The following is a 63069-nucleotide window of genomic DNA, read 5'->3' on the forward strand; positions in this document are numbered from 1 at the left end:
TTAATAGTGCTTCAGCACTGACTTATATGATGCTTCACGATGTGCACTCTCTTTGTCGGTCAACCCAACTCACTCACGTCACAATTTGCAAAGGAATACTGTATTTACCTTGATAGGGTCTAGTGGACCATTGTCCATCTTGCTAGTTTGAACATCCTGCGTGATTCAGGGCCATCTGCCCGACATCGGCCATATTTCAACATAAGTTGTCTGCTTCAGGGACTTAGGAGAGCACTGTAAAAAACAAGCCAATGAACAAATAGGCTACCTCTTCCAAGAACACATTAGTAAATGCTCATTCTACTCAAATTCGAGATTCTTTCAGTACGATGCCCTTGGTAATGTCAAATGGCGTCTGTGTCTCCCATATTGATTATTAAACGCCAGCGGGCCAATCCCCATTTCTGCTCCAAAACGAGGCTGTGACGTGATCGCACCATTATACGAGAGAGGACCTGGCTAGGACTGCAAGTTCTCAACCACGTCCACTCTAGAGACGACTTGTGTAGCAAAAATGTGCAGGCTTCATAATAGCATCGCCTCTAGAGTGGACGTGGATTGGCCACTGTTGGAAACGGGATACTGGGCTTGATGGTCCTTTAATCTGATCTAGAATGGCAAATCTTATGCTCTTATATTTCGTCTCCATATTTTGTTTTCTACAGAGGTCACTATTCAGTAGACCAGAGTGGGAACATTACCCAGGAAAACTACCTGGATATTCAGTAGAACATAGTGGATAAGTGTTCCGCTGAAGATACCTAGTTAAAGCTACCCGAATAACTTTAAGGCAAGTATTTTTCTGATCAGGCTTTTTAGATAAATTTAGCTAGGAAGCACTGAATAATATCAGTACTTCCCAGCTGGAATTTAACCATGCCCCTGCAACACCCCTATCACGGTCTCTTTTTCTCTGGCTAAATCTGGTGTGGATGAGCTACCTGGAAAACTTTAGCTGGCCAGGTGGTGGGGAGGGATATTAAAATCTCTGGTTTTGTCTGGGTAACTCAAAATGTTATCTGGACAAACCCTTTCAATATTGACCTGATAATGGGTTTTCTCCTTATTTATGAATAAGAAAAATATCCTTTGGGCTCAAGATTAGACAGGTTGCACTCTGTGCATTTAAAATTTAAAATCCAATTTAGTTGCCCAATATGGGGCTGATGAAGATCTCGAAAAGTCCAATGTTTCTTTCTGGGTTGGTATCTAGTGAGCTGGGCCCTGTGTGAGAAATGGACAAACTAAAGTCCCAAAAAATCCAAATATGCTTACATGTGTAAGCTTGAAGGGAGGAAAGAGATAGAGATCAAGTTTCCACCACAGTTCTTTAGAGAAGAGCTTTGTGAAGAAAGGATGTGGAAAATGAGCAACTAACAGATAGTACTCTATATAAGGAAAGTTGGGAAACTGATGCCAGGAAAGACTTTGACTAGACTGTAAGCTCCATAGAGCAGAGACTATCTCTTGTGTGTATCTGTACAGCACTCCCTATGTCTAGTGGCACTTCAGAAAGGATTTAGAAGGTGCTGCATTTCATTATTAAGCTAAAACTACGAGATGGATTTACAATTACCACAAAAAACTTGCTGGGCAGACTGGAGGGACCATGCGGTCTTTTTCTGCCAGCATTACTATATTACTGTTACTATGTTACTGGCTATTTCATCTTATAAAAATAAAAATGTATAAGATACTTGAACTTTTAAAACCAAGAGATAATCGGTAGAGTTTCAGAATCAAATAACTATTTAAGGCATCTATGAATTCCTTGAGATAGTGATACCTTTTTATTGGGCCAATGTAAAGATCCTTAAAGATATTTTTGTACATGAGCTTTCAAGACTGTAAAGGTCCCGCCATTAAGACATGGACAGTAAGGTCCTACGTACTCTGGAAAGCTCTTTCAGTAGGTCTGGTGTCAGTCCAATAAAAGATACTATAACCTGCAAAGAATCCAATTTCCTCTAACTATGTACTTAAAGCATCTTAAGGCCTATTGTACAGAAGTGTGCCATATCTACAGTATGTCTTCCCAATCAATAATTCTTTTAGAATGACATGGTTAGCAACTATAAGTAATTTGATATCTAATGGAAATATAGGGTAGCTAACTGGATGTGGATAGGAAGATTACATAAAAACCAACATGAAACTGAGCTTAGCAATGTCTTTTCATTGTTTTTAGATTTTATGAATGTGGAATTGTGAGCTACCTTGTTTTTTTTGTGAAAGCATAGACTAGAAAGGATTTTAAATAACTGAATAAATATCCTTGCTAATATAAAAAAGTGCGAAAAGCAGAATATAAAAATTTAAATAAATAAAATTAAAATGACCACATTAAATTGATACATTCAAGTAGTAGAAGAATGAAAAGCAAATTCAACTTTCTACCACAGGATGGAGCTCAATTCACACCAATTAGTTCCCCAAGTTCTCACTAAGACAGTTTTCACAATAGTGCGATTCGGTAACTACTATATAGAATCACAAAAGCAAATTTCTCTTGAATCTTTAGACAGGTGTTTTAATTTCCTGCCTTATGTAGAAACCTGATAAGATCTTGAAAGATCCTCTCTTCTTTGATAACTTTTTGCATGAGGTTTCTTTGCTAGGCTACTATAACCAGGGGTCGCTGAGAAACAACTGAAAAACTAAACTTTTCCTTATAAGTTGCAGGGGACATTGTATCTAACCCATGGACCCCACAGCCAGTCAGGTTTTCAGGACATCCACAATGAAAATGCATGAGATAAATTTGCATACCATGGAGACTCAGTATACGCAAATTTATCTCATGCATGTTCTTTGTAGATATCCTGAAAACCCAAATGGCTTTGGAGTTCCCAGGACAAGTTTGGAAAGCCTTGATCTAACCACAATTTGGGTCAAAGCTCCAGAACTCCTTTGCTTTAGAGTCATCCTACCCTTTGACACCTCACAACTGAAGGGTCTTATGATTTCCTAAATCAGGAGGACAACTGCCTAGAACCTTATTCAATCGACAGTTTAAATCTTCTGTTTTTGGCCTAGTAAACAATTTATACTTTTCATTTCTGGAAGTTAATAAGAAAAATAATGTATTCTAAATGTGAAAGTGTTTGTGTATTCTTGGGAGTAAAAAATGTATCCTATTTATAAAAAAAAAAAAGGAATAACTTTTCAAAGTTGTTTATCTCCATCTTTTTATTTTTCTTTAAAGGGAGACTAAGAAGACATTTTCATCTCCTGCTCTACCACCCATCCCATCATCTGCAGGTTGGCACCCAGGTTAGGATTATCAAATGGCCCCATGTCATTTAGAAAGCTGAGTCAGTACTGGTTTTGAAGGTCCTTACAGGTAGATTTTAAAAGGGCCACGTGTGCGCCCATAAACGTGTGTATCTCACTGCCCGCAAAGATACATGCTATTTTATAAAGGATATGCGTAGGTTATAAAATAACCTTCGCGTGGAGCCTCTTTATAAGGCTCCATCTGATACTCTATATATGGACCTTTGCAAGGGGGCTTTTTGATTTGGAGTGAGTTTTCAGGAGGTGAGTTGGGGTTAGACACATTCAGAGGTATCCATTGTAAAATGGACATCATTAAAGAATTATAGATCTTATAAGTGATGCAGTGTACAAATCAACTCCTCGTTAGAATTGTCATCACTTATAAGGTCCATATATAAGAGTATCAGACTTAGCCTTATCAAGTCTCTCTCTCTCTTCACCCCACCTCCCCCCCGCCCAATTTTCACCAGACACCTAATGAGGAGCTGTAGCAAAGTGGCACTGGCTGCCCCTTTTCCACCTATTTTTCCTAGTCGCACACCCTTCCCAGCTATTTAAAATTCATAGCTCCCGCGCAGCCCACTTATGCGCGCATGTGACCGTTTTTGTGTGCAAGGCTTTTAAAATCTACCTCTTAATTTGCATAGAAAAGTCTTCTTTATAAATTAAACAACTGTGTAGTCAAATGCTTTCTAAATGTACTAAGTCTGTTAGTAATTTATATCAGTAACCACAAGTTGAAAATGCCAGTTGATTACTAGTAAATCCCAGTAGCTATGAATATTCATGTACAACGAAGTTCATAAAAATTTAATTACAGATATCATAGGTCTGCTGGCTGGATTACTTATAGTCACAGAAAAAAAAAAGAAACATGATGGCAAAAATAGACCAGAAAAATAGATGGCCTTTTTAATCTGCCCATCCACACCAACCTCTTGCTTTTTAACGTGTACCACTCTCTCAGAGATCCTCTGTGCTTATCTCATGCTTTCTCGAATTCTGATACTGTCTGTGTCTCAACCACCTCTATGGGGAGGTTGTTCCATGCATCCACCACCCTCTCTGTAAAGAAATATTTCCTTAAATTACTCCTTTCACCCTCATCCCATGATGCCTCTTTCTTGAGCCTCCTTTCCATTGAAAAAGGCCTGCCTCCTACGCATGGAAACCTTGGAGGTACTGCTACTGCTCAGGTTCAATCTTCCAGTTTCAACTCTTTTGTATGTATGTTACAATGTGTTCAAGACACATGTATGTATTTTTCTACAGAATTAATTTCAGGTAAGCAGTATATCATTGGCTAGACTAAGTGGCATAAATGTTGCATGTTTTACTTCATCTTTATTAATAAAGCCAGAGTGTTTATTTCAATGTTTAGACTGTCCATCCATAGCCACCTAACAACTTGACAACAAAAGACATGATTTGCATTATATTCAGCACCGTGAAAGTTCAGTAAATGTTGTCAGTCCATTCAGATATTATCAATTGCTCTGTTTTTCAGCTGTTTATTAGACTCAGAATCAGCTAAAACCATGGCCTGTTATCTTAGGAATACATTATCCTACTTGTTCAATAATATTGACATGTTCCTTAGTAGAGTTTTTTAAATTTAATATAACATTTATATCTATTGATCTGGGCATACTGTTCCCTATTCAGAATAAGGAATATTAGTACCTCATTAATCTTTTTAATGTCAAACCATTTATTAAAACTCCTTTACAGACTGCCATTCTGAACCGAGTGGGATAACTAGTCCTGATTTTCTCCCACTGCATGCATGGAGGTGCAGTTTTGATTCCCCAAAGAAAAGCGGATGGAATGAGCTATCCTAGACAAATATGGAGTCATCTAATAACCCTAAGTAAGACTCCAATTATATTTTCTAGATACAATCAAATGTCACAAAATCCTTTCCCTAAAAATTTCAGGGCAGATGTTCAAAAAAAGCTGAGCTCTTAAATTTAGGCCTCAATTAGATACCTAAATTAGGAACCTATTTTCAGCCATATTGAGGTCCCTAAGTTTTAGCTCTTAAATTTAGGATTGTTATTTCTCTACCTAGATTTAGACACCTAAATTAGGTGCCAAGTTCTGAAAATCAGGCCTAAGCTCCTAACTTTGTTTCCTTGTCCTAACTCTGCTTCCATAGCCAGTTAGCCACCCACCTTTTAGACTTCAAAATGTAAGAGCCTAATGAAACTAGTAGCCTAAATTTAGGAACTCAGCCCTAGTAGATTTTCAAAAGGGCTAATTTAGGGGCCTAACTCCAAAAGTTAGGATCCTAAACTCTTTGGGCCTGATTTTAAAAGGCATTTGCATGCTAAAAATTGGATTTTACATGTGTAAATTCACTTTACTCGAGTAAATGGCTTTTGAAAATTGCTACAACACTGTTACATTTATGTACTTAAGCACCTTTGAAAATTACCTATAAATTCTGGCCCCACCACTTGTTTTCCTTCTGGTTTGCAGAAAAAAACTGTGCGCTTTAAATTGTGCTTTGGGCATATTTCAAAGTGATAATATGTGGTAGATTCTTTTGTTCAGGCCCATTTTCGTGATATCACTTTATTGCCTTTACTGATAATCAGAATTCTCTGTTGTCATTGTGGCAGGGTTCTCCTGCAGCTTACTGATCTGTTCCTATCTTTTGGGGGTTGTTCACTGATGGCATTTTTCTTGACCTGAGTGCCTCCCTTGGATTGCTTCAGCCATACAGCAGAGTTTAGTTGCCTTTGAAAACTATCAGGTCCTTTCAGGTGAGTAATTGCCTTTAATTAATTTCCTGAGATTGCTAATCCTGCTGCAGCCTGTATCTGCATGCATGTGCACACATGTAGTGTGTGCTTGGGGTATTTTTTTTTAACAGGTTTAATCCACCCACTTTGGCCAGGGTCCACATGATTTTGTATCCCCAAGTGAGGGTCAAATAGCAGGGCATTCCCCACTCCTATACTGGCCAGGTTCTCAATCTGTAAAAGGCCAAGAATGCAACGTCCTCATGAGCTCAAACCCTGTACTTGATCTGGACCAAAAAGCCAAGAAGCAGGCAGAGTCGGGCAGTCAGGTCGTGCACACAGATGCAGATTCGTGAAGTCATGTGCATGTGCATCAGCACAAACCCTGGAACGGGCAATTCTAACCACTGAGCCAGGGCACTTCCTCGTCTTTCACGGGCCCAGGGAGGACTTTTGGGGGAACTGGGAGCTAACCAGCAGCATTTTAGGGAGCCCGCCCTCTGGGGACTGAGAAATACTTGCTTCTGCTGCTTGTGGAACACCTTAGCCCTCCTGGATGGGAGCCATGAAGTAGTTGCTCTGGGACGTCTCCCAGGTCTTCAAGTGGCCCGCCTCACTGGCCTTTGGCTCAGTTCTGGGTGCTGAGAGGATCAGGTGTCATGGTGGGCGCCTGCCACAGGACCAGCTCTCTGCCATGCCAGCAGGGACGAACCTCTGCCGCTCGCCCTACACTGCCACCTCCCTCCCTTTTGGGGCTGGTTAATACACATTTTGCTTTTCGAGTTGCTTCTTTCTCACAGGCCGAAGCCACCCGCTCTCTCCCTCGCTTGCTCCAAACAAAAGGCAGTCTCTTACAGCCCGGAGGATGCTGACATTCCCCGCCTCCCAAGTCCCGCCCCCGTCCCTGCCAGCCATTGGTGAGCCCAGGCGGGATGCCGGGCGCCGATTGGTCTCCTGGCGGCGTCCGTCTGCGGGCCGCCCCGGCTTCCCGCCGGGATTGGCTGGCAGGGAGGAGAGCGAACGAGAGGAGCGATGGGATGAGGAGACTCTGAGTGTGTGTGAGAGGGACGCGAGCAGCGTTTGGCTGAGCCGCAGGGAAAAAGGTAACAAAATAACAAAGCTCCCAACCGTCAAACTTTAAACAGCAGGAGGGCGGCCGGGGAGGGGGAAGACAGTGCGCGAGAGTGGAAAGGGGAGAGAGAGCGCGCACAGTAAGAGGGGGAGGGGAGGACTTAGTGTGTGGGGGTGGAGGGATTCAATAGGGAGGGGGGTGGAAGACTTGATGGGGAGAAAGGGCTCAGTGTGTGGAGAGGAAGGAGGGCGTAGTGTAAGTGGGAAGGGGGCGGTGAAAATAGGGAGAACTCAGTATGTGAAGAGAGGGGTTTGGGAGCATTAAATGAGAAAGGGCTCAGTGCGTGAGAGAGACGGAGGAGGAGAGGAGGACTTGTGAGGGGGGTAGGGACAGGTGGACTCAAAAGGCGAGAGGAGGCAGGGAAGAGTGAAGGCTCCGTGGGGGCAAGCAGGCAGGACTTAGTGTGAGGGAGGAGGAAGGGCTCAGTGCAAGATGGGGGAAGGGGCAGGGAGGAAGGGCTCAGTGGAAGGGAGGGGGGGACAGAAGGGCTCAGTGGAAGAGATGGGGAGGGGGGGACAGAAGGGCTCAGTGGAAGAGATGGGGAGGGGGGACAGAAGGGCTCAGTGGAGGGGGACAAGGGCTCAGTGGAAGGGATGGGGAGGGGGACAGAAGGGCTCAGAGGGGGAAAGGAGGCAGGAAGGATACAATGTAAGAAGCAAGGAAGAAGGATTCATGTGAGGAGGAAGGGCTCAGTGAGTATGAGAGAAGATGAGGGCTCAGTGAGTATGAGAGAGGGGAGAGAAGGATGAGGGCTCAGTGTAAGAGGGGGATAGGAGCAGGGCTCAGTGTGTGAGAGAAGGGGTGAAAGGCAGAGCTCAGCATGAATGAGCAAGGGGAGAAGAGGCAGGAAGAAAGATCTCCATGGGGACGGGGAGTATGAGAGGGTACAGGAGGAAGGGGGAAAGGTTGAGTATTTGTGCAAGAAGAGATTATGCAGTGTTTAACTGATTTACTATTTTTAAATCTTGTATATGAAATGCTACAAAAGATTCCTTTTAAGTAATTAAATGGTAATATTTGGCGCACTACTATATTGTTATTTGTTAGAAAATGTATGTAACTGCTTTTCAGTCTCCTTGGGCAATGTGCAGAAAACTAAACTAGTGGTATACTTAAAACGCTTCAGCTGAATTCTTATCTTCTGTTTTGTTGCCACATTCATTAAGAAAATAATCATCTGCAGTTGCGCATACAGTAAGAATGCAGGAGTCACTAAGATGGTCATAAGATGGACAACCTGTCTGCTGTGTTTGCCTAATCATAACTGCAGAGCAACTTGGGGTTCCCCAGTTCTTGAGCTGGTGGAGAGTGCACAGTGGGCCACATTTTCTCTATGTAAGGCTGAATAGGGGCAGTATATCTAGTTGGCACCTCTTAAAAGCGGATTCACTGAGTGGTAGCATTAACTATGGATCACAGGGCACATTGTGAATTTTAACAGTGGGCCATTGAACATCCAGAACCAAAGCAACAAGAAGTAGGCACAGATGGGGACTTGCAGTCAAAGCTACATTGCTCTTTAAAAAAAAAAAAAAAGTATAATTCAGATTAACACGCTTAAGCCTGTTGTTTTGGATGTGCTCATAATAGTTTTGTGTCCTCCATAGGCTTGGGTGACAGAACATAAAGCTCTTCCTCCACCCCTTCTCTCCATAATTGGACAGGTTCTCAGTCTGGTCAAGAAGTGACCATTCTCTGCTTGTAGCTAAGATCCTTTAGTCAAATTTAGCCAAAAGCCTGAGAAGTGATCATGAGATGTCTGAATCATTTTTTTTTTTTTTTTTTTTTGCATTAGTTGCCTTCCCTAATCTCAATTACACTGGTTTTTTCTACTAGTACTGTCCTGCAGCTTCCTCCTATTGTGAAAGTAAGACAGGAAACTCATTTTTTGGAAGACTTGATTCATGACAGAATGAAGAGGTAACAGGCATTAGTAGAAAATAGAGCAGCAAGCCCAATTGGTTGGAAGGCCGGGAACGTGCTTTTTCTATATCGGCCCCAGAGTTGTGGAACTCTCTTCCACAACTACCACCTCTCGCCACCTGCACTAAGGCATTAAAAAAAATGAGTGAATGGTGCTGTTTGACAGCACTTTTTGCAGACCCCGATCTGATCGTTGCAGAAGGCTGCAGAGTGAAATTCACTTGTGGTCTTACAGATGTTTGATGAGCTCACATATACTTTTGAGGCGTTAACATTACAGATAATAGCCCTGATTCAATTGATTGCCCCTGAGGCAGCTCTGTGAGAGAGAGCGAAACTCGGCCAGAGTCGGGCATCATCTAATAAAGGGCATTTTCAACTACCGATTCTCTTTGTTTCTATTGCTACACAAAAATAGATTGTATATGTTTGTTATATAAATTGCTCCGGGTCATGGTGGGAAGTGATATATAAATAATGATAAAGTGAGCAAAAAAAGGATTTAAAAATCTTTCAAAGTGATTGGCCAAGAGGAGCCAGAAATGTGGATTCTCCTCACCTCCCCAATAATTTTGTTTAGTATCCTATCCAGACCAAATTTTCAGTACGTGACCGGGGTGGGGGGCTTGGAGTCAGAGAGATACGGCAGGTGCTATTATTTTTTGTTTTTTTTTTTAAACGGGGGGGACATGTATGTGTGGACATGTCCTGGAAAGGAATCTCCATTAGTTCTGCCTGTCCCTTGTTATTTATCCAATTCTTCATCCATCATTTTCTTCAGGGTAGCTAACCAGAGTGATGTTTGAATATATTTTACAGCAGTGTTAGTCTACTAATACAGAACAGGAGCTGTAATATAGAGTGACCATATATTTACTGTATTTATTGACATTTGATATTCCGTTTTTTACCAAAAAATGGTCACAAAGCAAATTACAAAGTTGATTGCTTTTGGATTTTAGTTTACAATAATCAAAGAATTCATAATTTTAAGGGCAGAGTCAGAAGGAGTTGAAAGAGGTAGAGTTTTTGTGATGGATTTGTTTGCTAGAAGTGATGAATGGTAAGGGTGGTACAGGAATGGGTATAGAGAGACCAATGCAGCATCAGTAGGTTAAGGATAAGAGAATATAAAATTCCTTGGTGGTTGATGGGTGCCTCTAGATGGGAATTGAGTGAAGGCCTGGGTAAATAACCTCAAACACTTCCAACTCCTACAGAGCATGGCTGCCAGAATCTTGGTCAGGGCCAAAGCAAGAGACCCCCATCAGGCCAGTCCTGAAGAAGCTGCATTGGCTTCTGGTTGAATTCTAAACTCTCTGCCTAGTCTTCAAATGTGTGAACAAACTGGTCCCTGAGTATCTCTCTCAGCTGCTATTCCCCTACATGCCCACAAGGGGCCTTTGTTACTACCAAATTGCCCACCTCTCTTCCCGTCCTTTCACAGCTGCTAAACCCATTTGTACAAGACTGCAGCCATTCAGCTGCCATGCCCCAAAATTATGGAATAAATTACCACTACCCCTTCACCTTGAAACAAGTTAAGGCATGGTTGTGTTGCGAAAGACTGATGAAAAGAGAGTAGTAGTCCACGCGACTGGTGATTAATTGGCTTTTTGCAAGTATCTGATTTCAGAAGACCAGATGGGAATATTTGTCTGTATTGTAACGCAATGGGCACCAGTGTGATGCTGCATTATGTTTGGCACTGTGGTAACTGCAGGGTAAAAAAAAAAGTTAATGACAAGTGAAAGTAATTAGCAACTGCCTACTTGGTTAATGACTGCAGACTACTAGTGAAGGGTCTCTGTCTAGGGCAAGAAACTGGAAGTACAAGTGCATGCATGCAGTGGGAGTAAACCCAGACTGGCTTAACCTGTCCCATTTGATATGAAACCGCCTTCATGTACCTGTGCCAGATTTGCCAACTGTATAACTTCTTTGAGAAACACAAACTTGCTACCATTATACATGCATTATTTGTGACTCTCAATACTGCAGAATTCTAAGGATGAAACTGTTCCAGTGTATATCTGAATACCATACATGCTCTCCTTTTAATCATATTTACGTTTCTGGTGTGCTTCAATAAACTCCAGGGATAATGTATGAAATGTTTTTGTTTATAGTAAATGAAACATTGAAATCCTACTGGGCAGCAGAGGTCTTTTAATGGAAAATCTCCCTTTAATTGCAAAATCTCTTTACTATGAGAGGGTTCTGCTGCATTTCTAGGATTAGTTGTGTTCAGTAATGTTTAGCCGTGACTGCTAACTCATGGAACTATCATGACATGTATGAGATATGAAGGATTGCCCCCCCCCCCCCCCCCCCCCCCCAATAGGATAATGGTGCAAAGCTTCCACACTCATTTTAAAGGAAAGAAAACCAGCGGTCAGTGTGTCCGGGCTGCAGTGCTTTTCTGTCCTTTAGTAAGCTACTGCTTGGGTCCACCAGGACTGAGAGACGAGTAAAGCTCATTGTCGCCTGGAGACATGGCTGATCAAGGAACTGAGAAAGCACCAGACCTTGGTTGAACAGTTGAAAATCCTCGGAGCACTTATTTTTTCTCCTCATCCATTTTTACTCCCTAAGGAGTGTCACTTTATTGAAATTTCTAGCCCCGTCAGTCAAGATAGAATCCTTCATCTTGCCTGCCTGATTGACATAAATGGGCATTCTCTAGCAACAAGCTGTTTTTCTAGCCAATCTAACACCAATTCAGATCTTTAAAAGAAATGAGTAAAAGCTTGCTATGAGGAGATAACATCAGCTAGCCAGACAGTTGGCCTGTTAAAACAAAGTATTAATTACCTCCTAATGTCTTTGTCAGGTGGGCGGTCCTTATGTATTATGGACAATAAGTTAAAAAGGAATGGATTGAGTACTGAAATTGCATAGGAAGAAATCTACCACCATCAGACTATGTGCTGTCCATTTTGAATAAAAAGTGTGTGTGTGTGTGTGTGTGTGTGTGTGTGTTTGGGGGCGCAGGGGGAAGGATCTGGTAGGAGAGATGTTCAGTGTTTCTACTGATCTTTATATTGGTAAATATTTATGCTTTGCACTTAAAGGGACACAAGCAAGGTTGGTATAAGGGAAAACAATTTTTCAGAGGGATATTTTCAACTCTTCTAAAAGTATGCACATATCAAAATACGGTAATACAGCTTTGGTGTGTCACAAAGCAACAACTGATGTATATTCACTGTTCCAGAGGGGAGCTCAGGATCACTGCTTAATCATATTGCTTCAGTTTTCCTGTATTTGCTGCTGTACCACCAAGAAAGATTAAAACAAAAGAAATAAGTGGCTTCTAAGGCATGAACATACAAATTAAACTGAAATAAAATTTGTGCAAATAAAAATTTTCTGTGCATGTCATGAGAAGAAAATGAAGTAAAGATTTATTTTACTTTCACTTTCCTCCATGTTGCAGCTGCAGAGACATGCAAACTGAAGAAGCAGATTGGCAGATGCTTCTAAACCAGTTCTTGTGGAGCTGCTGCTGAGTTTTTCTCTTTGGTTCACTACAGCATGATTGTATACACGTGTCCATCTGTCCCATTTTTAGGTATGTGCATTTGCTGTATCTGTTTTGGTGGGTATGCATGTACCTCTTGACTTTCTAGTACACACAGGAAACAGAGTACGCGTGTATTTTTAATGATGAGATATATGCATACTATCTGTTTTCCCACGTGTACTATAAAGTCAGCAAGTTACGTGTGTATCCGCCAAAACAGATGTAACGAATGCACATCCCTACCCATTTTACCATCCCTGACGGAAATATGCTCTCAAATATAATATCCTGTTTGACTCACTGAATTAATTGAAAAAAATGTCAGTTTTATTTTGCAGAATAATTGAGCACACATAGTTTAAAACAGTGTTATATTGAAACAGATAAAAAATGTTTGTTTGGTAGTGCAATGAATAAAGTTAGCAATACAGATAGTTTACCTTGTATCAAAATCCAGATTGTGGTAGTGCAATGAATGAAATTAGCAATACAGATAGTTTATCTTGTATCAAAAATCACCACCCCACTTTTGCAAATAAAGGCCTCAAAGCTGCACCAACAATGTTTAACGCAAATCATACTACACCCATGACAAACTAGAGCTCCAAATCTAAGCAATCAGAACAAGAACTTTTGTCTTAACACAGCTTGCAAGGTGTGTATGGGCCAACAGAAAAGTTTTAGCACACGGGTTCAGGTTATCTAGGGTTATTTCCTCATAATTCTGAAAACTAAACCTACCAACATAATATGGGTAGCCAGGACATACACTTCCATTCGCCCTTTTACAAAGAACCAAGCAATAAACACACAGACAAGTGGAATCAATAGGCCCCAGCTTTATTACATAAACAACCAGGTGCCTGAGCCCACCAGAACCAAACTTAAGGAACTCCCAGTGAGCATCCGCCACCAGCCAGCAAGTTGATCACCCCCAGGCCACCCGGCCTGCAGATTCCTGCATAGCATCACTCCCACAACCCCTGCCACCACCCAGCAAGGAGCAGAGTCTGTAGACCACTGCCCAGGAAGGAGCCGTATGGGGACAACTGCACCCAGTTGTTCCCCAAAGAGTTCAGACCTGAGCACTATCAAGTCAGACAATTTAGCATAACACTAAAACCCCCAAACCGGCTCAGGCAACCTGCTACAGGCACAGGTATAAAAATAACCTGGGAAATCCCACCACCCCCCCCCCCAAAGATGCGGCTCCTGATTCCTAACAGAACAAATAATCCAAGGCCTCCTGAAATGAGTTCAAGAACAAATCCAAATCAATAAAAGACAAATGGAACCTGTCATCTAGAACAGCCACGAATCCAAATCCCATGACTACTCATGAAGATATGCTGACCCCTCCAGCAAGCTTAACCAACAACCAATCTGCTGATTGGCTTTCGCCTGACTCTGCACCAAATTCCCTTACTCATCTCAGAAGGCCTTGCAATTATATCGAACCAGCAAATTACAGCATCCGGTAACAATATAGAAATCAACATTAAATCTTTCTTGACCATGCTGATGAATTTGTGTCCCACTTTACCCCAATCATTCCCCCCTAAATGAATAATCAGCACATGTGGCTGTACAAACCTTCCAAAACCCATCACAAACATGGGATGAGTTCATCCCACAGCATCCCCCTACGCCCCAACCAGTGAACAATCACACCATGTTGAGTTAAGTCCAACTGAGACCCATATGAGCGTCTGCATGCATGCCTATAGGCCCACACGACAAAAGAATGTCCAATAATCCATGCCCCACGATCCGAACATGCAGTACCTGAAAAGAAAAAACAATTAGTAAAATGAACACACATCATAACGGCCCTCTCAAATGCATCAGACCTCCACCTACTGATCCCCTGAATTATCCCACCTGATTAGCCTGAACAAGCCTGAGAACCCCGATAATTATCTAGAATCAGCTGCCTTAGAAACCCCTTCTGTTCTTTCCTTCTCAATAAACTTTATCAAGAAAACATCCAGAGCCCAAGGATGCGAGAAAAGACACCACCTTATTAGCACCCTGTACATAACCGTTCAAGTAGAAGGGGCTAGTGATGATCGTAGCAGTCTCCACGCCTCCGGGAACCAAATTTCCATAGGAAAGGTGGTACAGAAGCTCCGCACGGGTCTGCCTCTGGAGCAAGCCTGCAAAACAGTGCCCTTTGGAATGAGAGAGAGAATCAGCCACACTGTTAACCACACCGGGACACGACGAGCCCAAACTGTCAAGTTTAAAGTCATGCAACAGAGCATCAGCTCCCGCAACAAGTCAGAAATCATCAGGCATTTAGCCAATCTCTTATTAATGACTTCAACTACACCCAGGTTATCACACCAGAAAATGACCTTCTTTTCCCAGGATCGTGAATCTTATAAACAGACCGCAACCACTATCAGAAACAAATCCAAAAAGGTAATGTTCCTAGTAGTACCAGCTGACTTCCAATCATCCGGCCATGAAGCCTGACAATAAACTTCAAAACCTAGGGAGGCCGCTGCATCAGTATACAGTTCTAAATCATGGCTTGATAAAGAGTCCGACTGCCAAAGCGAAGACCCATTAAAATCAGACAAAAACCTATCCCAGATACGTAAATCCTCACACATCCCCCATGTAATGCAAATATGTGGCTGCTCTTAGTGACACCAGCCATCACAAACGACAATCTCCAAAGGAATACCCTCCCCATGGAAATAACCCGACAGGCAAAATTTAAACTGCCCACCAGCAACTGCAGCTCCTGCAAGGTTAACTTTGTCCGAAACAGCGCCCTCTCACCCAACCCCCTCATTCCTACCACCTTGTCAGAAGGCAACTGGGAAATCATGCCCACTGAATCTAACTCAATCCCAAGAAAAACCAACCATGTACAAGGACCCTTCGTTTTCTCCTCCGTAATGGGGATACCGAAATTGACGGAAACTTCATGAAAGCATCGCAACAGATTTGCATGCTCGTCCGAAGCAACCTTTCCAATAAATAAGAAATCATCTAAATAATGTACGACATTAGCCGACCCCAACTGCTGCTCTACTACTCAGTGCACAAAAGTGCTAAAAGCCTCAAAATACGCATGAGCAGTTCAACAGCCCATGGGCATACATTTGTCAAAATAAAAGGACTCATTGAAACGAAAACCCATCAAATAAAAACTATCCGGGTGAACCGGCAGAAGCTGAAAAGCAGTCTTAATATCCACCTTGGCCATCAAAGCCCAACAACCGTTGCGCCATACCATTCAAATCGCCGAATCAAACAAAGCATACCGCACCACACAAAGATCCTCTGGAATAAAATCATTCACCAAATTCCCTTCGGGGAAAGACAAATTATGTATCAATCTAAACTTATCAGGTTCTTTCTTAGTGATCACCGCCAATGGTGACAGAACTGAGTACCCTCAAAAGGACCAGCAGTTCTACTGAGCTCAGTCTCGCCTTGTAATTTATCCTGGACCACCTTAACCATCCTTCCACCCCCCAACTGAAACTGGACCCACAAAAGGAATGTGAAAACCAAACTCAAACCTACAAAGGGAATGTGAAAACCAAACTCAACCTCAGCTCTGGGGTAAACCTTGAGCCATGGCAACAATGCGTCGATGTGAACCGAGGTGGGCCCCCGCTCCAAAGTCTCATTACACAGGTCCCTTTTTGAAGGGCCCACTTGAGGCTCCAGCTCCCGCCCGTTTAAGGCATTTGGAGGCTGGATGATTTGCTCCGCAGCTAGAACAGACGTGTCTGAATTTGCAGTCTGGGACATTGCACACCGAACAACTGAACCGCCAACAGGCATCAAGAATTCCAGGCCCAGCCCGAAAGGGCCAACCACCCATATTAACCGAACCACCAGTACTCGCTGCAGACGAAGGGATCTTACTATTCATCTGCGTCAGCCACAAACTCACATCCTGGGTACCCCAGAACATAAACTGGGGTTTATGTTCTGGGGTACCCAGGACATTATTTATTTATTTATTTATATACCCATTGTATATACAAATTTATTCCTCCTACAAATGTTGATATCAATCATATCTAGCAGAATCTACCTGCCCCTCTTCTGACTAACCACTATCATGTATCCCACTTAGTTAATTATTACTTGTATAACTTCCATATTATTCGTATGTTATTGTTTTTGTTATTATTGTTATTTCTACTATTCCTATTATAATCATGTGACAAATGTAAAGCCTGTTGCTAAGTTCTGTTCTCTGTAAACCGATGAGATGTTCCCAACGTTCGTCGGTATATAAAAGATATTAAATAAATAAATAAATAAATAAACTTATTCTCCTCCATACGGTCCCTTATATTCTTTACTGGTGGCTAAAATTGCGTCAGCATAGGCCAATAAAGGCCCATACTGCGAGGAGTCCTAATGACCCACAATGCTCGCTAACCGAAGGAAAGACCATATCCAATTCAGAATATTGTGAGAAACCTTTTTTTTTTTGTGTCCCCAGGAAACGCTCAGCCCTCCCTTTCTTCTTTTTCCCCTCTGCAACCCTCTAACAGTTGGAAGATATACTTACGATGTCTAATCTTCCTCCTAAGAGACCTGGGCACATCCTCCCACAATTCTGAAAAAGTCACTAATGCAAGAGTTCCCCTGTCACCACCCTTATCCTTTGCTGTGGCATCGATCGAAGACGAAAGATGCAAAGAACCAGAAGACTACGAAGAGGTCGATGACAAAGAGATGAACTGGACCTATCCCACTTCCTCTTATGTTTAGACTTCACCCATTTCTTAGCAGGCTCCCCAGATTTGTCCACGGTAGCAAGAGACTCCCCCCACACTCAACACACCCACCAACTGACTCACTGCTGAAGAAGCAGTAGCCGACGGAGCTGCCACATCCTCCACCCCACAATGGTCAACTCACCTTTCTGTGCCAACCCTGACTCCATCATTCCCGGATCCTGGGACAGAGGAGCAGGTGCATGCGCTGCCGCAGACACCGGATCGTTGCGCCACCCTTCCTGGCAAGAAGGACCTGGACCATCCATCGATCCACATAACATATGACCCTGTGAAGAAACACAAGGAGCTAAAGCAACAGGCCCAAGAAATCCCACCATACATGGGGAAAACCCCATCCTAAATAAAACATAGAACAGAATGCCACCCACTCTGGCCGTAATTACTAAACAAGGGACCCCCAAAATCTGGCCCATATGGCCAGTAGTAAGGAGGGTTGCCCTAGCTGCTACCACCCTGCGTAGAAAACCTTCCCTGGAAGCTCGGGCTCAAACGCTGTGCTGTGGGACTCTCTCCCATAAGAGTAAATTAATGGCTTGAACCCTTGCATGAAACCTCCTAAAACTAGCTCGTAAACAAACCTCCTGTTCCCTAGCTCCCATTCCCCACTCAGCAGGAAAGGCTGCACCAGGAAAACCCATTGAGTGCCCCGCCCCCAATAACCCAGCCCAGCAGTTCCCATGTCAATCCCATGGCTCGAAGCCCCCCCCTGAGGGGGACAGGAATGGGTAGTTGGGGACAAAGGAGGTGGAAGGAGCTGCAACTGTCACCGAATACTGAGAGGGAGCCTCAGATGTCATCGGCACAGACCGAGCTGGCAGCGTCAGGAAGGGACACGCAGTCTCTGACAAAACCCTTTCCCCATGCAGGCCACCGAGGGAGCTGACAGCTGGGATATATCCTTGGCAGGGTGGACCAGAATAACAGATCTGGTTGTTCTTTACTTGCCATCATCTAAATATGTTACTAAAAGTTTTTTTTCCGAATCCTTTAACACCAAGAACAAAAAAACACAAAATGTGTCAGTTTTAGATTTTAATGCCCCTTGGTCAAAAGGTTTGTTTTAATAGCAAATACCATTGGTACAAGAAAAATATTTCCAAGGATAGTTAGACATTTATTTATTTTTATTTATTTATAGGCTTTTCTTTGCCGACATTCGTAAGGCTCATTCGTAAGCTTGCCCAAAGAACGATGAAATTTAAAACTGAATGTGTTTTTAACTATCTAGTTTTAGTAAGATATTTTTATAATGCATATCTTTCACTGATGCTATACGATCTGAGCTAAATCAAAAAACATTCCATTCACAAAATGTTCAGTTCCTTGCTTCCCTTTTAAGGTTGGAGCTGTTGCTCACTGTACTAAATATGTTACAGACCTCCAAAGCCACACAGGAGCATTCTTTCCACCATGGCAAACAGTCTAGGCTGCATGCTTATTGACCTCTGCATGTATATTAGGTGGAATAGTTTACCAAATATGACAGAGTAAGCCAATATAGTCTTGTCTTTAAAAAGAACATTTCTTTTGTTTTCCAGTTCTTTGTTCATTTCTTTAAATTCCTTCTTAATTTCCACAAGCCACGATCTTAGTATAAACCATGTATGGATATCAGCTTTTCTGTACTTTGTGTTTGCAGTGTTTTAAAAAGGAGACAAATTCTCCTCCTTGCATGGCGTGAAAGATTCTGAATGCCATTTTCCTCCTCACAGTTTTATTGCGCTTCTGGAATCAGGTGCAGCATACGTCAGTCAGATCTGTGATATGGTCTGACTCATCACCATGGTTTTGTATAACGTGAGGTGACATATCATAACAAAATTAACATGGTTGTCAGGATTAAAGAATGAGTTGGCCATCCCAGTCCATCTACCCAGTTGCCTCCTGCCTACTGGGTCACTGCAGACTCTACTTATGTTCATCTCCCTCCCCTACCCTCTGTATCTGGCCTAAGCATGCAGGAATTTAGGTTTGTGTAGCATCCTGATCTACTTACTGCAGGGTTGGGGACACAGGTTGCATGATGGGGCAGATTTAACATGTTGATTACTAAAAAGGATCACTCAAAAATAAGCAGTGCATGTGCCAAACATTGTGTTTCAAACAGAAAACAGCTTTTAGTGAAGAAAATCAACTGTTCCACAGGTACAAAAATAGACCCAATGCAGAATACAAAAAGAAAGCAAAAGTTTCCAAAACTCCAAGTAACTTATGTCATTTTCAAAAAAACAAGCAAACCTGGGCTCCTTCTCAAAAGGCTTCTGAGTCTTCAGAGCTCCAAAAGAATTTTTAGAGAATCCTCTTCCTGCTCCCACAATTACTCCCAGATGACTGGCTTGACGGGAAGAAAGCCTCTCCCTGTTGTCTAAGTGTTGCATCTCCCTAAGTCGAGCCCCCAAGGACTCCTCTCTCCAACAAGCAGAGCACAGCCCTCTTATATAACGTTTAACTCTGTTGCCCCACCCTGTCACTTACCATCCTCCCAACTACAAGGAGTGTCCTTTACTATAGAAAATTCCTCTCTTGAAACCCTAGTGCGGCCTGCTCATTCCTGTTTGGTTACTACCACCTCTGCTGGGACTACAAGTGCAAACCTTTCAGTAGTCGGGCAGTTTCGGTTGCCCAGGGTTCATATGTTACAGAATTTTCTGTTTTGTCTGTACTATATGAGATCAGCAGATGGCCTACTCTGTATACAGTTCTAGGGAGGCAGTTTCCTTAACTAATTTCAAAGAAAAGTAATGTTTAGATCAAAGTGGTAGTAACAGGTAGATATAGATGTGTGTGAGGCCTGGGTTTAACAGGTCTCCAACCAGAGAAGTCACGTGTGGGAAAAAAAACCAGCCAGGTAGGTGACTGTTGGTTTTAAGTCTCCAGCCTTAGCTGCAAGATCATTAAATTGTCTGAAGCAGTGGAGTTTGAAAATATTTATGGAACTGAATTTTATTTTTAGCCCAACAGTGTTGTCCTGCTCGTTTGGGCTTCCTGTTTAATCATAGCCAGCACTGAAAAGGTTAAGTCATTCTGTTCCTCTGATAAGCTCAGTCAGTTTTCATTGGTCAGTAGGTCCTATATGTAAATTTGTGAACCGGTAGAAATTATCCTTACTACATAATTGCCTAGTATTTACATGTTTTTTGTCTTGCGCTGAAAATGACCACTTTGGGGGAACTGGGAAGGAGCTGAGGATGGATTCGGTGTCCTTTTGGGAGTCCTCACAGAAAGATACGTCCAAACTGCAAACAAGATCGCTGGTCCCTTTCTAAGCAAAGCAGCTGGTGCAAAATAACCAGCAGAAGCAGACCACAATTGAAATTTAAGCTGCTATCACTCAATGCTGCTTTTGAAACACTGGTCAGTGTCAGCTTGGGACTAAATTAAAAAGCACAGAAGGTGATTTGTGAGATATGTGGACATTGTATCCTTTTTATGAATGAAAATAAAACTATTTTCTTGATTGCATTCAACAAAAAAAAAAAGGACATTTGATCCATGATTATAGCAGTGATGCATAAGATAGATATGTCATGCTTGCATAATGTGCAATTGTCATCTGTGATATGAGGTCTGAACAATATTCAAGAAAAAAGTATTGGTTCTAGTTGACAATATAGAGCATTTGTATTTATTTTTTCAGTCATGCAGAATAATCTATAAACTATTTTAGCCATGTAGACTTGGGAAAGCCACGGTTTCTTCCTGGTTATGCATGAGAAGGATTGGATGTATTCTTTGGGATCCTGCCGGCTATTTGTGACCTAGATTGGCCATTGTTGGAGATGGGCTGCTGGACTTGATAGGTCTTTGCTCTGACCCGCTGTGGCATTTTTTACGTTTCTTCTAATGATCAGGAAATGTGCATGCTTGGATATTCAGTGTGCGATCTAGGTGAAGGCAGAGGGAAAAGTCCAGGGATATGTGTGTTTGACTATGTGGGTTTAACACAGACTGACTAGTTATTGGACAGGTCTGCTATTTAAAAACCACACTGATACTGTGTAGTTGGTGGATGGATGAGAAGCAAACTGTCCCTAATTACTTGACTAAAGAGTAGGCAGATTGCTAGATGTTTTTGCACACTCTGCTAAGGGTCTTTTGCTACCTTGGTGCTTCTTGGTTATTCCCCTGTTTCTCTGGGGAAATGGCCATAGTAAAAACTGTTGCATCATCTTTTATTTTTGAATTGCAGGGCAGGGCTAACTGTGCCTAATGGGTGACCGTGCAGTGTTTTTCTTTTCTTTTTTTTCATTTTGCTGATTAGTAAAACTCCTCTAGTTCATGGCACCTTCGCTTTGGGTGGTTCTCCTAAATACTGTGCCCTCCTCCCTCATGTAGCAGGTTCCCAAGGGAATGCATATGGGGTGGTAGTGTTGGTTTGTTTTTCCATTCTCCTGCAGAGCTGTACAAGCTTTTACAAGTATTTGAGGAGTCTCCCCAACAAATAGGCAGGTTCTTTTGGCTTCTTCAGCTACAGAGTCAGTAGGGGACGCTTGTTTGGTTCTGGTAGCCAGTAAGAAAAGCCAAACTAGATTTCTTGAGTGAAAGGAAATCAGAACAAGAAAATAAGTCAGATTAAACTACAGTTAAAGCAGCAAGACCTCCAAAAAAGTTAAAAACAAATAAAACCTTGTTTTCCTTATCCCTTATCCTAAAGGACTAGAACTTCTAATTAGCACAAATATACTACAGCAGTGGTGGAAAATTGCCAGATGTCTAAAATTGATGTCCCGTGAGCACTGCTGACCCAGGAGGAGCCACAGAGGTGGGCCCAGGCTGGAAGAGACGAGCTGCTGGATCTGGACCTGGGACTGCTCTCTGCCTGCATAGGCCAGAATGTAGAGGAAAAAATATTAATAAATGACAAAAAAAACAAAATACAGCCAAAAAAGAGAGAAAACCAAAGCCAAAATAACAAAGCAAAAGGGAGAAAGCAAAAACAAGTAGATGATAAATGAAAAAAGAAATCTGAAATGTTGCCAGAAAAAGCACGTGGACAATAAACGTACCTACTGTTGACGTGAGGTGTAACATTTCTTAGTAGACATTCACCGTGTCCTGATTTATGCTTTGCCCATAGTAAACAGCCCTGATTATGAATTAACCTTTTATAGGTTTAATATTTACACATTAAAGCTGTAAAATGATAAATAAGCAGACTTTACAGTTTATAGGGAAAAATGTAGTTTGCATAATGGTTTATACTAAGATATGCGGGGGGAGAGAACATATATTTACATGATGCAAGTTTAAAAGGATTTATAAAATGAAGAGAGAAAAAGGGTGTTTAGAATAATAGGTTGGAAACAAGGAGACCAGCATTTGAATCCTGCTAATCCCAGTGCTAGTGGCTTTGTGTAAGTCGCTTTGTCTCCTGTTGCCTCACGTATCTACTTCGGCAGTAAGATCTTCAGTACAGGGTCTCGTCATGCAGTGCACTTGGTTTGGGGCACTAGACAAATGCCCAGATGACTAAATGCATGATTTATGGTAGCATCCCATGGAGCTGCATGGTTGTGAAACTGTGCATTTGAGGTTAGACTTGAAAGGGTCATGAAAGCAAGTCCAGGATTTGACCTGCCATAAACAGCCATTGAGTTTATTTTGAACAAAGTGCAGACTCCTAGTGGGAGGGGTCAGGCTGCAATTTCACACCTTGTGTGCGCACACACCCCCTGAGTCATTGCTTGCATTAGGCATAACAAGGTGTGTTCATATTACTCAACCTTTGGCATCCTGCCTCATCTAGGTGTACATTACTACTACAGTACTCTGTATACCCTATTATTTTCTTCTTTTGCTTAAATCTTATACTACTGAATATTAGTTTAATCTGTTCCATGCTCTTTTTTGAAGTAGCAGAATAGCAAACCACCACCTCTTTTTCTCATTTGGGGCATGAGTAAATATTATTATTAAAACGTTTGAAGTATTGACATGCCAGTGCAATAGGACGCTGTCTTTGGTTATTAAAAGTTGCTAATGACCATCCTGTTCTTTCAAAAGAATCCTTGGTATTTATAAGGGAGAATTAACTGGTGCTGTACTAGTTTCCAAAGATAGCCTTATTTATTTAATCTCTTGTCAGAATTACTGCATCCAGTTTTATTGCACTTGCCTTGTTTTGCTTTATGACATTTAATGTTAAGGTTGGAGAAAGGTGAGAGAGAAAAGGTCTTACAGCTAGGATTGTAAGTCTGTTCCCCAAATATCAATTCATTTGTTACAGGAACACTAATGGTCTGAAGAATGTGCCAAAAGGGAAATATTCCATAGTTTCTGCTGCAAATCACCAATGTACCTTTGGGAAAGTAATTCAACATGCCAGACCATTCTTTTTGGGACTGGCTCACTAGCAACCCACTTTCATCCCCTGACCTGTCCCATGTATGGCAAGCCATAGTTGGGTTCAAAGCTGGAAGCTCCGCAGGCAAGGTCTCTCTCTCTCTCTCTCTCTCTCCCTACCGCATATCATCCCTAATAGTTCCCACATTTGCAGCAGCCCTCTTCATGCCACTGGTATGGGATTTGCAGCAGCCCTCTTCATGCCAATGGTATGGGATTCCCACAGAAGCATGACTCTGGCTTTAGGATTGAACCTACAGAACAGCAGCATTTCTGCAGGGCTATCAGCGGGCGTGCCAGCTTAATTTGAAACCTGGCAATCTATATGTGGGTTAAGATCTCTTAGCTGGGTATGCAAATGTTGTTTGTCCTAAGACCGATACAATCAAACCATACTCCCTAGATCTCCATCACAAAAAAGGCTCAACTAAGTAAATATACATCCTGTTAACATTATATGTGTGATTAGAAAATGCTTAACTGCTGTTAGTCGCTGAGCTTTCCTTCAGCCCTTTGCAGGCCCCATTTCTCTCTCTTAATATTTATTTTAAATGTTTTATATTCCGCTACTTTCATTATGTTGTTCAGCACAGATTACAGTAATCACATACATAAAACATACTAGCTACACATTAAAAACATGGACAAGCATAAGCATTGAGCCAGTATAAATATTAATAAAACATAATAAAATGACATCTACAGTACCACGTTCTGTCACTACTGGTATGCCTAGATAAAGTAAAGTGCCTTGAGCTTTTTCCTGAAAACATCCTTTTTATTCTCAGTTCTGCTGTCATAGCGTGCCACAAAACTGGACCTATATATAATAATGCCTTTGAGTAAGTCCATAGTCCTGTAAACTCAGGACTGTTAGCTAATTCAGGCTTAATGACCACTAATGGGCCAGGCCCCGCCTGCGGGAGAAGAGGCAGGCCTAAGGTTGTACTGAAGAAAGCTGCTGGTGGTAGGTAAGGCCCCTCCAGTGGGAGGCCAGCTCATGCTGAAGAAAGCTGCTGGCAGGAGAAGAAGAGGTGAGCCCTGCCACTGAAGGACACTACTGGGGGGAGGGAAAGGAAGGGGGCAAATGAGAGAGATGAGGGTGGAGAAGAGAGATGGGAAAGGAGTGGAAGGGAATATGAGAGAAGGCAAAGGGGAGTTAGTGAGGGTTGAAGGGAAGGGGGGGGGGGGAGAAGATGAAATGAGAGGGGAGGGAGGCATGAGTGAACAGAGGGAGTGTGAGGGTAGGGAATGAGGGGAGTGAGTGAGAGGGTGGTAGAGGAAGAGGTGAGAGGAGGGGATGCCCAACACATGCACTGCGGGGCAGATAAAGGAGGAGAACAGTGTTTCTGGGGGTGAGGCAGAGCTGCCAACCTCCAAGAAATGTAAAAGTATTATTGACACACAATTGTTCCATCCCTGGGAACCCAGCATCAGAAATCATCCCAACATGTCTGCCCCTTCCAAAGAGTCCCCCTCTTCCAGCCCTCTTGGCGATTTGAAATGTCCTGTGTGGCCCTTCTTTCAAAAGGTTTGGGGACCCCTGCTCTAAATTTAAGGGCAACAAGAACTCTTGCAGCCACATTCTGCACTAATTGAAGTCTCCGTAATATATAGACTATTACAGTATCTTAGGAAAGGAACATTTTGAATCCAGGGTCTCCATTTTCAAGGACTGATGACTTCCTACAAGAATAATATTAGGATTAAGGCACCGTCATCAGTGATGCTCACTGTCAGTTGTGAATCTAGCCTATTCATATCAGTCCGGGTCCTCGCACGCCCAAAATCCCTTCATCTTAGGTTGTGTTTAAACTGTTTCTCTCTTTGATTGTGTGATAGAATTTTGGGTATTATTAATTACTCTTCAGACCCATAGTATCCAATCTGGGCAGGGCCAGAGGTCCAACACGCTGTTTATGTTAGATTTCCATCAGGTTAAATCCCAGTCTGCAGTCTCGCCGTTTGGGTGGACTCTCTGAAATGAACCTTGGACACACTTGTTAGTGCCAGTGTGCTGATGGAAAGCTGATGTGATGTTGCTTTTTCAATTAATGTCTCTCTCACTCTTGAAACAAGGCAATTTGCAAGTCCCAAGAAATTAGAGGGCTTTAAAAGTTAATGATCCGAGTTGGGCAGCACATGACAGCCTATGTCTCTTGCACTTTTGCAGTAACAGCAGTGACCAATTTCTGGTTGAGTTATTACTAGTTTAACCTAAGTGGGGGGATTATAAAAACAACGTGCATGTACCATTCAATCCCACTTAAACAAGCATCTTCTCAGGCTGAATTTTTCTGTCTAGGACAGGTGAATGGAGATGTAAGTACAGTGGCTTGCAAATATTCATATTTCTACACTACTTTGTTTTGAGCGTGCAAACTGAAAAACACACACAAAAAAATATAAAAATATACAATATCAAAAGCACAAAAACACAATATATCAGAAATTAGCCCCATACAAAATGATTTAAAAAAAAAATTCCAATTGTATTATCCCAGAATTAAAGTTTGAATTGCTAAATCTAAATCACCCAGACAAAATCCAAACTACCAATGCAGAATGAGCCTATATAGACAGCAAAACAGATGTATGTAAGCTGAAGCAAGAGACAATGTGAACTGTTAATGTAACTGTTAAGGTCTATCAATTGGATATCTTAACATTAAGAGAAAATAACTTAGATTAGATGTACTTTGGTCATAACGTTGTTTGTTTGTTTGTTTAATAAAGATTAAGAAATAACATTTCAAAATACCACCAGTAGCTTGTGCCTAGTTTCTCTATTGCAGACAGAGAACACAGTATATAACTAATTTTGTGTAGAGAAATGCACTTTATTTAACAAATAATTTGTCCCACAGGAAAAGAAAGCCAACTGCCCATCTTCAAGGAAGCAGGTTTTGTGGGCACTGCAGTAAATCTCCTAGTATTGTATAGATTCCATGCTGTTATTGTGCAGTGATAAGTAGTGGCTATTTCTTAAATCTACTTGGTTAATAAGTTTAGTGACTTCTCTTCCACAAACTTGTCCAAACCTTTTTTTAAACCCAGTGGGGTAGATTTTATAATTTTGTGCGAGCGCGTACGTTTGTTCGCGCGATTTCAATAGATACGCATGTAGCCGCGCGTATCCATTAAAATCCGGGATCGGCGAGCACAAGGCTGCCTCCATTCCCTCCTCGGAGGGAACTTTCTTTCGCCTTCCCCTCACCTTCCCCTCCCTTCCCCTACCTAACCCCCCCCCCCCCCCCTATCTTTATTGCCGGATTTATGCCTGCCGGAGGCAGACATAAATCTGTGCGCGCCAGTGGGCTGCTGGCGTGCCATCACCCGACCCGGGGGCTGTTCCGGAGGGCACGGCCACGCTCTCAGAACGCCCCGGGCTGAAACCAGCCCGCAGCGCCGCCCCCGAAACGTCACGTCACCCGCGCCACGCCCCCGAAACGCCGTGTCACGACCGCCATGCCCCCACCACGCCCCTCCATGCAAGCCCCGGGACTTACACGCGCCGCCGAGCCTATGCAAAATAGGCTCGGTGCACGCAGGAGGGGGGTTTGGGGTAGGTTTTCGGGGGGTACACGCATATCCCTTTGAAAATCTACCCCTAGTGAATGAGAGGCTGCCTGTGATGTGTGTGTATGTATGCATGGTTTGGAGGGAGGTATCTTCAAAGGATACTAATGATCCATTAGAGTTAGGGCATCCCAACAGAGAGGTTCCAATAATAAGAAAAGCAGTCCAAGTGCCTATGATTAAAAACTCACCTGAGCTAAGAGATTCCAATTTATCCCTGTCAACTGAAAAGCAGAATGTAAATATAAACAAAAAACACACTTTGAAATGTTTGTATGCTAATGCCAGAAGTCTAAGAAGTAAGATGGGAGAATTAGAGTGTATAGCAGTGAATGACGACATAGATTTAATTGGCATCTCAGAGGTTAACCAATGGGACAGTGCTATACCGCGGAACAAATTATTTCGCAATGACAGAGAGGAACATCTTGGTGACGGGGTGGCACTTTGTCTGGTAAGGCATAGAGTCCAACAGGATAAAGATCCTGCATGAGACTAAATGCACAATTAAATCTTTATAGGTAGAAATCGCTTGTGTGTCGGGAAGAGTATAGTGATAGGGGTATACTACTGTCCACCTGGTCAAGATGGTGAGAGGGACAGTGAAATGCTAAGAGAAATTAGGGAAGCTAACCAAATTGGTAATGCAGTAATAATGGGAGATTTCAATTACCCCAATATTGACTGGGTAAGTGAAACATAATTCTCAGTGGAGCACAGGATTTGGTGGGCCCGGGACAGGCAAAGAATGAGCAACAGGGGGTGGGGGGCTATAAGCACAATAATTGTTCGTACAGGGCAGCAAGAAAGCTAGCACCGGCCTTGATTCCCAGTCTATTAGGAGCGTGAGATGAAAAGTTGAGAAGTTTGATGAGCTAGTTCAATTCTCTTCAAATAATATGCCAGGACTCTCTTGCAGTCCAGTGAATTGAGGGCCTTTTCCGTTTCAATGTATGAGGTCTTGGAAAGAACCTAAGCAAAACAATGGCTTGATTCAGATGAAAAGTTGAAACTACTTTTGGCAGAAACTTGGGGGAATACACATTCTTTTGTTCTGTTGTGGAAAGACTATATGTTCAGTAAATAGTGCACTAATGCCTGAAGCTCACTGACTCTTCTAGCAGATGTAATAGCAACTAGGAACGTTACTTTCCAGATGAGGAACATTAAGGAAGACAACTAACGGTTCGTTAAGGCAGTTTCATTAGTTGTGCTAATGCAACATTGAGATCCCATAATACAGGTGGCTGGAGATTCCTGTATGCCACAAGCCTTTCACTCACACCCACACACATGCAACCCAGTCAGTCAGGGTCCATGGGTCATTCCTCCTCCACTACTGCTGCTGCCAGCCTGTACTTCGGGGCAAGCTGCAATTTTGCAGCTCCTCCTGCTGGCACCTTGGTAATTCAACACGTGCAGTGCTAGCTAGCATTTCCTGTATTCTCATCTCATGCATTGCGAGATGAGAACACGGGAAGTGCTAGCATTGTGAGTGTTGAATACCGCAGGGCCAGCACTTGAAGAGGAGCTGAAGGACAGGTTTGTCTTCTGCTTCTTCCGCCGCTGGTAGACTGGGAGTCCATTAGCAGCCGCACGGGCCTCCTGCTTCTTCCACAGCCGATGGGATTGGGTCCACCAGCAGTAGCACGGGCCTCTCCCTGCTCCCAACACCACTCCTCCGGGTGTGCTGCCTTGTGGAGTTGCACGGTTTGCACATCCGATGGCGCCGGTCCTGCTGGGAATAGCAGTTGCCAAGCACAGATTATCCAACTGGCTGGCAGACTGTATCACATATTGTTATGATGTGGCTGGCCTCCAGAGCAAAGACTTTCAAGGTTCATCAAGTAAAAGCCATGGCTACCTCAGTCGCTCATCTGCAAGCCGTGCCTGTCGAAGACATTTGCAAAACTGCAACTTGGTCATTCGTTTGCACCTTCACATCCCATTACTGACTGGACAAACTATCAAGAAGTGGCAAGCAGATTTGTGCAGCCTGTTCCCCTCCATGCTCCAGAGAGGGTTCTGTGTTGATTTTCAGTAAGTGCTCCGCTGCATTCTTCAGCATGGGACTCTCCACGTGTCCTTGCCAACAGAAAAAGCAAGTTTACTTACTATCATTGGGGTTCACCGTACACAGCAGGATGTATTAGCTATGCTTAATATCTGCCTGACTCCCGGAGCGTTGACTACCTAGGCAAAGCTAAACTCTGCAATCAGCCGAGGTGCTCACAAGGCAGCGCACGTTTGTGACCGCGCATGGAGCTAGGAGAAAAGTGTCTGATCAGTGCTGTCGAATGATGTCACCCACTTTCTCATGGCTAGTTCATCCTGCTATCTATGGAGAGCCTCGTTTACAGTCTTTTTCATTGGTTAGGTATACTCTTCCAACCCAAAGAGCAGGAGCTGTAACTGGGACTCAAAACACACAGGTTCTTGGTTAGTAACACACATTTTAAAAGTCTGGCCATATATAGGTTCCAACCCTGTTTTCCAGATTTCCATACCAAATGTGGTCTATGATTTTCTTTTTCTTATTTATTTTTTTGAGAGGAAATGGGCAGGGGATATTGAGTCATACTATTGATAGATTGTCCTTTTCCTCCTCAGAAACCACTTTTTAAAAATGCCACACTGGCTTCTTTTGATCAAATATAAACCTATCCTCCAATTCCACCATTGTCACTTTCCTATATTCAGTGACTACCTAAAGTCTAAACCCCCTTGAACATTTTTCACATTTTGCTGTGTTACTGTATCACATTTGCATGCATTTAAATTAAAAAAAATGTTCCACTCATCAACACACCATATTCCACACTTTTCAGAGTCAAAGATGTTTTATTGAGGGACATAGCATAAAAAATTCCATAAAACAAAACTGAAATTCAACAATTAGATAAGCCTGCAGCACCGAATCAATATTTGGTGGATGCATCTTTGGCAGCAATTACAGCTGGGAGGCTGCTGGGATTCATCTCTACCAACTTTGCACACCTAAATTTGTCTTTACAAAACTGTTCAGGCTCTGTAAGATTCCTTGGGATGGCAATCTTCAAGTCATGCCGTGGATTTTTGATTGTATTGTAGTCGTGGCTCTGGCTGGCCCACTCCAGGGCAGTTACCTTTTTGTTCCTTAGCCGCTCCTGTGTAGTTTTCATGCTGAAAGGTGAACTTCCATCTCGGCTACAGCTTTCCTTGAGGATTCCACTGTACCTCTTCTTTATTCATTGTCCCTTATATCCTGCCAATGAGAAGCAGCCTCTTAATGTGATACTGCTGCCACCATGCTTCACAGTAGGGATTGCATTCTCTGGGTAATGTACTCCAGCAAGTTTGCGCCAAATGTAATGTAAAATTTCTATTTAGTTTTGTCACATCACAAGGTTTTTTGCCTTGTGATGTGTCCCTTTTCATGCTTAATATGAGATTCAAGGTGGGCCTTCTTGAGTAACGGTTTCCTTTTTGCCACCCTTCCATACAGGCAAGATCTATAAAGTGCTTGGGATATTGTCACATGTACACTTTGACTAGCATTGTCCATGGAAGCCTGCAGCTCTTTCAAAGTTGCCACTGGTCTCTTGGTTGCCTCCCTGATCTGTCTCCTCCTTGTTTGGTCATCCAGTCTGGAGGGACAGCCTGATTTAGGCAGGATTTTGGTGGTGCTATACACCTTCTACTTCTTAATCATCTGGACCATGCTCTGAGGGATATTCAGGGACTTTGGAATTCTGTGCTTTTCTACTAATTTGTCCTGAGTCCTTTTGACATCTCCTTGGTGCTTATGGTTGGGTCTTTGCTTTGTAATGTGCTACTCCACAGAGAGATCAACAGAAATTGCTGAATTTATCCTGTTGTCATGTTAATCTGTACAATTTAACACAGGTAGAGGCAGTTCACTCTGTGTGTGCATTTGAAGGCGATTGGTTTCACCAGAGCTTTAAGTATTTAGGATTGCTACGGAAGTACAAAGGGATGAACACATATCCAACCAAGCTATTCCATGTTTTTATTTCTACATCATTTTCTAAGGAATTCTGGATGAGCCCAATATTTAAGAAAAATAAAATGTAGCCAGATATGCTGCTGAATATCCACTATAGTCAGCGAGTGCCACTTAGTTGGATAAGTGACTCTTCCAGCTAAGTTTTTAGCCAGATAACTCGGGAATGGGCGGATTGGGAAGGCGTTGACTTAGCCAGATAAGTTAACCAGTTAACTCTGATCTTCAGAATTAGCTGAACTCTGGTTGGGCCACAGGGCTATCCTAAAGTTAGCCACTGAATATCCTGGCTAAGTTAGCTGGATAAGTGTATCCAGCTACCTTGCAGAGTTGCACAGCAGCTGAATATGGACCCCGATATATTTTTTTCAGTTCGTGGTTGTAGGGTAGGATGTGTGGAGACATGGAACAAACCCTGCATTTTATTTCTAGGCTATAAAGCAACAAAAGGGGTGTAGACTTTCTATAGCCAATGTAACTGGTACAAGCATTGGGGCCGATGCAATATAAAGCACAGAAAGCGGACGCTGAAAAGTCAGTACCCGCTTTCCTATTGTACGCATGGCGCCCGCAAGGGGGGCGCCATGCAATACTCAAACTCTGTGTCCGTTTTCATTACTGGCAGACGGCCGGTTATGAAAACCTATGCCGAGTTTACCGGCGTCTGTCTTCATAACTCTGCGGTCTGCCGAGTTTTTGTTTTGTTTTTTACTTAAAAAAAGGAAGTACAGAAAAGCAGTTTTTACCTGCGCTCAGCTATTACCGCTTGCTCCAGGCAGGCGTTAATAGCTGAGTGATAAATGTGCGTCTGAGATGCACATTTTTTTTTCTTTTTTTGCATGCGGAGTGAATGAGTAATAGGCTCATTCACGAGCGCTATTACATTCATTCTGCGTCCGACGCGGGTTAAATAGGCTGAGCGCGCACTGTATTGCATCGGTCCCATTGTGGGCAGGTGCAAGGCATTTAGTATTTTGGCCCTATGAGTGAGCCTTCCTTTTGTTAATGCTCTTTCATTGAGTTTTTGGGTTTGTTTTAGTCTCAGTCTTGTAAATGACTCCCTTAGACTGTCAAACTCATTTAAAATAGTAAGAGCTCAACATTTAAAGGGTTTATTCCTAACTGCTTATTACAAGGCCAGCTTGTTCCACAGACAGTAAAGTAGTGGTGTTCTATGCCACATTCTGCCGACAGCCTTTCAGCAGGTAGTTATCTTGCAATTTAACTAAACCACACTACCAGAAAAAAATTACAGGAAAGCCACTGTTGTCGGAGAAAAATGTGAACTGCCTTTACAGTTTATATTTAATAAAATATCCTGTGAGCATGCAAAGCCGCAGCAAAAAGGAGCAAAATACAACTAACAAAGGTGCAGTGCTGCCAATTTATTTGCTTTTATCTGTGGACTAGATTATCGATTTAAACTTTAAATATTGACATCCTGGCGTTTGTTTACTTCCTCAGACAAAAGTAAGGCATAAAAAAGCAAAGTGTGTGCAAATTGGTATCTTTTACATCTTTCTACCTGAGGATTTAGTTTTCTCTTCCTTCTAGAAGGGAAGAAATTCCACAGAAAACTTCATACAAGGAAGATCTTCTGCAAGGAGCACTGCGGGGCATCTGCCCGAAATTAAAGTGTAAAACATGGATAAAAGTTTCACAGCGCTGTTTCCACAAGTTAGCATGTGAATATTATTTTACTGTATTTCGCCACTGTATTGCCCTCTTCCTCCTACTTTTGAGCTGCATATTTTGGGATGCATCAGTGTAAACCTGCAGCCAAAAGCTCCCTCACAAGTGGTACTCCACTCCCCAAGCCGCCTTCTCCAAACACAAAAAATCACACTTTATTTGGTGGTATGACAGTGTTGCAGCTTTATAAAATGCTTGTAAATGCTGCACTGCAGATAGCTTTGAAGGTTGGGCTCATATATATGATATTGTGGATCCAAACATTCCCAATCCCTCTATCTGCTTTCCTCCTCCGATGCCCCTGGCAATTCAATGCCTGCTAGGGTAAAATAGCAGCATTGACCACTAAAGGGTGCTCCAAGCCACCACTAGACTATCGGAGAATCTTCTTATAGTTAAGAGAGGTCCAGGGAGTGGAAGATCTGCCGCAGGCTCGCCGGGACTCTCTTTGGTTGTAACAGGACGGATGATGCTGGTGGCGCTCAGGGCACCCCCCCCCCCCCCTCCCTCACTCCCAATTTACAACACCCTCATCCTGCTCAAAATCCGGCTCTGGTTCCGTCCCCGACTTGACCCCACTCCTGACCTTCCCCTTGCTCTGCTGCTTCCATGTAATAGATGTAAGGAAGAAGCCACTATGGGGGTGAAGAATTGAGTATCACTAGCAGCTATCTGGGCTTTCTCTCCTCAGAGACTAACCGTCCATGTAGAAACAGCCTTTTCTATTCCTTCCCGGGTTGAAGTGCATCACCTCCACAGTGTGCCAGAGCTATGCTGACCCTATGGGACAGAAGACAAACTCAAATCTCCTGCAAAAGTGTCTTACAGTTGTCTGGATGGAGGAAGTAGATTGCAAGTTATCATTACCTAATAAGATATGTATATGGTCTGTAAGAGATTTCCCTCTTGCTTTTGGAGTTCCCAGACTCAAAACAACTCTGCAGTCTTAAATATTTCTGAATTCCTATGGCATCATCTGTATCTGTTAATGGCCTTGAGCGAGACCAGCTTGTAATTGCACTTTCTGTGGGACCTGAGCAGTTTTGACAGGAAGCCTGCCATCTGTGCTACAGGTTAGAATAACATAGTGCCTCATTTATATATAATACCTAAATGAGAGGTGATAACATTTGGTAAATTCATTAAAATTACAGATATTGGAGTAAATTTCCAAAGGGGTTCCACACGTAAATGCAGCATGCACTCGTGGAGATGCTGTTATATAAAGGTCGAGAGAACACGCAGAGTTTCCATTTTACCAGCAGAAAAAAAGGGGCAGACTAGAGGCTTTCCAGGGTATGGCTCGGAAGTAGGCATGGTAGTTGCTATTTTATGAGAGAGATACATGTATATATTACCCAACTTATTAGTCACATTTATTCCTGCTAATTGACTGGCGCAAGTGAACTTGGACTTGTTGGCTGCAGTGGGAGGTCTGTATGAACTAGTGGGGGTTCACGTTGAAGTGTTAAAGGGTTTGGGTGAACCGGCAGAGGTATCTGCAAACTGGTGATTCCAACTACCTTATTTTCTGGTGTATAAGTCACAGTTTTTTCAGCGATTTCAGTGACTGCAACTTATACATCGGTGTGATTTATGTACGTTCAGCCTGTGCTGTTAATCTCGCTGTACAAACAGGTGTGACTTATGCAAAGGTGCAACTTATCTACCAACCTTTTCGTCAAAATGGCAGTTTATACATCGAAAAATACGTATTTACAAACCCATATATGCACATGCTTTTAAATTATTTGCCTCTGAGTATACATTGAGGTCATTACGTGTATATTTTACATTTTTTCACGCACCTAGAATATATGCACATGTTTATAAAATAGGTAGAGCAAGAAAGCATTTTCTTTGCATTGGAAATAGGTGAGCATACTTTTGGAGCAGAACTACGCAGTATTTTGTAAACTGGGCAACTCTCGCTGCCCACTTTATAAAATGCTAGTAAATGCTGCACTGCAGATCGCTTTGAAGGTTGGGCTCATTGTAACGCCTGATGATCCCTGATGATTTCATTGACTTCTCCCTGGAACTTCTTACAGATGCAAAGGTGCACTCCCCATGATCTTTGTGTGTGTGTTTCCACCCGCCTATCTGAACCTACGGTCTGCAGTTTGGATTTAAGTATTCCTTTTTTACATTTTTTTTCCAGGCATTCAGGATGAATCTGGAAAACCTCAGTAAATCAGAACTTCTGACTCTATTCAGCATCCTTGAAGGTGAACTAGAAGCAAGAGACTTGGTCATAGAAGCTTTAAAGGTACATCTACTCCAAAACTAAAAAAAAAAAAAATTCTCTCCATGTAGGCCTCATGTTTGGAAGCACTCGCTTACTATCAGTTCCTGGAAAAAAATCCTGCTTCCTAAGATGGAACTTTAGAGGTTTGATTTATTTAAAATTGCTTTAAAAACCCATTTAATAGTGCAGATGCACAACAAGTTTAGTGCAGTGATAGTTCTGTTTTATTCTTGGAGTCAGATCAGAAGAAATGGTTTACAGTGCTGAGAGCATTTTAGGTGTTGGGGCTTTGTTTTTGGGTAAAGAAGAGATCTGATCTTGAATCTTTGCAGCATACAATAATAAACGCTTTGGTCCTAGCAACAGCCTGAATGCTGAATGTGTGTGCCTGTAAAATTATATTAGGGCAGAGTACGTACTGTTATAATAAGTTCCCCAGACAGATGCCTAGAAGTGACTGGGATGGACCACTGCTCCTGTACCTCAGGCTGCAGTAATCTGATCATACCTAAGGGCTCCATGGGCTGGTGGGTCTCAGTCACCGGAGATGTGGGCCAGCAGACAAACGAGAGGTTTGATATTTTGGGGACTGGGTGAGTCGGTCACAACAGTGGCCCAATTAAAACAAAGAGTACATTTTTCTAAAATCTTTAGTTTGGGATTTTACATAACTGGTGCAGGCTTTTTAAGTTCTTAATTATTACAAAATGAGATAAAAGCAGTGGAAACCCTCTTGTCGCACAAGAAATCTTCTTGTTTGAAGTTTTAGTTTTCTTGTGAATTTTGAGCTCGTGATAGGAATCTGCTTGATGGCACGCTAGGGACGATATCCGCCCTTAACTGCTGCACAGGCAGCAACATTGAAAGCTTCCTCGCTGGTCCTCTGCCCTCTTCTGAAGAGATCCCAGGCCCCGCAACACGAGAAGAATGTTCACTTTCCATTCCCATATAGGGCTTTGCCTTCTCCTGGTCATTTACTATGTTACTGTGTTATAGATTAGGGATACGCATTCGTTTCAAAACGAATGGTAATACAAACAAATCAGCGGGTTTCATTTTGGTTCATTTTTACCCCAAAATAAATGCAAAATGCCCCTGAAAATCGCCAACATTTTTGGGTTCATTTATTTTGGAAAATACTACGCACTATTTGTGAATAATGCGCACTATTTTCAAAAACGAAGGAAAAAAATCGCACAGAACAAAAAAAATGTAAAATAATGACCCAAAAACAAATAAAATGAATCCAACCGAAACATTTCTCTGCACATGCTTATTATTTCTATACATGCTGTATATATAAAATATATGCTTGTTCTAACCAGCTGTGATGATGGTCATAGTGATAAGCAGTAGACAGATTTCTGTTGCAAAGCAGTGTACAAGGTAGCCTCTCCCAGGCAGGGCAAATGTACACTGTCAGAAACAGTAATAGACCACCAAGTGTACTTGAACTCCCCTTAAATGGGCACAACTTTCCACCACTACTAAACTGGATTGAAACAATTTTTAATGGAATTATCAACTGCAGCCAAAACTAGCTAAGATCATGTTTTCAAAGTAATGTTTTCATTAGGAATTAAGAAGGCGTAAACTGCATTATAGATTGATTATTATATGGCTGAGGTGCTGCTTTTATTTTATATAACTTCTGCTTGTGATCTGACACACTCATTTTATCACTTCTCCACTCTCAATTTGTTAACAGTCCTATAAATGTATTAGTTGTATAAATTTATTACACAGTGAACAGCAGTCCTGCATCGCTGGTAGTATATGGCCCTTCTGTTAAAATGTCACTGCAATACTCGTGAGGGTAATAAAATTGATGGAACCATGTAAAGTGATAAATCAATGGCTTTCTATACCGAAAGCCTACAGTCGTTTAGAGAGATCCCAGTAATTATATGTAATACAATTCAAGGAGGTATCTAAAAAGGCTATTTTCCATCAATGTGTAGGACTGAATTAGCCATAACATGTGGGTGACATCATCCGGCGGCACCGAATGGACCTTTTTTCTCCAAGCTGGTAAAGCTTTTGCTCTACTGGGCATGTACAGGAATTCTTGCTCAGGCGTTGCCTCGTGAGCACCCTTAGTCTTTTTTGGTCTGAGCACCAGCATAGACGTGAACCTCTCTCTCAATATATATGTTTTTCTTTGGCGCTATCTGCACTGTCGACGCAAAAGTCTTCCATGCACTGAGCTTTGGAATTTCGTTCCTCAACATCTTTGCCTTCAGAAGCATTGACGACACATGCCACACATCTTCCCACACAAACCAAACCAGTCTGTTAACTGGAGCAGAGAGGGATACGATTCCTCTGCCTCTACCAATTACCAAAGAAATTACTGCACCAAGGACTACGACTTGAAACACCAGATCCCATTTGCTTTCTAGAGCCTCTCATTTGTAATCGAGCTCCAACTCAAATTTTACAAAATCACTGGAAAACACTCACCATGTAAACCAGTGGCATCAAATCAACAATCTGCTGATTAAAGAGCAGAAGCGTAGTCATGAAGGGCTTCCCAAACCTGGCCTGGGGCTCCCACAGTCAGGTGGGGTTTCAGTATAGCTACACTGAAGATGCATGAGAGAAATCTGCATATCATGGAGATTTGTGGATCAGAGGAATATAAATTGTTTAAATAAATAAATCCTGAAAACCCCACTGGCTGTGAGGTCCCCAGGATTGGTTTGGGAAGCTCTGAACTAGTATCCACAAGAAAACCATCAAAGAGGAAAGCCTACAGCAGGGGTGGCTAACTCCAGTCCTCAAGAGACACAATCGGGCCAGGTTTTCAGGATATCCACAATGAATATGCATGAGAGAGATCTGCATAAAATGGAGGCAGTGCATGGGGAGAGAGATCCATCCGGTGCCGCCAGATGACATCATGGCTAATTCATCTTGCTATCTATAGAAAACACTGTTTATGGTAAGCAAACTTGCTATGTACTTGATTTCTTATAGAAAACGCTTTGAATAAAAGTAATCTAATGTGAATCTTGTTAATGGAAGCAAAACTTTTTCTATAAGTAAGGCTAGCTGAAATCAGTTTTGTCCTAATCTTCATAAGAATGTCATAGTTAACAATAGTTAAATTTATGGTTAGGTCACAAATCTCCCTTTTGTGTACAGCTTCTGGTTAGTGCCTGTGATGTTGTTCCCTCGACTCCTCTTCCATCATCATCATCACCACCACCACAAATTAAATATTTAAATGAAGACATCATACCAGGGTGATGATTCCCTTGCTGGCTGAGAGAAGTCTCCTAAACTGAAACCCTTGGTGGCACTCCTCTGCCAACAGCTCTTGCCACTGCTGGACCCTTCCCTTTGAGCCCAAGTGTGTCACCTCCACCATGCACCCAGCAGCAAGAGTCTGTTTTAGTATTCTGGGAAACCTCCATTGTTTGAATTGAGTTTTCTAGTGGACTTTGAACTTGTAAAATGTATTATGTAACCAGGAGGCTCCTGAGTGGCAATGCAAAGCACTATAACAGTGCCATTGGGCAAACCTATAATTATAAATTATGGAGGTGGGTACTGTGTCCTTTCCCCAAAACACTTACAATCTACTTGTGAGCAAGGGGAGGTTGAGTGACATGATCCAGGTAGATGGAGGAGTGGAACTGTGATCTCCAGATGTACAGCTCTTTGCTTTAACCCCTGGCTGTCTTCTGACTCCCTGCAGAGCTGTCTGTGAAGTATCCAGAACAAAGGTCCAAAATTTCAAAGGCAATCACTTAATTTAAAAGTGATTTTCTCCTTTCAAGTGGGGACTGAACTTTCAACTGATGTCTTTCATTTGCTGAAGGTAGAAATCAAAGTAAGTTTTCATCCAGCAAAGCTTTCCCACGCTGCGAGGCCCCTGCAGCAGAACGGATTGCACAGAGCCCCTTCTGCTCCTGGCTCCCGGCGGCCATCAGACCAGCAGATAAAAAGCCAAGAGTTCCTTCAGCTGAAACCATATGAATGAAAACAAACAAAACAAAGTTTTGAAACAAACTCTCTTTATCAGTGCTTTGTTGATTTCATGCCTCACGGTTTCCAGTGATTCATGCTGGCTAAGTGCATTTTTTTTTTTTTACTTTACCACTTACTGCCGTGGCCAGAAAAGAAACAAAAGTCAAGCAAAAAGGTTGTGCCCTATATGCTTAACGTTTGCTCCTGTAAACAATTATTGCAATTAATATGAGAAAATCTGTAGGATAGGGCAGCCCTGTGCTTGGCAGTCCCAAGTTCTTGCGGCTTTCTAATAAAGCTCAGCTTCCAAACAGGCACAAGAAAAGAGGCTGCTTTTTCATCTAACCTGGACTCGTTTCTGCTATACATAGTTTAGCTGTGGGCCTGATTCTGTCAAGACACTGCAGTCAATTATATTTTGCAAAATAATCCTATGAATTCAGATATCACTTAGTCTAAAGTTACACTCATCAGTGTTTAAGAGCGACAGATAATTAGAAGCTCCCTTCAGAAGCAGCATGGCATTAGCCTGTACCTTAAGGCCATAAGGCTGTCGAAGGCACGGAGTGAAAAGTTGCTAAAATAATCCCCAGTTCCCCAAATTCTGAAAGGGGAACTACTACAGAGAGCAGAGCCAGCACAAAGAGAAACCTGAATGCCGCAGCAGATTCTCTGCTCTTCCCCTTCCTGCAGCCACCATGGCATCTGCTTCAGTTATATAAAAGGAAGTGGGAGGTCTGTCCTCTTATCACCGTGACAGAAAGGAAACCAGCATCAGTGTCTGTGGGAAATATTTAAGCACGATGGAGACAGAATGTCCCAAGGGAAACCATTTCTTGCCCTCAGACCAGGCTGCTTATCTCTCCGCTTTAATACAATCCCTTCCGTGGTTCCAAACAATGCCGATCAGACCACAAGAGCAGGAAAAATCTCTGTAAACCAAAAAAAAACAAACAAACAGCAGGCTCAATGCAGTCCATAGCGCTCATTCGGCCTGAACCAAGCCAACCAGCTGCTATGCGGCGGGCATGCCTACAGAAGCAACGCGTGTGTCTGAAGCGAGACACATCCAGAAATTGCCACCGATACTAGCTGCCTTTTTTTTTGTTCTCAATCAAACATGAGCAAGAGGATGTGCAAATACAGAGGATGCCTAGATAAGTTTGTGTCTGTCAGCGCAAGCTGCATCACCAGCAGAAAAACCTAGCGTTGTGCTCATCCTCCCCTTTACAATCTTCCTCTGTGTCTCCTTCCCCGCTTTTATTCATCTAAAAATAAAAGTTGCCCAGTTGGAAAGAATGTTAACCATTGCAAACTATGCGGTCTTTGTGGCTGGAGTAGAGTAATTCCTTTTAATGAATGTAGGTAAGCATTTGACTGTCTCCTTCAGCAGCACTCACGTCTATGAAAAGACCAAAGGGCTAGAATCACCAGGGACCTGATTTACTGACCCTTTCTTCCCATAAAATAGAAATTAGGCCCCAAGTTCTCATCTTTCACTGTTGCTTTCTGGTTTTTGCATCCCTTTGTGTACGGGTAGTTTGTGCACACAGCTGGAAAAACACAGTCTCTCTCTCACACACACACACACACACACACACACACAAACTCTGTGAACTCTCCCAGGCTCCCATAGAACTCTGCTTCCTATTTACTGTTCCTTCTACCATAAAGACCTCATTTGTGTTCTGTTACGTGACATTTGACATTCTAGAGCACTTTGCAACCCATTTGGTATGCAGTCATGCTTCTGTGGGTTTTCCTGTTGATCTCCCACACAGAGCTTCTTTCTCTCTTTGCTTCTGTCTCTTCTCCCCTAAGCCGCCTGCACTGCTATGTGGCAGGACCCCTGGGTATTCCGCTCCTTGGTTCAGCTGGGGTTGGAATTGCTGCAGAGGCAGCTCTCTCAGCCTTTGGCAGGGGTAGGGCTCATAGTCATCATGCAACAGTAACTGCTGATGAAAAATTTCCAGATACATAACTTTTATTATACATTTAGTCATAAATAAACATTGTAAAGAATGCCAATAAGATCAGAGCAGTTTGGCACACAGCAGTGAGTTCTGGTTTTGTCAAAGCCTGGCCATCCTCATCCCATCATTAGGGGCATGGATGTTTTGCTGCCAGTCACATTTTGTTATGTGAGGAGATCTCTCTTAGTCAAAACTCAACCATCCTTCTTCGTCCTTTCAAATTGGACTTCTCCTCCAAGAACTTATCCAAACCTTTTTTGAACCCAGCTACACTAACTGCACTAACCACATCCTCTGGCAACAACTTCCAGAATTTAATTGTGCATTGAGTGAAAAAGAACTTTCTCCGATTAGTTTTAAATGTGCTACTTCCACAAGACTTACGCCAAGAACAATGCCATTCAACTTTCAGAAAGAAATTGAAAACCTGGCTTTTCGCAGAAGCCTACCGCTGAAGGATCTCCTCAACCATCACTGACTCTCACTCCCCCATCCCTTCCCCCCACCCAACCTCACCCTTTCCTTCTCCCTCTGGACATACCAGGCTAATAACTGCCTAGGACAAACCTATGTTTTGTATCTTACAGTTTTTGTTGATTTATATATTTATCTCTCTCTAATTGTTTCTTAGTTTAAACTCTGCACTGTCTTCCATTGCCCAGGTTTTATGCTCCCTGTTTAATGTAACTTTACTTTCTACCTTGATGTTAATTGGTTTCCCCTCAGTTACATTGTAAACCGGTACGATAAGACCTAGTCTTGAGCATCGGTATAGGAAAAGAAATTAAATAAAAAAAAAAAAATAAAATACTTGCTAATTTTTTTTTCGGGTTGTAAAGATAAAACTAATAAAGAAATTTCAAAAAAAAAAAAATACTTGCTAACTTCATGGAGTGCCCCCCAGTCTTTCTACTATCCGAAAGAGTAAATAACCGATTCATATCTACCCATTCTAGACCTCTCATGATTTTAAACACCTCTATCATATCCCCCCTCAGCCGTCTCTTCTCCAAGCCGAAAAGTCCTAACCTCTTTAGTCTTTCCTCTTAGATATATCCTAGCTGTCCGTATAGAAGCTTCAGCACGCATTCTCTAAAAATTCCTTGTAATGACTGGAAGGGGTAATCACAATCATTCAGCTTATGGCCATGGTCAAGGATAGGGTCATTGCATTCTGCCCTATATTATCTTAACACCAGATACTGTCATACTATCATCCTTGTAATTGTCAGAATTATGGTGCGCTAATTATTCATCATCATCAAAACAATTTGATTGTAAACTATAACTTGCTGTCACAATAGGTTTTCTGTGAAAGATTTATCACCGAGCTCTGGCCTTCTATTTTTAAAAGATAACATTTGCAGACCTGAATTTCTAGGTAGAGCTTCATATTACAAGGCAGTATTCAGATTTTGAAAAGGTAATTTTTGGAAACAGTTATTAAACTGCATATTTGTTAAAAAAAAAAAAATAATAATAATAATAATTACTATGATCAACAGTGTGTATACCTCTCTCAATATAAATATATATATATACCAAAAAAACCCCCAAAACCAAAATATTTGGGGAGAAAAAGCACTATCGTTTCTAGTTTTAATCAATCTCAAAAACTACGTAATTCAGTTAAAATGATTGTACTTTATTGAAAATGTAACATAATATCAATTTTACTTGCTTTTATAGAACATACCAACATCTAATAAAAAATGTTCGTTATATTTAATTTCAGCCTTAATAACAGTATCCTTAAACATACAGTCTTAGACCCAACTATTATTTACCCTCAATTCAGGTACAATCATTTTAACTGAATTACGTAGTTTTTGAGATTGATTAAAACTAGAAGCGATAGTGCTTTTTCTCCCCAAATATTTTGGTTTTGGGGGTTTTTTGGTATATTAAATAGTAAGCACACACAAAATACAATACGTTGCCTTATTCTTTGATTTATATATATATATATATATATATATATATATATATATATATATATATATATATATATATATATATATATATATAAATCAAAGAATAAGGCAACGTATTGTATTTTGTGTGTGCTTACTATTTAATATACCAAAACACCCCCAATATATATATATATATATATATATATATATATATATAAAAACATATATATATATATATATATATATATATATATATATATATATATATATATATATATATATATATATATATATATATATATATATATATATAATTACCCATAAGTTACCAGTCTCTTTTTCTAATAATTCTGAAACTAGTTATAAAAATTGGCCTTGGTCAGCTGTTTCCTGCGATTCATCCAACTAATATGATCCACTTTATACATCGCTACCCTCCCACTTCCAAGGCTCAGCTTTTTCCTTCCTACGCCCTATTCATGTAACAAAACAACCTTCCAGCTGATCACTCCCAGTCTGCCTTCACACTTTGAACTGAGCAGCTTAGAGAAAGAAGCTCTTTGCTTTCGCTGTTTCCAGTCTCCTCCTCCTCCTCCTCTCCATGAAGAAAAAAGCATACAGCAACTAAACCCAGATTAAACTATAACAGAGCTGGAAATAACAAATGCAAATTAATTGATTATCACGCATTTTAGTTTTATATCGTGCCAGTCATGTATAAGATAAAACACAGAAAGCAAGAGTATATGGAATGATTAACAAAGATCAATAAATATTATAGGAAAATAGAAGGGCTTACAGGGAGGAAAGGGCACCAGGCCCTGGCCAGTGAAGGTTTTGGAGGAGAAATCAACTAGTGCTCCTCTGGGGTGAGAGAGGGGGGGCAGAAGAAAAAATATTGCTCATTTCCCTTTGGTGGGGGATCGGCCACAACTATTTTAAAAGATTAATGGGGGTGGGGGATGGGAATTGGGCCAGGAGGCCACAGTTAAGGGTGTTTTGTTAACCACAGGAGCACCTTAAACCTGATGATATTTGAACACATCCGGTTAAGTGGGCAGAATCTCTGAAGCAGGTCTAAGTTATCCAGCTAAGAGCCGGATTTACTAAGGCTTTTCTCCCCTTAGTGATTCAGATACTAAGTTAGCCAGTTATAGTTAAAATTGGCCAAGTTATTCAGATAACTTAACTCCTCCCCGAAATGCTCCCAGAATGCCTCTTTTCTTATCTGGCTAGATTTTAGCTGGATAAGTAGCTCAATATTCAGAAACTTGCGTTTAGACCGATAACTTGTGAGTTATCCATGTATATGACTTTGAATTTTGACCTCCCTTTGTCTAGCCAGAAATGAATAGACCTTTGCAGAAAATGACAAACTGAGAAAGCAGGTAACAAATATTATAAATCATGTTCTTATGTATTCTCAAAATTCCCTAGAGAAACAACAATTACATAAAAACAAACTTCCATATTTCCAAAACTACTTCAGTCTTAAAAATAAAATTGTCCACCCCACTGATTTTGAAGGACAGTATCCATTAATTACAGCAAAGTTAATTCAATTAATCTATACAAGCCCAAGTATCTCGTCCCATATATACATTTTTAAGTTGCTTCCAGGGCAATTGTACTTGTTAAGCCTTAAAACACTTAGTTTAGCTAATCTGCTCTGACATCATGCCTGGAAAGAATGATACAGAAAATACAACTCTTTCACTAAAGAGACGGAGGCTTGGGCATACGTGTTTAAAAAAAAAAATACAAAATAAAGGTAAAAACAGAATCCCCTTAAAAAAAAAAAAATATTTTCTCTGTTTTCTAACTATAAAAGTGTTCTCGCTTGTGGAGAGGCAAGAAAAGAAACAGGGCTGAGCTCTCGCAGAAGTAATGGCTGTCGCCGGGTATTCCTGCGCCAAGCATCGTGCTGATTTAGCTAGGGGAGAGTGCGAGCGAGTGTTCTTTCTTCCGACAGTCCTGTTCAGCGCCGAGTGCGCCACGTGTCCTGGAATGTGGACGCTCTTGATTATTAATATGAACCATAAGCTGCAAATCTCTTTTCAACTCTCTGAGTTTTCCCTGTGGTGTTTTTAAATTTTAACATGAGTTCAAATATTTGAAGCTCGCAGGTTTCATGCCTACTTTCCAAGTCTCAGTGAACAGGTTATAGGAACACACGTGGAGTTACGTTAAGAAAATCTGGACAGGCAGGTCTGTAGGTGTAGTTACATGACCTAATTATATGAGGCAAAAGGGTAGGGCGTGTTTGAGCTGGGTTTTTTTGTTTTTTTTTTTTAATAGGACAGTAATAAATCTTGGTTTTGCTGCACAAAGGGAAATAAAACTATTAAAGTATTTCATTGTATGCTTTTTCTTTGATTTTACTCTGCACAAAAAAAGTTGAAGATTTCAGTGTTCTAAAAATATGTAGCATACAAATATTTTGCATTTTCAAAAATAAACAGTAATGATACTGTGATGTAATCAGGAATCACCACTAGGTTATTTTAGCTAACTTTTACCCATGTTACAGTCAAGAAATCATTGCAAAATATCATTTGATTGCTGCTTTATGCTGACTTGCAGGTTTACAATAGTCATGTAGGCAACATCATGGTATCATTGCTTCTCTGAACCTTATTTAATATCTGCACAGTATCAACATCACTTGCATTTTATATAAGATTAGGTAAACCTATAGGTGGGGCTAGCACATCTGCGCATTTTTTCTTGACCCGGCACTTTCATCTTGCTTCTTTGAGCTTCCGGTTCATTTGAAAGCAGCTTGTACTGGGCTATGGCACCGTGAGCATTCGCTTACAACTACTGGGGGGATCTTCCCCATCTTTGAGCTCCTACAGTGACAGTCCTTGGCCAGGGAACTCACAGGGATGCTGGGCGGGCTATAAATAAACAAACCCTGTACATGTACACCCTGAGACTGGCCACGGGATGTGGTCAAACTTGGGGAGTGCACCTAGCAGGCCTGTGAACGCTGCCCTCACCCTGCAGGCCCAAGGACCAGAAGCCAGATTTTGCACAAGACTGCACAGCCCTGGCACAAACTTCGGGCCAGCCCAAATCTGTTTTATTTATAATCATTTTAATATTGGGGATTTTTAAAAAATAGAATGATTACCGGGAGGCTGCTTCTTCTCAGTACAAAGCTTCCTCTGAAAATTTATGTTGCTTAGGAATCTTCATTTTCAGTTTTTATTTTATCAGTGGGGAAAAGATGGCTTTTTTTTTCCCCCCAGTGATTTTTATCCCATTTTTGTTTGTTATAACACTGGTACATTCTCAGGGAAAAATAACATAAACCTAAAAACAAAGGTCTCTACGGACGCTGCATATAGATTATTGTGCATTAAACACATATCTTAAACATGTCAGTTATGATGAGGTTTGCTAATAATTATTTGGGCAGGGTCACCATAGCGCGCATTCTTTTATTCACCGACATGCAGGAGGAGGATCTGAATGGTGCCAGCAGCTTGCAGTTGGGTTATAGAGAAAGTGGTCACAAGGTTAAAGAAATAAACCAGGCAGAGAATAAAAAGCACTAAGCTTGTGGCTACAGGGAGCTGGCACTTCCACACTAATCCTGCCGAAACTGCATCTCTTCCTGCCCCCCCCCCCCCCCCATTGTTATGCTAAAAATAGCCCCTAGCTTTAGGGCCACTGTCCCTGGTTTCTCAGCCTCTGCTCTCGGAGGCTCACAGGGCTACAAACAGCTCCCTTTCTTGCCTTCTGGCTCAGCTCCAGCAGTTTAGTTTCTCTTGTATAATTCTTACACACCCACGTGGTTTCCCTCTAAAACGGAAAGATCAAGGAGCAGCGAAACCCATTATCTAGTAAAGCTTCAGCAGTTTAAAATCAAACCACAGAAAGCGGCAGTCGGGATTCTTGGTATTTGACGCCAATGTAAATAGGCGCAAAAGTCATATTTTTTTTTTTTTTTAGTTTACTCTTCTGACGTATGAAGTACCATGAAAAAGGGTAATAAAGTCATAGTCAAAATTTCCTTATTGTAGCAATTCCCACCCTGAGGTAAAGAGTTTGCACAATAACCTTGAAGTCAGAGAGCAGTGTCTTGCAATGGGCGCATAGCTTTTGGTTCCCACTGTAGTGGACATTTTTAGATTTAATATTGAATCCACCAATGCGGCCTCTCAAATTGGGGGCTTCGTTTTGCTATCACGTGTTCATGTTGCTGTTGGCTGCGACTGGAAAACACCACCAAATTCAATTAAGAACATAAGAAACATAAGAAAATGCCATACTGGGTCAGACCAAGGGTCCATCAAGCCCAGCATCCTGTTTCCAACAGTGGCCAATCCAGGCCATAAGAACCTGGCAAGTACCCAAAAACTAAGTCTATTCCATGTAACCATTGCTAATGGCAGTGGCTATTCTCTAAGTGAACCTAATAGCAGGTAATGGACTTCTCCTCCAAGAACTTATCCAATCCTTTTTTAAACACAGCTATACTACCTGCACGAACCACATTCTCTGGCAACAAATTCCAGAGTTTAATTGTGCGTTGAGTAAAAAAGAACTTTCTCCGATTAGTTTTAAATGTGCCCCATGCTAACTTCATGGAGTGTCCCCTAGTCCTTCTACTATCTGAAAGAGTAAATAACCGATTCACATCTACCCGTTCTAGACCTCTCATGATTTTAAACACCTCTATCATATCCCCCCTCAGTCGTCTCTTCTCCAAGCTGAAAAGTCCTAATCTCTTTAGTCTTTCCTCATAGGGGAGTTGTTCCATTCCCCTTATCATTTTGGTAGCCCTTCTCTGTACCTTCTCCATCGCAATTATATCTTTTTTGAGATGCGGCGACCAGAATTGTACACAGTATTCTAGGTGCGGTCTCACCATGGAGCGATACAGAGGCATTATGACATTTTCCGTTTTATTCATCATTTTATTCATCATTTCCTCGCCTGACCATCTCTTTGTCGTTGGCTGAGGAGAATACTGCTTAGCTTAACTAATTCATTTCTTACCTGGCAATTTAAAGTATGAGAATTATACCTTTCAGCACTTAGCTTTTCAAGTAAAAACTGCGGTCTGTTTAGAAAGAACCATTTCCTTCTACTCCAGGGAATATTGTCCTTTGAAGTGTAACCCCAGAGGGTCACATTTCCATCCTGATCTGAAACAATGAGATGAGCCATCCTTCCCTTCAGGAGAGTGCTTGTGTTTCACTCATTTAGCCTTGTGCATTGCAGTACAAAACATCTTCTAAAGGAAAACTTGATGGGGAAAATGAAAGAAAACAAAAAGAGAAGGGAACGTGTTTTATTGACCTTTGATGTAGCCAGCACAAGTACTATAGTTGAGATCAAAGCGAGAGAATCATAAAAAATTCGGTTAATTCTATTTTGACCAACACTTACCAGTGGGAATGGGAATTTCCCCATTGAGTTTCTGTGGCAACCTTTAAAAAAAAAAGTTTTACAAAGTTGATTATATGCATTTTTTCTTTTTATTTTTTTGTCAGGCCCAGCACAAAGACAGGTTCATTGAAGAGCGTTATGGGAAATACAACATCAGTGACCCTTTGCTAGCACTACAGAGAGATTATGAGACTCTGAAGGAAAAAAATCATGGGGCGAAGCAACCCGTCTGCAGCAACCCTCTCTTCATACTGAAAGAAGTGATGAAGCAGTGCAAAAACATGCAGGAAAGAATGCTGTCGCAGCTGGCCGCCGCAGAAAGCAGGCACCGAAAGGTACACGGAACAGGGGGTTCCCATGTATTCCCCCGCCCAACCTCAGTACCTGACAGCTAGAGGGAAGCTTGGGTACTGGTCAGCAGGAGACTGCCACAGTCGGGCAGCCATCTTGAAAAATTCAAGCATATCTCCTCGGTTTGGAACAGCTTTCACATGGCGCTGCTCCTTCCGTTCTCCGTGTGTCAGTCAGGACTAGAAGCGACTGTGCTCTGCTGTCTCAGGCAGAAGAGAGCCTTGCCTTCTATATGTTTTGTAAACCAAACTTAGATGGTACCACCATCCTTTAAAACAGGGGTGAGCAAACATCTTGAGCTGCAGGCCCTCTTCCATTCTTGTGATTGGTCGGGGCCCCCAAGATGGGTTACAATATACTGTATATCTACCCACATACATACATATATATATAGAGAGAGAGAGAGAGAGAGGGTATTCACCAGGCAGCCACATTGCCAGCAGTGGCTAAAAGCCCTCATTTTGTATCTCTTCAAGTTGCTGAAAGGAGTAAGCAAAGAGGCAGACACCCCATGCTCAGACCAAGCAAGAGCAAAGCAGACAGATATGGAGATCCCATACCCAGACAGACACCGAGAGACAAAAGATACCCCCAACCAGACGGGCAGAAGCATACATCCCACAACTAGACAGAAAAATACAGACCCTCCAGAGAGAGGCATAGACACAACACACACTGACACTCACATCACAATGCTAAGGGCTAGAAAGATTTTCAAAAAATGTTTGTGACAGCCAAAATTCCTTTGGTGGGTTGTTATTTTTTTTTTTTTTTTTTTAGTTTTCACTAGTTTTTCCAATTTGTTTTTCCAGTTTTGTATTAGTTTGATCATCTTTTTTATTTCTTCATGTTTTGATTTGCTTATTTAACTTATTTTACACTTTTTTTTTTGCCTTTATTCTTCCCTTCCACTTCCTTTTTTTTCCTGATGTGTAGCAGTTGTGCTGTCTCTCTGGGTAGGGAGCAGGCTTGAAGGTGGCAATGGGCAGTGGCTGGTTTCAGGTCCAGTTCTGCCACATTGTTAGCGGCTCGCCCCTGAGCCTGCCACAGCACGCGAGCTCCTCTCCCTGGCTCACCAAAAGAGACGTGTCTGAGCCATGACATGCTTATGATGTGACTATGTTCTGGCAGTTTCCTCCTTCCTGAGCTTGCCGTGCCTCCATGGCACTGAAACTTCACAGTGTAGCCATTTTTATATTCCTTGATGGGGCTGCCGGTGGGCCCCCCTTCAGGATTGTTCATGCCCCCCTGGGGGGCCCGCCTCCCCAGTTTGCTCACCCCTGCTTTAAAATGCTTGCGTTAATCATGCAATTTTGGGGTTTCAGGATTCACAGCTTGAAGTTCATTTGAATCCTGTGGCCGCGTTAAAGGCAGAACCGCTTTCATAAACTGTGTTTTACCTGCGGCAGGTAATCCTGGATCTAGAGGAAGAAAGACAAAGACATGCCCAAGACACTGCTGAAGGGGACGATGTCACCTACATGCTGGAGAAGGAGCGGGAGAGACTAACTCAGCAGGTACCTAAACAATTCCCGCTCTTCTGCATTTGTGTAATGCTAAACAGCCCTTTAAAGTGAGATTTTAACTACAGAAGAATTGTCATTTTATTTATTTTATAATTATTTAGAACTTTTTTATACCGACATTCATAAGCATATCACATTGGTTTACAGATCAATGGGGATAAACCAAAAGATGAGAAATTGATTTCTAAAGTTACAATTAACAAGGGGTCATATTGGAGGAAGGTAGGCTCTGCCATTGCTAGCCCTCACAGCATGGATGTTCAATGCTTAGTTGTCTCTTGCCTAAAGAGATGGAGGTGGTTCTGATTTCGTGAATGAAAGCACAAAAGTGAAATGGCATTCAGCTTAACATCCAGATAGTACTAATGATGAAGGAACTTCATTCACATAGTTCAATTAAAACACCAAATGTATTCCATCAACGTACCATTCCAATAAAAGGTTCCAAATGGAGTGTTTGCTTTACTACTACCTGGATGTTAAACTGTATGCCAACTCACGTTTTACTTTCATTTGATTATTTGTGAGATGGGCTTTTTTTCTCTGCCTTTGTGCTATGGTATTCTGATTTCTTGCCAGGAAGCCTTCAACCAGAAGATCCTATTTTTTCAAATGAAAGAGGTTTTTGACTTGGTGTAGAGCCAACCAACTCAATCCCTTCTCCTATAGCCTAAGGGACATAGATCTGAATCTATTCTGCTTCATCCCCAGGCCATAGCACCTCTTTAGTCAAGGTTCATCTCAGTGTCATTGCAGCTTGTTACCAGCAGGTGTCTCTCCACCCTTTGGTATTGAAGTTCATGAAAGGGCTGTGGCACGCAAAATATCCGGTCAGTAAACCTCCAGTTCCATGGAATCTCAATGTAGCCCTAGCTTAATTGTCAATGGTCTTGAAGTTTCCCACCTGAAAAGTATTTTCTCATGGCCATCACTTTGGTAAGAAGAGTAAGTGGTTTCATATTCAGCATATTTTTCATAATAGGGTGGTTCTACAAACTGACCCCAAGTTCCTTTTGAAAGTGATAACTTGATCAATGTGAAATGCAGATATCGTACTACCTACATTCTTTCCAAGACCACATAAGCACAAAGGAGAATGGGCACTTCCCTCCTTGGACTGTGAAAGAGCCCTGGTGTACTGCCTAAAGAGGATTTAACTTCACTGTCCAGCTTCTCAATTGTTCATGTCATTTGATCCCAATAAAATGGAAAGGGCCATAGCCAAATGAACTCTATCCACTTGGCTAGGGTACCATATAGCACACTATTATGTGCTGACTAGTTTAAAATGTATCACCTGAAACTGAAAAAGGAAAAAAAAAGACAGAACTGCAATGTGAGGGAGAGACCCAATCGGAAGCCCCCCCCCCCCCCCCGACGTCACCAGGGGCAGCTCTGACCATTGAAAGGCGCCCTGCCACCGGTGTCCTCAAACTGGCAGCCCACCCACCACCTTTGGGCGCCCTGCGGCACTTCTCCATCACCATGGGAACAGAAGAGAAGAAAGAAATATCACCTGAAACTGAAAAAGGAAAAAAAACAGAACTGCAAAGTGAGGGAGAGACCCAATCTGAAGCCTCGCCGCCCCCTCCCCCCCCCCCCCCCCCCCCCCCCGACGTCACCAGGGGCAGCTCTGACTGTTGAAAGGCGCCCTGCCACCGGGCACTGTGCATCACACGCCGAAGGGGCGCAACAAAGGGGCCCTCCCCTTTGTGCACCCCTTAGTGCAACCTGTAGTGCAAATGCCAGTTAATATCTTTGCAATTGAATATCTCTTCTTTGGTTAATATACTTCCTGTTATCCCTTTTTGCTCAATTGTTAAAAATCCTGCATTTTGAGCTTTTGTAACCATTGTGATGGCTTTACCGAATGACGGTATATAAAACTCATTAAATAAATAAAGATTATAGATTGTCAAGGCTTATCAAGTGAGAGCCATGGTGACTTCCTTGGCTCATCTCAGGGCCTCTTCTGTTGAAGACTTTTGTAAAACTGCTGTTTGGTCATCTGTTCAATCCTTCACGTCCTACTGTTGTCTGAATAGCATGTCCTGAAGAGAAAGTAACTTTATTTAAGCATTTCTATGCAGCCTGTTCACCCAGTAATCCACTCTCCATGGGTGGGGTCTAGTTTGTCTGTTTAGTAGTTGCTTTGCAATGTAGCCCTTAGCTTGGGACTCCCCACATATTAAGGTTAATTCATGCCTGCTTGGCAATGGAGAAAGCAAGTTTGTTTGACTGTAGACATGGTTCTCCATAGACAGCAGGATGAATTACCCATACTTAATCCCTCCCAGCTGCCTAGAGAGTCCACTACCTTACTAAAGCTTTCGCTCTGGAAAAGACTCACAAGGCAGTGTACGTTCATGGGAACTACCTCACACGCTCGGAAAATCTTTACTGAGAACTGGGTCCATGTCAGATGATGTCTACAGAAAACCCTGTTTACAGTTAAGCACACTTGCTTTGTGGCAGTATGTATCTGACAACAGAAGCCTCTAAAATTCAATAAGCATTAAAGTATGGTGACAGTCGTTCTGCAATGATGACATCTGTATTTTTCATGTGTGTGGCTGCCTTGTAAATTCCTAACTTTTCTGTTCTAAATTCATGTGTATAATGTCAAGAGTGTTCTAAAAATTATTTTAATCAAAGAACTGGAAGTTAGAGCAGCCAGATCACCAGAGGCAGCTTGAATGTTTTACATTTACAAACTGAATTTGATCATTGGGGAGACTAAGCTTTATAAAGGAAAAGTTCTTTCATAGTTGCCTTGTTGTAATTTGCATCAAACATGTTCTTACATTAACTTTTAAACACAACTATTTTCAGTTGGAATTTGAGAAGTCTCAAGTGAAAAAGGTAGAGAAGGAGCAGAAGAGGCTTTCCAGCCAGCTAGAGGAGGAGAAATCTCGTCACAAGCAACTTTCCTCCATGCTTATGAAGGAATGCAAGAAAGCTACCAGCAAGGTGGCGGAGGAGACCCAGCGGGCAGAAGACCTGAGCCTGAAGCTGGAGAAAGAAAGGAGCAAAGGCAGCAAGCTGGAGGAAGAGCTGGCTGCTGAAAAGAAGCGAGGCCTGCAGATGGAGGCCCAGGTGGAAAAGCAGCTGTCTGAGTTTGACATTGAGAGAGAACAGCTGAGGGCAAAACTGAACAGAGAAGAAAATCGAACAAAAACCCTAAAAGAAGAACTCGAAGGTCTGAAGCACACGATGGAAGGACTGAAAGCTTCCAGTAAAACCAGTGGCAACATTCCACAACCAAAGCAAAACTTAGCCCTGATTTCCTCAAGTTTTGGAACCGATAAGCCCCTGATGGTGTCTGTATATTGTCAGACAGAGAATTCCCAGAAAGAGAAAAGAGTTATAGATAGCACAGGCAAGGTGTCGCATGTGACATTAACCAACCCACACATACCTATCCACCCACACACAAAAGTAAATGGTTATTGTAGTACAGGAGTTGAACAAAATGAAGAGTCTGTACATATTAATGTTGGAGAAAACCAGAGAGAGAAACTTGTTTTAACTCACGACACTTTAGCTGAAAATGGAGGTTCTCCTATTAGGATGGAATCTCCTATCCACATGTCACCACTGCTTCCTTCAAGCAATATATCACTGTCCCCAAGCAGCACGGCTGGCTCATCTTTAACCTCTTCTCCATGTTCCTCACCAGTGCTGACAAGACGTTTAATTGGAGCATCTGCCAATAGCCCTGGGTACCAGTCGTCATACCAAGTTGGCATCAACCAGCGTTTTCATGCTGCTCGCCACAAATTCCAGTCCCAGGCAGAACAAGACCAACAGTCAAGTGGTCTTCAAAGTCCACCATCAAGAGATTTATCTCCAACTATGGCCGACAATTCTGCTGCCAAGCAGCTGGCTCGCAATACTGTCACTCAGGTGTTGTCCAGATTTACCAGTCAACAAGGATCAGTGAAGGCAGCCAGTCCCAATAGTTCACCATTTGGTACAGACTACAGAAACTTGGCCAGTCCCACCCAGAAGAATGATTCAAGCCACTCACCAAATGCAAGCAAAGTATCCAGCCCAATGAGCCCATTGTCTCCTGGGATTAAATCGCCAACTATACCCAGAGCAGAGAGAGGAAACCCTCCACCAATTCCTCCTAAGAAGCCTGGGCTGACTCAGTCTCCAGCTTCACCCATCTCCCTAACCAAAGCACCAATCCATTCATCCTCCTCAGCTACCACACTGGACATCTCGAGCAGCTGTTGTACTAACAGCTCGGCAGTAGCAAATAGCAAAGACATTGAAATATTGCTACCAACCAGTAGCTAGTCAGACAGCATTCCTTTATCAAGTCCTTCAGACTCAACTAACACTGTCATTTGATAAAAATTCATGTTATTTATTTTGGTAGTAGATGAAACTGTCGTATACATTTAGTGTATTTTTCTATTTTCTTTATTCTTCTACATTGTTTTGTTTTATGTCTAAATCTTTATACCAAGGCTATTACATCTCATTTTTCTAATAATCTTCCCAGGGGCTGTAGGTTTGTCATGGAACCATAATTTATTAATATTTTCCATAGCTTTTCTTGCAGGTTTCATGGATGTTTCCTGGAACTTGGCAAGGGCTTTTAATCTTTTGTTAAATAGAGGGTTGGATTTTTTTTTTTTTGTTTTATTTTAATATTTCTGGGATTTTGTAATATTTTTGCTGCTTGGAATACTCAACTACCTGCTGCTCCTTCCTAGCAGCTTTCAATTCCTAAAGTGTTTAATGTAATTTTAGGAAAATATCTTGTCCCTTTCAAATGCCTCCTTTTTAAAAATGTTTCCCAAAAGATGCTTTCATTTACAAATTATGGACAATGTTTTCTTTCAGTTTGTACTTCCCAGGATGTCTATCATACTGTTAATGGGGTTTTATTTTCTATGATTACTCCAAAAACTTTACCATGAGAAAAATACAGCCCTATGCATCACCTGAATGCTTATCATTATATCCTGTGTTTTAGTACAGAAAAATGTATCATTTTATTGTATAGCAACTGGTATGTGGGACTTAAAATAACACTACTTATTTTAAATTATGTTGAAATGGTTTGCGAAAACTCAAGTTCCAACCGAACACACAAGAAGTGCCTGTACTAACCATGCAATAAGAATGTTTTTCTGTTTCTGTGCTCACACGACATTTTAATAGCTTCTATAGTGAATCATGTGTTTAAAAAAAGCCACACTATTTTAATCGCCTTTTAAATTTCACTGCATAAATCTAGCCTGCCGGTAATTAGCACTAAAGGATGAACGCCTGCAAAGTGTGATGTGCAGGAGGCACAGATTTCCCCGTCTGCCATAAACTGCTTTACCCATTAAGCCGTGGGTAGGGAGCCAGTGGGGTAAGCACTAAATCCCGATGGCGTCAGCTTAAAATGGGAAGAGCTCGCTGTGTTTTCTGAGTCCCTCGAAGGGGCACTTAAAGTTGGCTAGGCTGAAATACTGTTGGATGGTGTCTTACACCACAATATGACACTAGACGCACTCAGAAACAGTGGTTTCAGTGTTAGAAGTCAGTACCTGTGCAATTTGTAATTTCACATGTATTGCACCCTTCTGTACTGTGCCTCCTCCCCTGATGAAACCTTGGCAGCACTAGCAGGCAGGTGGTGAGCACTTCCGCCTCACCAGTGCTCAGAGGCACTCAGGTTAAAGGGTGTCTGTAAGAAGAACTTTATAAATGCCCAGTGACCACCGGGTAGCCGTTTTTGTGCCACGATACCATGGCCAAGTTTAAAGCAGCATTACTAGAGTCTTCAAAATACAGACATGCAGTCCCTTTGCTCTGCCACCCATTCTTTTGGTCTTAACGCTGTCTCTCCTTTTTTTTTATCTACTCTAATGTGAGTCTTATGTTTACAGACTATTGGATTGTGGCCACATTCCCCATATTTAAGATGTCTCCTTCACCAAATCCAAGGTCCACATTACCTAGGCTCATCGTTCTGTGCAGTGGCCAAGGCAGAAGCACTTTCAAAAACACAAAACCTTTTAATACACTAAAATCTCTGCAGAAATTAACTATAAATCAGTGCCAGGGGCACCTTAATCAAAATTAGTTCTAGTTAAGCAAATGATCCAAAAATATTTCTTTGTGCTAGTATTGCTGCTTTATAAAGGGGCCCAGTCACTAGAGCAGACTTGCACATCCCTTTTAGTTACCAGTTGTAATCGACAATTGGTGCCGGTTAAGCTGCACCAGACCCGTGGCAGAACAGGCTCTCCCTTGCCGGCAGCCGCAGGCCGAACAGCTGCTCCATCAGTGGCCTGCCAGGCCACAGAGGTTTACAGCAACCAGCACCAAATCATTCCTCCCCCATATCCCCTTTTCCTTTATGCATATACACTTCTATATAAGATATATATATATATATATATAAATTGCTATGACAATAGATTGTTAGGCAACGCACTGAATAACCATGTATTTCTAGAATGCAGGCTGGTGTGGGAGTCCAGAGAAAGTGTGTAAATATAGAGATGAGTTTTTTTTGGGTTTTTTTTTTTTGCTACTCCCACCTGCCAGAATAGGATGAGACACAATAAGCACAAGATATTGATATAACAGCTAACCCACTGTATAGAATTAGTATTTAAGATGTAATGTAGGTTCTTTATATGCACAAATAAACCTTTTTTCTATGGAAATTGTATGTTAATGGTAATTCACAATTGTTAAGGGATGAATAGACAAAAAATATTACCACTGAAGGCAAACAAGCACACGATATTTACTGCCAATTAACTTAATGTACCAGCCAGAAGACTATTGGTTTTAATTGCCCTGCATGTCTACAGAAAACCCTATTAAGCTTGTTCATTTTCGTGCAGTCTGCTTAAAGATTTTTCTTTCTGTGTGACTGATGTTGAAATGTAAAAATGTGATGGGTACTGAGAGTTTCTTTTGGGTGCTGGTGTGCATATACTGCTCTGCTTACTAGTTAAAAGGTGGGCCAAATGTACTTATGTATGCGTCCTTTAAATGGAAATTCCAAGAAAATTAAAAGCCACAGACCCCCTAAGGTTGAAAACTATAGAGGGGACAAAAGAAGCTCCACTGATAATGATCCTTGGGAAGCATTTTTCATTTCTTAAAAATTGTCCAGCCCTAGTGACAATCTCTCTCTGAATAGCCGGGTCCAGCTGCGCTGGTGTGATGAGAGAAAATAACAGATCCTGAACCCTCTGCAAAAAACTGCACAAACATTTTTACCCAAAGATGATAACTTGCATGGGTTTGTGAAGGGACCTATGCGCTCCTGAAAGTTTCATCATCATCATCATCTTTACTTCTTAGTCACCTTCCCATTTCCACTGCTGCTCCTTGTGACCTTGGGCCAGTCATTTCATCCCCCATTGCTCCCGATTCAAACTTAAAAAGGCGCCTGCCAAAAGCAGAAGCTGTGTGCACAAGTTGGGCCGGTGCAGGCCGAGCAGATTTTAAAAGCCGTCTGGATGCGCACATAACTTGCTGCTACCTCTACAAATGAAAAGTTAAAAAAAAAAAAAAAGGGTATGGCGTGGCCGTTCCTGGATTTTAACTTCAAATTAGCACGGTCCCCTGCCGCGTAACTTTACGTCTGCTATGGAGGACGTGTAAGCAACAAAATGAAGATAAATAGATCCGGCGGGGTTTTAAGGGTCGAGGCTAACCAGGGGAAGGGAGGCTTTTAAACTTGGGGGGGGGGGGTTGGAAGTCCTATTCCTTACCTGGGCGAACTGGGAACAGTGGAAGTGGCATTTGTGCACATAGGAGTGCGTCCACTTAAAATCACAATCGGTCTATTTTATAGCGTGCGCGCGTATATGTGCATATGGTATAAAATGGCTGCGTCCCTAGGCGCGGCCGTCAAATACGTGCACATATGCAAAGGTTACCCTCCCTGACCCTCATTTACTAAGCATTTTTCCTAGAGACACATAATAGGAGAAAATCAGACCCTCAGATTGAAATGCTCTACGGTACTTGAGTGTAATCCGCTTTCAAGTGACACAAAAGGTGACATATAAACAAATTACGTAGGAATTATCTACAGCTTATCGTATCCTGCAAAGAACCCAGCTTTTTTCTAGGATCACCAACACAATGCGTAGCAGAAGAATGTGATGTTATTACCCATAAATAGCAGTAACTGGAAGATCCCAGAGTGGCCATGCACAGGCCAAATAAATAAATGCATTTCTTCTCCAAGGAGCCTTTCATTATCAGAGCACAATCACTTGGTCCCACATAACCTGAGAAAGCACTTCTCACTGTACTCCTGATATCTCCAAAGAAAGTCGATTTGTTTACAGTGCAGATGTGCTATATCATTTACAAAATATGTGTGTGTAGATGTATAGATATATGTACATCCAGGACGTAAGGTAGCGTACTGGGCTGATAGTGAATAACTTCCATAGACTAATCAGTGTCTCAACAATCCATGCCATATCTTAGAATAAACTAATTAATTTGAAAAGACTTTGAAATTCAGAGTTTAATTGTAAATTCATTTCTAAGTGAAGAAATAATCTGGACCACTCATATTTCTGAGCAGGGTGGGAAAGGAGATAATTTGTGCTAATGCAGATGTTTGCCAGTACCGGTGACTGATGAGCTAGCAATGCCTGTATACCCAGAGTCCAATGGATGTAGGTGCCAGGAGTCTCGTAACAGTGTCTGCCATTCAAGGGCCAACATGGTAGATATTTCTAAATCAATCCTGAATTGCATATTTGTTTAGGACAGGGCGAGTCTTGTTACTGAATCTTGACAGCTGAGATATTTCTTCTGTGGGAGTCTTCAGAGTCCTCACCAGATTTAGTGCAACTCCCAAGTGCCTTATGGAAATGGCAAAATTTGCAAACAGGTCAGGTCTAGAAATGCACACACCAGCTGGCCAATAGACTCCCAGCATTGTTCAATAAAGGTTTCTATTTTTCACCTGATGGGCGATCCGCTACTTGTAAAATATGGTTGGTTTATAACAAAATATCTGCTGGAATTAAAGTGGAAACCGCAGTAGAGAGACACCTCCAGATCATTCAGTGATACAAAGCAGCACTTAACATGAAATCTCTGGTTTAGAAAGGCCTTGTAGCTAAAGACAGTTAATGAAAGGTTTATTATACAGTCTTGACACAGGAGTTTAGGAAATGTCAGCCCAGAAGGCCTATTTATTTCCTGTTGCCATGCCACAAAGCCCACTCAGCCACTGCCTTTACCTCTTCCTCACAACCCCCAGCTTTCCTTCCCCAGTTCTCTTGCTGTTTTCGGCCTCTGTCAGCTCCTCTGGGAGGCTCTTTCATGCATCCACCAACCTTTCTATAAAGAAATATGTTTTACATTGCCCCTCAGTCTCATACCACAATCTCTTATTCTGCACCCTTCTTTCATCTGCCAAAAATGTGCTTATTGTGCACTACTATCTGAATATCTCTACAATATCCCCTTACATCTCAAGTCTTATCTCATAGAGTTTCTGCTGCAGACCCTTCTCTGAACTGTTCATATACCACATCTCAATCACTCATAAACGTATATAGCATTAAATTAAACAGATCAGGGATGCCGAAAGACTGATTCTTCCCTGCCAAAAACTGCTTGGGTTGCACTGCATGCAAATAAACTTCATCAATCTTCATTGGAGCCAGACTGGTTTGTAGTCCTTTTGGACTGGACATTTGCCATCCATGACCTGGATGAAGGTACACAGCGATGCAATCAGCATGGCTAACGCCAGTCCTTGAGAGCCACAGAAAGGTCAGCTTTTCACAATGAATATGCAGGAGAGAGATCTGCATACAGTGGAGGCAGTGCACGTACCTCTATCACAATCATATTCATTGCAGAGAATCCTGAAAACCTGGCTTGTTTGGCTCTGAGGACCAGTGTTAGCCACCCCTACAATAAATGATTAACAAAAATCTTATTTATTTATTATTCCCCTTTTTGACATTTCAGTGCAGATTGCATTCAGGCACTGTAGGTATTTCTCTATCCCCTACAATCTAAGAGCCAGAGTCATTAAGACTTTTCTCCCATTTTGTTTCTATGGGGAAAACCCTTCATGAATCAGCTACCAAGTTTGTAGCTGAGGCAATGGAGGATGAAGTGACTTGCCCAAGGTCACAAGGAGCTGCAGTGGGATTTGAACCCTAGTTTCTCTGGTTCATAGCCCACTCCTCAAACCACTGATCTTCAGAGCAGGATGGAGTATTGCGCTGTCATCCTGAGTCAGGCATGTTGGCGACTTTTGAAGATAAATTGGGGGAGCTTTTGCTAATATTTGAAGCTGTGGAAACCATATTTGGAATGGCCAAAACAGTGCTATGAGATCCTTTCTACCACCTTCTTTCTCAATTTCACAGTGGTTTTGGATATTATTGGTACTGGAGGGCATGCATACAGAAAGGGACCTATGCATTGCATTGCAAACGCATCCCTTGCTAGTGTGTTTACGTAAACCAAGAGAGGTACAATTTGCAAGAATTCCTCACCTTGAGCTCTAAGAGGGCTCTGAGACCACGAGTGAGATATGAGGATGGGGTGCTTGCAGGAGTGCACTGTGGCACATCACAGAAGGGTATGGAGGAACAAAAGGGATAGATTAGTGATCTCCATCTCAGAACAGGGTTTAAAATGGGGGAAAGGAAGAAGTGAGGCAGTGCTAGTTAACTTGTTATTAAATATGAGTCTAGCCTGTCATGAGTAACAGAAAAACTGCTCATATTAGGAGTGTCCCTCTTCATTTTCAAATTTACAAGCCAGGTAATGCACTCAGGTGTATTCAGAACAGTCACCAACAGCTAACAGTATATTCTTCTTAGCTAATTACCAGCACAATTAATAAGGAAGCTGACCTAAACTGAGCCAGTGAGGAAGGAGTGAAAAGTTAACCCTTTGAAGCCTTAATTTAGGATTTCTTGGCAAATATCGTAGACAATGCAATCTCTGGCATTGGTTTCAGAAGGGTTCCTATTATACACTGGACGATGCAGACTGGACGATGCAGGAAAAGACCAAATGGTCCATCCAGTCTGCCCGGCGAGTTTCCCACGACATTAACTGCCACTCCTTGCAGGTTACCCCCAAGCCTTATGTTAAGGGAAGCAATATTTACAATCAAAACCAAGCAGCTGTCAAACCCATAACAAAATGACTGCCAACAACGTTTTTACTGGGTAAGGAGCCTTCTTGCTAATACAGACAATGCTGCTTGAACGTGATTTGCTTTTGGATTTGGCTGCAGAAGCAGTCCTGTGCTTTTCCCCTAACGTCAGCATATCAGGACCCTGGACCGTAAAAGTCTGGGCCCAGCATTGCCTGTCTTCTGAATTCATTTCCTTTTTTCCCCCACCACAGTCAAAAGCGGAGAGCGATGTTGCAGCTGAGTCACAAGCATCAAAGCTAATTGGTTAAGGGTAGCAATCCCCGTGCCTTCTGTTAAGGGTAATAACTGCTGCTCCATGCAGGTTACCCCCATGCCTTGTGTTAAGGGTAATTACTGCTGCTCCATGCAGGTTACCCCCATGCCTTGTGTTAAGGGTAATAAGGGTAAATGAATTCCAGAGGGAAGGGCCTTACCCTTCCAGAGGGAAGGGTAAGGCCCTTCCCTCTGGAATTCATTACCCAACTCACTTCGTTTACTACCTAATCTTCAACAATTCAAAAAATCATTAAGAACATATTTTTTCCAAATAGCATTCAATTCTCCTTCACAATCAATTCAGCATTATTCCACAACTCAGTATCTTTCCCAACCTCCATAACTTTATTTCATTTTCTCCTTTATTTCAAACCCCTCCCCTCCCTCCCCCATCCCCTTTTTACCCTTCCTAACTACAGTATGAACTATGGCCCAGCTCCATTATTCAGTTATTTCTTTTATGAATATTTTATTTTTACCTTTAAGGTATATACCAGTTTTTGTATTTTTATTATTATTTTAAACCAGTTTTATTTTATTGTAAACCGTTTTGACAAAATACCCTGTTTTGAAAAGCGGTATATAAATACTTTTAAATAAATAAATAAATAAATAAAATAACTGCTGCTCCATGCAGGTTACCCCCATGCCTTCTGCTAAGGGTAATAACTGCTGCTCCATGCAGGTTACCCCCATGCCTTCTGCTAAGGGTAATAACTGCTGCTCCGTGCAGGTTACCCCATGCCTTCTGTTAAGGGTAATAACTGCCGCTCTATGCAGGTTACCCCCATGCTTTCTGTTAAGGGTAATAAATGCTTCTCCATGCAAGTTACCCCCATGCCTTCTGTTAAGGGTAGTAACTGCCGCTCTGTGCAGGCTACCCCACTGTTTCTCTTCAGGGTAGTAATTGCCGCTCTGTGCAGGTTACCCCCATGCCTTCTGTTAAGGGTAATAACTGCCGCTCCATGCAGGTTACCCCCATGCTTTCTGTTAAGGGTAATAACTGTCGCTCCGTGCAGGTTACCCCCATGCTTTCTGTTAAGGGTAATAACTGTCGCTCCGTGCAGGTTACCCCCATGTTTCTGTTAAGGGTAATAACTGCCACTCCGTGCAGGTTACCCCCATGCACCCTTTCCTTCATTTTCTACAGGCAGAAAAGAAATATGTAACACCTTGCTGCTGAGCATATTTTGTACAGCTTCTTCTAGGATGGAAATATTACAGAAGCAT

General features: G+C 42.0%; 1 protein-coding gene across 1 annotated transcript; it reads left to right on the forward strand.

The window, feature by feature from the left end:
* Positions 1–6999: 6999 nt before the first annotated feature.
* On the forward strand, positions 7000–57198 carry CTTNBP2NL (CTTNBP2 N-terminal like). Its single transcript, XM_029572963.1, has 5 exons — positions 7000–7129; positions 35166–35273; positions 48624–48854; positions 50280–50387; positions 53229–57198. The coding sequence occupies exons 2-5, from the start codon at positions 35175–35177 to the stop codon at positions 54699–54701; spliced, it is 1911 nt and encodes a 636-aa protein (XP_029428823.1). The 5' UTR covers positions 7000–7129; positions 35166–35174; the 3' UTR covers positions 54702–57198.
* Positions 57199–63069: the final 5871 nt, after the last annotated feature.

This window comes from Rhinatrema bivittatum, chromosome 12 (assembly GCF_901001135.1).
Source record: "Rhinatrema bivittatum chromosome 12, aRhiBiv1.1, whole genome shotgun sequence".
Classification (NCBI taxonomy): domain Eukaryota; kingdom Metazoa; phylum Chordata; class Amphibia; order Gymnophiona; family Rhinatrematidae; genus Rhinatrema; species Rhinatrema bivittatum.

Excerpts from the sequence above, each read along its gene's own strand:
- CTTNBP2NL (XM_029572963.1), top strand. The coding sequence starts at position 35,175 with ATGAATCTGGAAAACCTCAGTAAATCAGAACTTCTGACTCTATTCAGC. Across the intron at positions 35,274-48,623 it reads TGGTCATAGAAGCTTTAAAG|GCCCAGCACAAAGACAGGTT; the intron begins GTACATCTACTC and ends TTTTTTTGTCAG. Across the intron at positions 48,855-50,279 it reads CAGAAAGCAGGCACCGAAAG|GTAATCCTGGATCTAGAGGA; the intron begins GTACACGGAACA and ends TACCTGCGGCAG.